Genomic DNA, 69,130 nt, shown 5'->3' with positions numbered 1-69,130 from the left:
CACACACCAGGGGAGAGCCTCTTTGTCCACCCTCCTGAATTCCGATCCTCAATCGTCAAGCTGGCCGTGGCTAGCCGGCCTTGGAGAGTCCTGGAGTGGCTTTCATAAGCCTCCACCAACACACACGCACACACACTCACACACACACGCACACACACACACACACACGCACACATACAAACCTACACTATTGTTGCCAGAGCTGAAGCACTCATCAAGAGAGTACGAGTGGTGAAATGAGCAAAACGGAGAGGAACATTTTTAGAAAATGAGCTCTTATTCAAATGAGACCCATTCTCGCCTGCTCTCTCTCTCTCTCTCTCTCTCTCTCTCTGTGCTGCTGCACTACATATATTCGGTGTGTGTGTGTGACTAAGCTGCAGGGGCCTGTTCTCTGATATGATTAGGTTCTGTGGTTCATCCCTGAGCCCTTAGAGCAAAACCAACAATGAGTGTTTTACCTCAAATTAAAACGAAGAAACCGCTTCATTAAGGATGACTCACCGTTAGTGTTAGTGTATGTGTCTGTTAGTCATCGATGTGTGTGTGCTTGTGTGTGTGTGTGTGTGTGCTTTATCCAGACACAGACTACATGAGACAGGTCAATCTTTCGCCTTCCGTGTGCCCCCCATCTGTCTGTCACCCCAACTCCTCTTATCTCGCCCCCTTTTTTCCTGCGCCTGTTCACATCACAAGACAGTACATCACAGCTCTCTGTCTGTCTGCTTTGTCCTGGCCTAGTATGTCAGTAAGAACAACAACCCAGCACCCAGAATGGATTTAGCAACGTGCTGCAGAAAGCGCTGCGGTTGCTGTGTGGAAAAATGATTCCCTCGGGAATCAGTCTGCAGAGAGTGTGTGTGTCTGTGTGTGTGTGTGTGTGTGTGCTCCAAAACCAACAGTTGAGCTAAAAGCGTCGCAGATTACCCGCTAAACCGCCGCCTTGTGTTCTTAACACTCATAATGAATCAGAAGGAATGTGGAGCGTTCACCTGAGCTGTAATTGATAGAGGATATAGAGAGGATTTGACATGCCCGCGCAGAAGGAAAGGAGAGAGCCTGGCACTGCGGAGGGCATACCTGCTGCGAGAGGCAGGGTGTGGCCGGCCTCGCGGGTTCAAACCGCAGTGGTAATGCAGCAGAAAATGACCTAAGAAAATACCATACAAACATGGACTCAATATGAAAATGGGAGAAGAAAATTCATACAATCGGTGCAACCACAGTGCATTTTTCAAAGCCGTGTTTAAATTCTACTCTGAAGTCACACAGTTTCCGGCGGAGTCATTAAGGAATCATTGAGTGAGGAAGCAGTGAGATTCATATTCATGAAATTCATCAAAACAAGTCATTGAAAGCAGCCAATGCATTCATTTATTGGGTTGTCTGAATTCATCCGTTGGGCTGTATTGATGTGGTGTTGACCCCGGACCACAGCCTGCGCTGCTGTCACTGTGGCTTTGTTGATGGAGCAGTAACCTTTCTTTGTGCCCATGTTTGGGCCAGTAACCTTGCTTTGTGTTTCTGTGTGTATCAGGGTGTAGTGTGACTCCCCTTCTCCATAAATCACTGTCAGATTCCAATGGTACAAAACAAAGCCCTCGTCTGAAGGCTGGATAATGGGGTTGTGTGTGTGTGTGTGTGTGTGTGTGTGATGTGTGTGGACGCCGTACGCGCATGTGTGTCAAGCTTGTAGCCCTTCATTAACCAATCACTGCCGAAGAGAGTTTATGAAAATTCATTGAGTGTGAGATGAGCTTTTTTTTTCTTCAGATGAATATTGCAAGCGACGCTGCATTGGGTGACAAAACACTCCATCGATTTCAAGGAAGGAAGGAAGGAGGGAGGGAGGGAGGGAGGGAGAAGAGGATGAGGGAATGAGGTTGATCGCTGGTGCGTGGTGGAATAAACTGCAGAATATCTGTCACTGCATGTGTGCGTGTGTGTGTGTGTGTGTCCCACACAGGGGGCTGATAAATAAATGATGTTTGAAATGAGAGCAGCTCTCCATAGACCATCTCTTCTTCATGAGAAGTGCTTGTTTACAACCACACACACACACACACACACACACACACACACACACACACACACACACACACACTACATCCATGGCTAGAGTTGAGGAATATACTGTTGCTTTCCAGTATAATATCTTCCCTCCTGTCTGCCCATATTTGGGTTTGGGTCCAAGGTTATAGGTGTGTTTGTGAGTGTGTGTTCCCATCCTCAGGCTTTCATTGCATTACATTCCATCCATCATATATATGAGGGAGAAGCGATGGGGAGTATTACTGTGCTGGCCAAAGCAAACACACACACACACACACATACACACACCTACCTTGTGAGACAGGCTGAAGAGCATTAGTGAGCTCAGCAGAGCAAACAGAGTGATAAAGGCAGGATTTGGGCAGATTCTAATGGGAGGAAGCGGCGGGGCAGAGAGAGGATTTACCCCCGGTATCCCCACAGGCCCGGGCATGACAGAAGCCCTGAGCCAGGAGGCAGGAGAGTTTTGTAACCAAACAGTGTGTGGCGCTGACTCACGGTTCCTGTGTTTGCTCTGCGGGCCGTCCTAACATATCATTACTTCTCTCAGGAGAGGCAACCTTCTCCTCAGGAGATGGCTGCCTACTTCCAGACAAAACCTGACCTTTTACTTTCTCCGAACGCTAAATGGGCCGATGCTGATCTAGATGAGCTGTGAGTGAAAATGGGGGAGGGGGGAGGGAGGGAGCATGAGAGAGAGACAGAGCGGTGCTTAGGTGTCAAGGAGAGGGCAGTTGTTGCACAGAGGATTCCCACACTTTCATTGTTTTTGGAAGATTTGGTTTTCAAACATCCCATTTCTAGGCAACTGAATCAAAGGTCGAAACGGAGGAAGGAGAACAACAGAGAGAGAGAGAGAGAGCCAGAGAGAGAGAGATGGTCTGATGGTAGGGGATACTGCTCTGGAATGCTGCAGTGGTTTTAATTACAGACAGAGGAATAGTCTCTTTAAATATTTAGAGTACAGATGATCTCTGTGGCTGTGTGTGTTTGTGTGCATGTGTGTGTTTGTGTGTGTGTGTGTGTGTGTGCGCGTGCGTGCGTGTGAGCTTTTGTTTGTGTGTGTCTGCACATGTGTGGTGTCTGTATGCAGTCATGTGTGTTACAGAGAGTAAGTTGTGTGTGTGTGTGTGTGTGTGTGGGCATAGCACGCACATGTGTTGGGTATATAATGAGCCTGTGGAATTCCATGTGGATGCAGCAGTAAATTTAGAGAGAGATTTGGGCAGGCGGTGCTTCTATAGGGAGGGACTGCCAAAGACACACCAGACTGACTCCTTGTTCTCTCTTAATGGCACTAACGTTTTCTTCCAGACAGATTGCATTAGAGAGACTAATTTGGCTCAAAGTAGTGGGCCAACAAAAACAGGGAGAGAAGTAAAGATCAATAGACAGACAGGAGGAGCGGGGGGATGATAAGAGGCAGGGAGGATATAGGTAAGATGCAAGAGTGGTGGAAAGGTGCTAAGTAGCAATGACAATGGGGATAACGTTATGAGTCTGAAGTCTAGCTCTAAAACATTTTCTCATGGTTTTAGCTCTCTGGTCTACTGCATCTGTCTGACTGGCGTTAAGGTGCAAAAAGATAGAGGGGCCATAACCTCCTAATCATTAAACCCAAGGAACCACAGGATGTAAATGGTAGGTGGGGATGTGACCGGTGTCTGTGAGCGCTAAGGCATAGGAAGACGGGATGCCAGAGTTAAGTGGAGCAATATCCTCTCTGCATCGAGGGGGCTGCTCTGTGTAAATGGGTGCTATGATGACCGAACAGTCTCTCTCTCTCTCTCTCTTGCTGCATTGTGTGTGTGTTTGTTCAGAGCGATGCCAAGGCCAGTCCAGACTCCCCAGGCTGGTAAACAGGGTGTAATTTTGAGGCAGTGCAGCAGCGTTCTGCAGGCTCCACATTGATCTGTCATGGACAAAGTTAATGAGCGTGGACATGAGGCACGAAGTCTCGCCACAAAGACATCAAAGCGCTGCCGCCACGGCTGGCCCCACTGTGAGACCGGCCTTCAGGCAGACACCCAGGCCGCCGCAACCCCTGCCTCCCCGGGAAGAGGGGTGGGGGGGGGGGGTGGAAGGGGGCGGGGAGGGGGGGTGTCTTGGCACCATGTGGAAGGAGTGTGTATGTGTGGAAGGAGTCTCCATCCTCTCCGTCCCTGTCCTTTCTCTCTCTCCCTCTCTTTCTCTCTCTCTTTCTCCCTCTCATGCATACACATCCAAACACACACACACACACACACACACACACACACACACACACACACATTTACACACACATTCTGGGTGCGTGTTCACTGTGTGTTTGTGGTTTTAAGCAGGGTTAATGGGAGATGGAGCAAAGTTGCGCCGCCCTTTGAGCAGCAAACAAGATTCCCAAAGTCCCTTCTCTCTGCTTCTGCTCACCACCTGCTGCTAGGGAACCCGCTGGCTATCTACACACACACACACACACACACACACACACACCAACACACACACACACTGACACACGCAGAGAAGTCCTGCTACTAGGTAACCCGCTGGCTATCTGCCTTTTCATTCCTCTCTGTCAACAGCAAATAAGGGAAGGGGAAAAAGCAAAATCCATGAGCAAATATTAGCCTATCCAGACAAAGGCATTCCAGACAGGGTTGTCACTCTCACTCGCTCATCCTTAAAGTCCCATCCTCCTCCTTCCTTCCATCTCTCCAACCCCCCACCTCCCCCCTCCACATGGCCACTCCTGTTCCTTCCTTTATTTCCTTCCAAGGTCTCTCTTTTCAACTCTGAGCGAGGCATATCTGCTCTCTGTCACACTTTGTTTAAAGCCCATCTTACTTGTTATGGCAGAATGCATTTACACAGTGTGTGTGTGTGTGTGTGTGTGCGTATGTGTGTGTGTTCAATTACCTTTCTGTGTCAGCCGTAGGGGGGTTTCTGGAAAATGACTTGGGTTTGTTAAAGCCGTCCAGCTTCTCATTTAAATTGATATTTGAGGTTAAAATTTATTTGCTCCAAGGATGTTGCATCTCGGTCAACCTGTAAACCTGTATGCAGTAAATCTAAACCAAAGTCGAGTTATTCGGCCAAGAATTGTAACTCATGTGTCCACCCACATAATGTTCAGTGTCGGAATAAGGGTTGATATAGTCGTATAGTTGATATATAGAAAATAAAATCCTTGAGCACATGGTACTTGTGCTTTTTACCATAATAATTGTGCTTTTTTTTCACATTTTTGTGGCTGCACCTTGACTCAGGCTGGAAGCGCTCCCTTACACACAAATCCCTTACAAAATCACTGACATTGAACGTCACATTAATCAGGTACAGTACAGTGGGCTAAAACATAGTAACCAGATGATTCATCACAAATGATTTAAAGTTGAAGGTTGAACAAATATCATAAAGAATGAGCAGAGATTTAATTGCTTGCTTCAAAGACTTTAGATTCAATTACTTACTTTAGGAATAAATATTTCTCAATGTTGATGTTAAATTTCAGTTGGAGGTACCACGGTCACCCCTTCACCCCCCACCCCCCACGCTTCCTCCTCCTCTCCTCCTCCTCCCTCCTACCTCTTGGGGTTCAGATGTCATCCTCATCCTTGTCAGTGGAGTCTAATGGATCGGTCACGCTCCCGGCCCTCCCAGCCTGACACACAGAGCAGGGGTGAAAGGTCATGGCTAGGGTGAGATAGGAACCTCAGGGAGAGGACATCCGCTGGCTGTTCCCAGCCGTGTGTGTGTGTGTGTATGTCTGTGTGTATGTGTAGGTGTGTGTGTGTGTGTGTGCGTTATTTTCTGAGCAAACACCTCCTCTGTACCAGGATACGAGGTAGTCAGGGGGGACGATTTGCACAGAGCAGTAAAATACACCAAAGAAAATAAATAGCAAAGTTCAGCTCCAGGATGTAGCATTGTCAGGTAACAGTACATATGTGTATACACACACACACTCGCACTCCCTGTGTCTGGGATATCCATCATAGCCTCTCGGGGCCTCCTGCTCTTTCTCGAGGTCAGAGTTGAGAATGGTAGTGGAGAGGAGGCCTGCATAGACATCCAAGGGAGGGTATATACATGTGTGTGTGTGTGTGTGTGTGTGCAGGATCTGTGCATAGCCTCAGTGTTGATTGGGTCTAGACCAGCGCAGTGATCTATTGCCATCACACGAAACAGAAACCAAATGTATGTCTGGCAACAGGGCAAGTCAACACTATGATGATATATTGGCCTGAAGTTCTGGGGGTCAGCTGCACTCTGTCTCCAAACCTCCCCGCAGCTGATGGTCTTTCATGCGGTTTTCTGATAGTTACCGGATTTTCTCTTTGTCAAATCTTTTCTTTTCATTGTAGTGGATATCGTATATAGCTGTGATGGATCGAGGCAGGCATCATTAATGCAGCATGCGTTGGCATTCAGCCGCTGCTCAGCGAGATAACAAAACCGCTTCTTTTGTTTCATATTTGACTTCTGGCTGCATTTTCTATCGCCAGTCTGTTGTGTCCTGTCCTCCCCTGCATCTTTATTATCCTTTGTTTCTCCTCCGCCACCCCTTTCTCCTCCTCCTCCTTCCTCCCTCTATCCCTCCCTCTGACTTTTTCTCTCCCTCCTTCCTGGGCTGTGAGTTTTAATTTCATGCCCCCTGCTCTGGCAGTTGGTCCTCTAGAGAGTGCCAGGCTGGCTTTGTGACACACAGCTTCCTTGGGGGCTATACCGCTCTCTCTGTACACACACACACACACACACACACACACACACACACGCACACACACACACACACACACAGAGCCACAAATATGTATGCGCTCAGCCCTAGGCTATGCATCGGCGTCCATGCAGAGCCTATGGCCGTAAAATGAGCCAGAAGATGTTTTCAAGAACACACAAAGACACATGCTCTGCCACCCGTGATTACACAAGCATGTTAGCTCAACTTAGACGACTGGACTTCATTCAGCGCTCACACATATGGAACAAAAAAGCGACTGTTTTCCCACTTATCCATCATCCATCATTGTTCCAGTGATTTATCTAAAGGTATTGGCCTCATCTGGCTAGCGACAGTAGGCTAACTGTACAGGCATGCTTTCATTACTCCAGACGGACCGCTCGCCACCCTAGGGAGCAATCAGTCGTTATGCTAATGCTTGTGGATGATGATGGATGTGCTTCAGCCTCCATTGTGCTGGACTCTATCTGTTAGAAAGAGGGAAGTCTGTGATGTTTCCTTCATTCTGGAATATGTTTACCCTCCAGACACTGTTGTCAGGATGAGTTAGGATGATTATGTTAAAATACACTGCAAAACAGCTGAAGATATTTGACTGATATACGCTGAGGGTGTAGCTAAAAGTAGACAAAGAAACACATTAGCATGGGTCTGTGTTTGTGTGTACGTGCATGTGTGTATGCGTGTACGTGCATGCATGTGTGTGTGTGTGTCGGGCCTGTGGGGTAATAATCCCTGCCTACGGCTGTACCTCTGCAAGGGTTCATTAACTCTGAAAACCCAGTCTTCTCGGGCCTCATCTCCATCTCCTGAGCATTACAGATCACAACACATCTGCTGCCCCACACCATGTTAAGACCAGGCCGGACACTCACTAACATACACACCTCAAGGCCATAATACACACAAAATATTTTGAAGAATGTAGGTGGGCAATATTGCATGCTAAAGGAATGACAGAGGCAGGTAATACAAGTATGGGGCAGTGTAGTTGGTACTCATAAAATCAGAGCAAATCAAGCTATATAGGACCACTGCCTTAATACTGGGACTAAAGTTGATAGCATAGTTGGCTGTAAGAAATAACTATAAAAGTCTTGTTGGTTGTAATTGGAAAATCGCCTATATCCATTGGCTGAACATGTTGTCTGTGTAGTCTAATTAACCGTAACTGTCAGCGGTTGTGCTCCAGCTGTGGCTAGTGGTCTGGTGGCCCTCCATCAGAGTTGCTGGCCCTCGGGGTTTTACTTGGGACAGAAAAATCAATGGTAAGCTCAGGGAGACATTTATGACTTTATTTTCTGGAACACAATAAATTAGGTTTGAGGGTGGTGGGGGGTACAAATTCGTGTTTTTAAGGTTTGCTTTTCTCGCTGCTCTGCCTACATGGGCTGGGGCGGGGAACGTGGGAGGAGGAGGAGGAGGAGGAGGAGGAGGAGGGTGTTCCAGAGCGGGGCGGAGGACAGAGTAAACATACAGAGCAGTCATTGATGGCCATTGTTAGGCTCTTTTTCTCAGGACAACGACTCCCACCCACTGCAGCACAGCTGGGACCAACTCTATTGTCCTCTCCCCTTCCTCTGTCAGCCTCAGTCTCTCTCTCTCAAACACAACACACGCATACACACACACACACATGCATGCGTGCAAATACACACACACTACCCTGAAGGCTTAGTCACAATTCCAGCTGGGTACCTTTTGTCTCCTAGCAACCAGCACCTCTGCAATTTCTGGCCCTGCACTTCTAGTGTGGACGACTGAGAACCCATGCAGACATTAGGAACACACACACACACACACACACACACACACACACACTGACTAGAGTTAAGTTTTGTCTTGCTGCCTGACTGAAATTGAATCTGAAAAGTATTGGGCCGTTAGCTCTTGTGGAATGACTTGCTTTATACAGTGAAGTAAATGAAAAGCACAGATAGAGAGGGAGGCAGAGAAAGAAACCCCAAAAGGCTTTGATTAAATTTCATTTGATTTTCGTTTTTATAATCCAAATGTCCTCACTCTAGGCGCCGAGCCCACATGGGCTCACAAGACATTCACTATTCATGCATTTGTCTGTGAAACATAAACATACAAGTGTCATACGTGTAAAACGTGATAAGATAAGTCAAGATAAGATGAAACTGCATTGATCCCTGTGGAGTAATTAAGTTGTTGCAGTGAAAGTAAAAGGATTCAGCAGGGAAAAGACAAATAAGATATAAGCACACATGCTGATGTCTTGATGTCCTATAGTTTACAAGCCCAGTGGAATCCACCTTTTCTGAAAGACATCTCAAGTTGAGTAGAGTCATCTGACCAAAAAAGACAATTCAAATGGGGATATTTTTTCTATGAAGCAGACTTCTTAGCTCATCGTATGAAGGACCGTAGAACAAAAGATGTTTTTATTCAATATTCCCAAGATTGATTCTATGCCAGTCTACTCAATACCACAAATATTCAAAAATAGGAATCAAAGACATACATTTAAAAATAAGACAAGCGCGTACGTGTATGTGTGCGTGTGTGTTTGTAAGTATTGAGGCTGAAGTGACTATAGCCGTTTGCCTTGCTGGCAGCCTCATATAATATTCATGTAGGATTTCCATAGTCTCAGAGATCCTGCTGTTATTTATTCATTGCTTCATGAATCCCTTTACTGACCCCTGGCATGTACGCACACCTGTCACAGGAAGGAAACATTGCTCCCTTAAATGTACACAGACACACACACACACACACACACACACACACACACACAGTGCTAGCTGACCAATGGCTCACCTTTACCTCTGAATTTATGTAACAGGCTGTCTGAGATGGGCAGTGCAGTCTGGTCGAGCAGATGGAGGAGGTCCCTGTAGACTCCTTAGAGCACGTTAACAGGATGACTAACAAACCTAAACCAACTGTTTTATTCTCACCAAGGTACTAACTTATTGTACCTGTCTGCTGTACACATGAGTGACTGGGATTCATTTGTGTTTTTGCTTGTTTATACACAGGCGAGGTTTCTGAAGAATCTGGTGTCAGGGGTGGAAAGACTAAAACATCCTACTCAAATAGAAGTACTGCCACCTTGCTGAAATTTTACTTAAGAAGAAGTCAAATTACTGGTGTAAAAATCTACTTAAAAGTTGCTAATTTAAAATCTACAGAGTAAAAATTACTGAGTTACTTTTCAGAAAAGAGAGCACTGTTAGATGTGATGTTTTCAGACAGTTCATACTAAACTCTTGACATTTTTAAATGTAAATGTAATTAGTTACTTCCACCTTTGGCTGCTTTAGCTGAGCTGTTTTAATGCCTAAGTTCGTGACAAACTAGTGTGCACTGTACTGTATATGTTGCGGAGCACTGAGTACAGGGACACCAGGATGGGAGGCTTGACTTATTGCCGACCACATTGCTGCAGCACTAAGATAACATGTGTGTATGTGCGTGCATGCATGCCTCTGAGGGAGCATGTCCGTGTGTGTGTGTGTGTGCACGCGTGTGTATGCGTGTGTGTCCTGTTAAAGATAAGGTGATACATGTCCAGGGTGAATTGTTGACTTTGCGTCCGCTACAATGCCCCTGCCTCATACATCATGGTGAGCACAAGGCGGTAGGGAACTAATTGTTCTATCCCATTATTTATATGTATACCTTTCTCCCTTCTCCTGTGCCGTGGGACAACTAAATCTCCCACTCAGTACAGCGCAGCCTTAATTTTTCACAGCAAAGTGATGCACAGATATGTATGCAAGTAAATGCACGCCCACATACACAGAATGTACTGATAGGTATTCATACATGCAAGTGAGAAAACGTGAAGAGCAGTAAAGCAGTAAAGAGAGACGGGTTAAGGGCAAAGAAGAGCGACTGTATCCAACAACAACAACAACAACATATAAAGGAAAGAAGAGTGGGGGGTGAAGCATTCCTTTCCTCCCTCCTCTTTGGACTTGGTGTCCTTGACTGAGTACAGTATATCTAGGCTTGTACCTTAGGGCTGTGTTGAAGGTTAGCTTTCCCAGGGATTTGGACAGAGAGCAGGAGTGAAATAAAGGTGGTTTCTCTGGTCACCTTCCCCCTGGCTTAGTCCTCTCCTCTCCTCTCCTCTCCTCTCCCTCTTCCTCTCCCTCTCCTTCATCATGATACTTTCCATGTGTGTAGGGGGCTGCAGGAGCTTAAAGTGATGACTGGGAGGTTTCTCTCTCGATTATTGTGAGTCTAGAGGATAGAAGGGCCCTGTATGAGTTCCTCAGAGAGAGGTAGGCAGAGGAAACAAGAAGATGATCTATGCAGGGGTTCATTTTGGTCAGCATTCATCAAATCTCCCTCCTGCTCTCTAAGTGTCATTCTTTTTTTTACCGTCTTTCTCCCCGGAGCCGTTTCTCACTCTGTGTCACGATGCAACTCTGCACCTCTCTGAAGTGCATGGAGTCGATTAAGTGTCTCCAAGTGTGTTCAGTTTATGTGTTGATTGAAATAGCTCCTGACTGTGTGTGTCTTAGTGGCAGTCCTCTGATCTGGTATCAGCTGCCTGTGGTTAGGTGTGGCGGATCTGTCATCACAGCAGCTCAATAACACTGACCTCAGACCAGTGCTTCCAGGAAAACCGGTCATCCGATCTCAGGGATCAGTTTCCCATTTTCTAGGTAGCCAGCCGTTCACAAAGAGGCATCTTTAACTAGTTTATGGAGACCACACAATTCGTGTGTGTGTGTGAGAGAGAGAGAGAGAAAGAGAGAGAGAGAGAGCAGCCACCCAGAGTGGCTTTGTTGTCTTTCTTAATGGCAGTCTCCTTCCCTCCTAAGCCTGTCCCGACCCAGTGTAAAACATTAGACCAATCGTGTGAAATGACTTCCAGGCTATTCTCAAAGATGGAGATCATTAGTTCTGGCTTGATGTGGGCCCGCTGGCTAATGTAGGGATAGGTAATGGTAATGATCATGGACCTGTTGAGAGGTATGTTTTCCTTCTATCTCTCTCTTTCTCTCTCTCTCTTCCTCCCCCCCTGTCTCTCTCACCACTTTTTCTTCTATTGTCCAGCAGGTAGACAGCATGATGGATGTAAGGGGCTCAGCTGTGTCCGTGTGCAAGCCCACGCTATCACACACACCGTCGTCGGGTTGATAGCGCCTGTAAGCGGCGGTCATGATCGATGCCGCTCAGCCCTACTCCATCACTCAGCCTGACCGCCGCTGAAAGGGCCGCACACACTCAGAAACACACCAAGACACACAGTGGGGGGAAGTATAGGGTGAACTGAGATCCGGAAGAAAGGATAGATTTCCTCCTGTCTTTCTTCGCAATGTTAACTCTTTCATTCGTTTTTTTTTTTTTTTCTCATTCATTCCCCAGCTTCACGGGTGGCAGCAGAGCACAGGGCCAAATGCATGCGCTCATATGAGGTTTTAAGCCTACACATACACAGACATCATGAATCATTTACAGTGAAAGAAGAGATGCGGGCAACAGTTAAACTAGTTCTGTCTTGACGTGTGTGTGTGTGTGTGTGTGTGTGTGTGTGTGTGCGTCCATCGTCATGTGGACTTGATAAGTTCCACTGACATTGTGTTTTCTCTTGGTGGTTGTTGAGTGCTCCAGTCTGGGACCACTGTGTGTTTCTCATTGGTTGGTGAGCTGTAGATGATTAGAGAGGAGTCCATCCATGAAATCCCTTTTAGGTCCCGTCGAACAGAGACAGTTTGTGTATGTGTGTGTTTGTGTGTGTGCGTGTCTGTGTGTGTGTGTGAGAGAGAGAGAGAGAGAGAGAGACAGACACACACAGAATGTTATGCTAGCTGTATCTCTCAACATCAGAATAAATCACAAACCCACTCCAGATGCGTCCACATGGCCCCCTTTTCCTCTTTCAGCGTGCGTAGAAGCATAAGACACTACAGGGTTAAACATATAAATGAGCGCTCTGCTATGACAGAGTCCTCGGGGTCTGTTGGAAATGAGATAATGCTGCTTGATGACTTATTTCCTGAAGTCTGCAATGTCCATATAAATAAATAGAGAGAGCCATGGTAGAGAAGAGAAAAAGAGAATGAGAAAGAGAGAGAGTCTATAGTGAAATGCTGTTTTACTGCGTATCTGCATATTCCTCACTCAAGAATTTCCATGGATGTTTGTACTAGTTTTGGTGGACTGGTGTTGACATTGGCTTTCAAAAGGAAAGAAAAAAAACAAAGACAAACAGATGCTATTGAATTATGCTGCATTCGGTATTAGTGCAATGTTTGTTTTTCATTAGGATTCTTTGTAGGGCCTATATATAGCGCAGAGGGTCCTAGTAGAGAGAGAGAGAGAGAATGAGAAAGAGAGAGTGTCTCTCTCCTGGGTTTTTGTGTGAGAGTATTCCTAAAGCAGCCTGTTTATTCCTCGCTTTATCAAAGCAGTTTTTCTCTCCTTCCCCTCTTATCAAGTCCTCCTCCCACTGAGCCAGCTCCAGCTCTCTCCCTCTCTCTCATATGCACCACAGAGCTCAGGGACTCGGGAACCGCCTTACACACTATATGTGTTTGTAAGAGTGTGTGTGTGTGTGTGTGTGTGTGTGTGTGTGTGTGTGTCTGTGCACGTTTATGTGTGTGTGTGTTTGTGTGGACCCGAATGAAGGATGACTGTTTAAGACATTATGTTTCTCTGACGGCCAGATGATAATGATAATCATGATGATGATGATAGATGATGGATGATGATGATGATGGTGATGGTGATGCCATTACTGGTGTAAGTCCCTTGTCCAGATTGTACTGACCGCTGAATGGAAGTAATTTAGTCTAGTCTCAGGAAGGCCCAACCCTAGAGAGAGGAGAGAGAAAGTGGAGGGAGACAAGGCTTGGAGGGATGTTTATAATTTATTTTAGGGAAGGATGAGAAGGGGAGAATGAGGGTGAGAAAGAAGGCGCAGATAGTCTTGACCACACACACACACACACACACACACACACACACTCACTCACTCACTCTCTCTCTCTCTGGGCCACACAAACACACACACACACACACACACGCCTGTGTTTTGGCAAGCACCCAAAGGCCCTGCAGCCTCGATCCATACTCCTTCTCACCTCATTCTCTTTATGTTATCCCCCACTTTTAACACCTTCCCTCTTTTTTCATCTGCCTGTCACTGCGGGGTTCCATCTCTTCCCCAGCACACAGCTCTCTGCGCCTCAGCAGCCTGCACAATATGTCTACTCTCCCATAGATACAGAGCATTAACGTAGCCAAGTCATTTGTTTTTTTTTCGGCCGTGTTGAATAAGTAGTCTTCATGCACTCATGACCCCATTAAAACTCAGTTAAGAGCCTTAATCAACTGATAATATCTACCTCCTGACTCTATCACTCCCCGCCTTTCTCCACCTTCCCCTTTTCTCCCTCTCTAACCTTGCCTCCCTTGCTTTCTCATTCCGTCTCATTGTTCGGCGGAGCCTCCCCTCGGCGGCTGCGTGGTCAGCTTGTAGGGGCCTCCACAGACAGGGCTCATTAAGCAGGAGGCTGCGCTGCCACGATCGGTCTGATGAAGCCGTCATTAACTCCCCGACTCTCTCACCTGCTCCGGGGTGCGCTCCAACTGGCCCTTATGTAGATGTCATACACTCCACTCCACACTGACACATAACTGTGTTTTCTCTCGCTCCAGCACGCCTTGTGTACAGAAGAGCTGCTGGTACTGCAGTATTCAGTGCTTGAGTACAAGGGTGGCCTAGTGCTTACAGAGACTGGTTTGTAACTGGAAGGTCACAGGTTTAATACCTGCAATGGCTGATGTGATCATTGACAGCCATGTGTCCTGTCAAAGCAAGGCACTGAACATCCTCATTCATTATAAATCAGTCTGAGAGCGTACGCTAGATGCTAAAAGTATGTAAAATTGAGTGTAGTGTCAACAGTTAAGGCCTTATGTATGTGCCATGCAGTCAAAACTCGGATGTACTTGTACACACAAATGTGCTGCACACAGAAACAATTTGTGCTTGCATGCCGGTGCACACAAGGCAATCAGGAGCGGTCTATTTATTTGCTCTATTAATTTGATATGTGGATCTTTTATGTGGTGTTATATCTTGGTTCATTTGTAGGCGTGTTTCAAGGTTAAGCCAATTCCTCCTGAAGGCCCACAGTTTGTGTGTGGTTGTTTATGTGTGTGTGTGTGTGTGTCTACTTGTGGGTTTTTACTGTGAAGGGAGGAAGAAAGTAGTTAGCAGTTAGTGGCAGCACACTGCCATTCTTTTAACAGCCTTAACACACCTCATTAACTCTCTTAATGAGTAAGTAATCAGACACATTCACTCTCCCTCTCTCTTTCCCTCCCTCTTTAAATGTAAGAGTAGAATTAGGAGCATTTGGTAAGACTAAACATTCTCTTATCGTGCGATCAAGTGCAATCAAGAAAACAAATACTCTACTCTGGATGCACATACTGCACTAAATGCACTCACACTGGCACATATCTAGCACCTCTGTTCAGGGTCAAGAGTCACTTCTCATTGTTAAATCTAATCAGTCGCAAATGGAAGTGAAATCACATTGCAGGAGGTATTTCTTCTGGATAAGGTTTCACTGTGCATTAAGACAGTGAGATGGAATGTTTTTTTTTTAGCATGCCAGTGTATAGATGTTCTACATGTGTTAAAGCACATTGTATTGTCAGTTGGAATGCAGAGATGGGTGGGGAACTGGGAGACTCAGTGAAAAGGCAAAGAGCTCTGGTAATGGAATGGCCAGGGACAATCACCAGGTTTCCACTACTAATACAAGAGTTTGTTTACCAGAGAATTGCAAAGAAAGAAAGCAAGAGAGTGTGTGTGTGTGTGTGTGTGTGAGTGAGAGAGAGAGAGAGAGAGAGCAGAAGGTGAGAAGGGAGTCATTGAAGGAGAGACCATAATGCAGGCTATCATCCCACTGCAGACCTCCACAAAAGTCCTTAGCTGGCAGTTTGCATTGTGTTGTTCTGAGACCAATTTGATGTGTTTGTATTTTCTCTCAGTGAAACCTTTGAAACCACGGCATTAGAACATCCCATCATAGCAGTGAGATTTACGATCCACTGCGTCAACCGCTCTCGTCAACCAACTGTGGAGGCAGCTATTGAGTAGAGGTTATGAAATCTTTGGGATATGAAAGAGCCCATTGTTTGTGTTCGCGTGCATATGTGGCATGTGCATATGTGTGTATGTGTGTCCATGTGCATGTTTTCATGTGTGCATTAGCAGTTATATATCAGCCACAGCGTAAGAATGGCTCCAGACCTCCACACTGTGGTGCCTGGAGCCCAGACAAGGCTATCTGTCCCTGGGGTGGCTGGGCCACAGTGGCCTCCAACTGTTTTGGTTGTTTGAAATCAAAATTAAAGAATTTGACGCTGTGATTACCATAGGCATAAAAAAACAACAACATGCCAACTTCACCCTGGTTTATGAATGGTGGAATTAACATCACATTGGTTAGGCACCCACAGTATGCATTTGTGTCATGCAGAATGAGAAAGTTTGAGTTGTGTACAGTATTAGTGCCGTGTGTTGAGATACAGATCAGAGGTTAATGATGTGAATCAGACAGGAACCAGACATTACCTTCAGTGCGCGGCTAATCTCCAGCCCAGGCGCCTTAAGCTATGTCTGATAACGTTGCTAATTATACCAGATATAGACTTTGTGGGGATTGTTGTAAACAGGCATATCAGTTACTGAGTTTATCCAATTGTCAAAGCACTTCAAAAGATACCATTGTCTGAAGTCTACTATTTAACCTGAAAGGACATTGCCACAAGAGTGTGTTGGAGAGACTGTAATTCATACAGCAAGGACACACCTGAAAACATATGTGTTACCTCATCATTAGCGCCACAATGGGAATGAACTGTGAGCGACGTCACCAAAGGAGAGCCAGGCTACAGTAATGAACTAACTGCCCAACTTGAGGTGTGCAGTGCATTAAGGTAAATCTAGACCAGGTCTAGGCTATTTGAACACTAGCAAGCATGTAGGCAATCGACATACTCACTCTCGCTCACTCACTCACTCAGTCATTCATTCGCACACCTGTAATGAAAAAGGAGTGGTAGGCATGCTGTGTGCAGGAAATAAGGAAACAAAGGCTGCGGGTCTGACATCATTACAACACTCTGTAAGATGCCTGGGGGCCTGGACTGGGACTTGAGGCTGCAGCCATGCCTGGGGATAGTCTACATAGCATTGTAATGAGTGTATGGAAGGAGTTTGGGCAGTAGAGAGTGCAGTGTGGCTCTGATGGCTTCCATGGATCCATTAAGGCTGAGCAGAGCTGTGGAAGTGGAGGGGAGCCCGGAGGTTATGAACTCTGCTCCTGCTCCTGCTACTTAACTCTGTCTGCCGTCTGCTCCTGCTATGCTTCACAATCTGATAACCCCACAGACCCTGAGGCTGGCCAAGCATGAAGTAACACAGCAATACACAGACACACACTGTGGAAAGTGTGTGTTGAACAGACACACCAAGGCAGGATAATCTGAGGAGTGCTTGAGGGAGAAATGAGGGGAAGGACAAAGGAAACTGTTTCTTTTTGTCTCCTCTGTCCATGCCAGTTTGAGTTGTTAATTCCAGATTTTGTTTTCTTTATATGTTTGGGCTGTGTGTCAAGTGATGCACCATGGTGGTATTTGTTGAAGGGCCACAAAATTAGATTTATAGTCAAGACTTAGTGATGGAGACCATTGGTGGCCAATATCCCTCTTTGTGGTGACTGTTCTCACATAATCATGTCTGCTTTTAGAAGGATCAGTGCTTCCCCGAAAATCTGCTTCCAAACTAATCGAAAATGTCAAATATCTCCAAGCCGACACAGTCGGAGCTGAGCTTAGAAAATACCAGTGAGGGGCAACCACAGACTATGTAAAATACAGTATGGTCTCCCACAGAAATGTCCTGTTTGCCGTTTTAAGAATGTGTAAATGCAGAAATGTAGAGTTGCTAAATTTAATATTGCTCTGGCTCCTGAAGAAGTTGAACCAGTCGATAAATCCTTAAAGAACACAGAAGACTGCAGACTCCAAACCATGACCACTGTGATTATTCTGTTAAATGTGACACAGGAGAGAGGGAACCAGGCAGGGGGAGAGAGGCAGTATAAGTAAATGAGAGAAAGAGAGTGTTTCTGGCAGGATAGATAGCATCATTAAGGTTTGTCATAGTTGTGTTTCTGGACACACACTGTCCCAGGACTGACATACAGTTTCAGTGCGACCTCCCACGACCTCAGCATCTAATCCAATCAAACAACACCATAAGTGGGACCGTATAGAAGCCCCAGCCAATCGTGTTATAGCGTGCTAACAGGATTATGGGGGTTTTAGTGTGTGGATTCCACCCTAGTGCTTTCATTTTAGTACTTACACACATAGCATTGTATTCATATTGTCAAAGCCTTCCTGCCTAGTCTTGCATTCCAATTTTTTTATGTCTGTCTGTCTGTCTCTCTCTCTCTCTCTGCCTTTCTCCCTCTCCTTGCACCTAGCCCCTGGCACACCAATAATTCTGTTCTAGCACAGCAATCTGTTATCGTTCTCTCATTGTAACCCGGGAGCAAACACGCACGTACAGACACACACACACACACACACACAGATAGACACGCCGCACGCCTTCCACATGTCCGGGGGGACGAGTCATTAACAGTGCGTTTCCAGTACAGCACCATACGGCATCACGGTGTGTTGGTGTGTTTGTTGCGGCAGGGTGAGGAGAAGGTGAGAGGAGTAATTAGTCATCAGATAGAGTGCAGGGCCAGGTAGAACAAAAGCATTCCTGTCATGTAGAGCCGCCTTGATAAGAGGCACCAATATAGCCTGGGTGCCAGACTGACTCGGCTTTCAACTCTGCACTGTGGCTGTTTTGCCAAGAGAACAACAAAGGAGCTGGAGCGAGCACAACGGCTCTGGCTCCCATGCTAGCTAGCTAGGAGACATGAAGTGGGTTTGATGTTTGGGATATTATCCTGCAAAATATGGAGACTGGGGGCACAGATAGATTATTGTTGTGTAGTTAGCTAAATTGCCTGCTAACTGTGTTGACCTAATATCTTGGTGAAAGCAGATGTTATGCAGGTCTGCTGAGGAAATTAAACTCAAGGACAGCCTCAGATGGTAAAATTAGAATGTGTCATTAGATGGAATATTTATGTTCTCTTTGAATAGAGGCCAGCTAATGCTGTGTGTGTGTGTGTGTGTGTGTGTGTGTGTGTGTTTGCGTACATCTGTATGTGTGCGCACTCGCACGTTTGCTCATTTTTGTGAGTTGATGTGCTTGAATAGCAGCCAGCTGATGTCTGTATAGATGGAATGTGATGTTGTTCAGATAATTGGACAGCTTCTTTGTTAGTTTATTTAAGATATAAAGGTGTTCATTTTATGGTCATTCCCCTGTAACATCATGTCATGTTAAATACACACTCATCTTTTAATGGGACAACACTGTGAAGATGAGGCAAGACCCGACAAGCTAGAGTCAACTTCCAAGGTACAACTTGAACTCTATAAGGTCATGCCCTAGCTTCTGTGTGTGTATGTGTGTGTTCATGCATGCAAGCATGTGTCCCATGAATTACTGAACTGTGCATGTTCAAACAAAATGCAACATTTCTTTTTTGTGAAGGTTTAACAGTCGACTTGAGTTCAATGTATTCAAAACAACAAAAAAGCAAACGCACAAATTCCACTTTTAATTGTGGTGTATTTGCAGTGGCCTGCAAAGCGCTGTTTTAATTGCTGCTTCACCATGAAGGCACAACCACCCATTCATTAGATAGATTGCACAAGACAACCACTGTGGCACCAGTGTTTTTTGCTATTCTCTTTTGTATGCCGTTGAACCCATGTCTGTGCAATCGTCATTCCAAGGAAAGTTCTGGAAAGGATGACCCAAAGAGGACAGTATGTGAGTGTGATGTGTCTTGTGGATTCTTGGGAACTGATTTTAACATTACTTCATGAAGTTGTTTTTTTCTGTATGGGTGCTTGTGTATGTATTAAGGGATAGCGTGCTGTGGTGTACATGCACATAAAAGAAGTAAATGTGATCATGGTCTCACGCAGCAGGACTGTGTTGTGTAGGTCTGTGTAGATTCTGGTGTTGTGTGTGTGCTCTGGTGTTCCCAGCCTCTCTATGGGCAACCATAAGTACTCTGTTTATGTCTGTCCGAGCTGTGGGAGCCATCTATGTGTGTGAGTGTGTGTGTGTTCCGAGACAGGAGCCTCTCTGGCAGGGGCCTAGCAGTTCCAGGAGGTAGTGTGTGTGTAGAAGAGGGGCAGAGCCTCTCTGAATGAGGTTAGCTCACCATTTAAGGAACAGACAAAAGACTCCGCTAATTAAAACTATGGCTACTTGTGTTTCACTCACTCTCCTTCCCTCCCTCTCCTCTCTGACCCTCCCCTCTGCTCTCTCAAGCTCTCACTCTCCACCTCTCTCCACACACATGCACTTTTCAAATGCTTAATTTGTACCCACCGTTAAGCGCTGGACACACACACGGTGCCTCATACTGAAAGATAATGTTCTTTGTGTGGCGGCTTCCCAGTGAAACCGCCCCACAGGCTCAGCTAGGACCCCTCATTGGTCGCTGCCCTGTTGCTTGTTTGTTAGGTCTGTGTGCAGGCAGTGAGTTGGACACCTCACACTGTGGCATGGGCAAGGCACAGAGAGCAAATTATAGCATGAGTGAACACTGAATAATACAGCCACTATAAAATAACCACTCCACTGTGAGTGGCGCTCTCCATGCAGTACCACACCTCAGGCTTTTGGCACAGATTGGAGAGGAAAAAAAATCCCTCTTAGGTTCCTATTCTGAGTGTTCTAAGTGAAGGAGTGACACTGAATACTGTGAATTCAGCTGGTTGAAAAGCAAGATTTAACCACTGGGTTTTTGGAGTTTACAGGAGAAAATGGGTGAAACGTGTTCATATTTCTCCCAAAAATGTGTTGTGTAGTGTTGTGCTGTGCGTGAAAAAAAAACAAAAAACACACCAAACCAAACCAAACCAAACCATCCATAGAGGTATTGGAGATAGAGGTAATACGTTGAATGTGATAGTAATGCCTTCCTATTGCCGTCTCCACAGGGATCTGAGTGAGAACTTCATCCAGTCCATCCCCAGAAAAGCATTCAGAGGAGCTACGGACATCAAGAACCTGTGAGTACTTCACCCATCCCAGCATGGTGCATGGAGATAACTCAGTGAATAAATGAATGAACGAACGAACGAACGAACGAACGGCAGAGTGAATCATGGTTATTCAGAGCAAATCCACACAAATCACACTGAAAGCCAAGTGGAAAGAGGAACAGTGTGCTCCATTCAGAACACACACAGCGTAATCCCAGCACATTAACCTTTTTCTCTAGCTGGCTGAGTTAATGGCACTTGGTGAGAGTGAGGCATTATATGCATATTGGTGTGTATAAGTATGCTCAGGGGATTGTATATATATCACTGTGATTGAGTGGGCCAACTACCTTGCATACACACACACACATCCCCACACGCACACCTTGTAGCTATGGTGATTTACTTCCTCACCGGTGTATATGCACATTCACACACAGCCACACACTCCCTGATTTATGAGGCGTATTGATGCAGATAAACAATCAGCACAGTCCCCTCTCGCCGCACTGTGGGGTTACATGAGCTGAGATGACTACATCACTATCGATTTACCATAGCCCATCAGTGTAATACTTACTGTATCAATGATTACAACAGCCCCACAGGGACAGAGAAAGATTGTGTGTGTGTGTGTCTCTTTCTGTGTGTGTGTCTTGTATAACCAAACCTCTCTCTCTCTCTTCTGTGTGCTCTGCAGTCAACTGGATAAAAACCACATCAGCTGCATTGAGGATGGAGCCTTCAGAGCGCTGAGGGGCTTGGAAGTGCTGTAAGTACCCGAACTCAACAAACACAGTGATGCTATTCACCCGACCCCACCCTGTAACATTTCATTACAGCACTTAGTTGAATTAAGACATTGTTTTGCCCTGCTAATAACCATAACTAATATATACACATAAGGCAGGCCTTTAATTAGCTTGGCCTCGGTTATTATGCCCAAGGCCCCCAGTGGGCCTCGGCGGGGCCCAACCCCGCCTCAGCCCACATCATCAAGACCGGGGTCCATTAACTCATTGTTCCCCTCCATCTCACTGCCCCCACCCCCACCCCCCATCCCATCCAACCCATCCTGCCCTGGGCAGGCTGGCTGACGGGGGTCCTACTCTCTTGATCAAAAACCCCCATTCCCATCCAAGTAAGCATTCCGCTGCGGACACATCGGTGGCCGTGTTTGTCGTTGTGCGGTTTGGTAGGTTCAATTAATCATCCCTGTCAAATATCATAATTACAGGCCTCTGTTAGAGCTCTCCACCTGAAACAATGTAGACTAACACTGGAGACAGGGGGACAAAGGGACTTTGACAGCTTTGTTATTTTTTATGGTGAAAGACGGTGTTGTGTCGTGCATGTGTGTTTGTGGGGGGTTTTTGGGGGGTTGGGGAGAAAGGCATTAAAGGCTGCTTTCATGGTGTGGATGGATTGCAGATGTAGGATGGGGTTGTCATAATGGTGTAAGAGGGGACGGGGTGGGGTGGGGGGGTTGTTTTGATGGGGTCTTTATGCATAGGTTTTATGTGGGGGGAGGACAGGTTGTGTTAAAACGGGGCGCAGGTTGAAATATGGTACAGAGGTTATTAGGCTGATTGAAATGACCTGATTCTCTCACTGCAGCTGATGCCCAGGATAGGGTGTGTGTGTGTGTGTGTGTGTGTGTCTGTGTGTGTGTGTGTGTATGCGTACGTGTGAGTGTGTGCATGTGTCTGTGTATGTTTCTGTGACTACAAGCAGGGGCACATGTGATCATGCCTGTGCTTGCATGTGCGTGCACATGTGTGTGTGTGTGTGTGTGTGTGTATTTGCATGCACGCATGAGTGCAGAGTGTAAGTGCGTGGGAGGTGGGAGGGCTTCCCATCTGTGTGGAAAAAGGTGTTATATTCCCAGCGGGATGCCACAAAGAGAGAGGGAGAGAGAGAGAGGAAAGGGGGAATAGATCTGAAAAGATGGAACAGGAGAACAGGTACAAAGAGACTCTTTTGAAGCGTAAATTTAAAGATGTCTCTTCTCCCCTTGCGCTGACGATGTGACTTTGTTCCCTCTTCTCTTTCACAGAACTCTGAACAACAACAATATCAGCGGCATCCCAGTCTCCAGCTTCAACCACATGCCCAAACTACGCACCTTGTAAGTAACACCTCTCCACCTACTGTATCACAATGCTCTACCCCCATGCCTTTCTACATGTATTTGTTTCAGGCCAAAATAAGATGCTGCTCCCCATTTATACAGCTCACACAGTAGTTGGACTGTGTATAGTAGCTTGAGAAAACACTGAGGTCCCATATGATCTAAATGGGAATAGATAGATTCTGTCATTCCAGGCGGTCTTGGGAGGCAGCCATAGCCACAGTGAGCCACAGAAGGGTCTGTACCAATGCCAGGGGCCATTATCCCCTCCATCTGAAGAACACACAACAACAACTGGCCCAGATCGACACAAATAGCCCTCAAAGCCTATTGTCTGTATGTGATTACTAAATCTGAAATTATGTACGAATTAAAACAATTATGCTCGCTGGAACTCGGAGAGCCACGGCTTTGCTGTTCTTGTGGTGGCTTTTTTTGGGATTCCTTGGTCCCAGTGGGGTTATATAGGTTTTCTCTGTGTGTGTGTGTCTATGTGTATGTGTGTGTGTGCACATGTGTTTTCAAGTGTGTATATGTGCTCCAGATTTCCACCACAGCATTCAAGAGTTATTCTGGACAAGCGCAGCATTCCAGGAATGTCTTGTTTGGAGTATTGGGTTTAGAAAAGTCCTCTTTAGTGTTCTTCCTTTAGAATGTGCCATTTACAATCAACCATCTAGTGTGTCATTTTGAGTGTTTCGCTGCAGGGGTTGCATGTGATGAGCACTAGGGAAGAATAGACTGTCGTTGGTTTGGTAAGCACATCCAGGATTTAGGTTTAGTGTGCAGCTGTAGCAGGTTTTATGGTTTTTATTGCTGTATACACAAATGCTTCAGCTGGCTAGATCTTATTAAGATAGCAAAGAAGGCATAGATGGTCTTCTAACTCACCAATTTTCAAATTCTACACTGTTTCTTACTTCTACTCTCTCTCTCTCTCTCTCTCTCTCTCTCTCTCTCTCCAGCCGTCTCCACTCCAACAACCTGAACTGTGACTGTCACCTGTCCTGGTTGGCCCAGTGGCTCAGACAGAGGCCAACCATTGGTCTGTTCACCCAGTGTACCGCCCCCCCTGCACTCAGAGGACTCAATGTGGCAGAGATACAGAAACACGAATTCACCTGCTCAGGTAAGATTTACAGAGTTACTTACTTACAGAGTTGCACACACACACACACACACACACACACATACACACACACATACACACACCCACACACACATACCTCTGCAACATAGATACCACAAGGGCATTGCATTTCATCCATGTATGTAGTATTTATTTAGCCTATTTCAGTGCATATTAACACATAGTGGATAGGACAAGGTTGCTTTACATCATGTCAACAGAGGTGAAACTTTTTGATGCACCATGGTAATTTGATCGGATCTTATGTGCCACAAAAGTCTGTTTTTGGTAGAGCTTCTCCTCCCTCCACTCCCACTGTGTTTCTCTGTCAGCCGCTCCACCTGGCAGCCACCTGACAGCTCCTCTGCCCCCAGGCAGCCCCTCGGCTCTCCGCTGGCCCTTTCATGTGTCTCCAGCTCTCAGGAGCTGGCAGCAGTGCCAGAGAAATGCCCGCCGTATAACACACAGCTGGAGCAAAGGCTGCCCCACTGACAGCAGTACCCCTCTCCTCAGCCATCATTATTCATGGCTCCTCACCTCCTCACATAAGGATTATTGTGGCTTTGAACTCTCTCTCTCTCGCTTTCTCTTTCTCTCTCTCTCTCTCTCTCTCTCTTTCTCTTTTTCTTTGTCTTTCTCTTTCTCTTTCTCTTTCTCTTTCTCTATCTCTCTCTGTCAGTGTGCGTGCATGTGTGGGTGTGGCATGGCGTGCATTGGGGTTATCATATCAGGACAATGGAAAAACAGCATGAGAACCTCCTCTCCCCTCAAGGCCATCTCACTGTAACACCAGCTGCGAAGGGTGTGTGTGTGTGTGTGTGTGTGTGTGTGTGTGTCCCTCTCTTTCCATGGGTTGTGATTTTTACGCAGCCATACGGCGTGACAGCACAGATCATTAACTATTCATCGCCCAGGGAGAGAGCTCCAAAGCGTGGGAGTGTAACGATTCCAGATACGAACGGGGAGTGGGGGGGTGTCGGGGAAAGTTAGGGGTCTGGTATGATATAGGTTGGGGAGAAGAATGGGGGTTGCAGTTCATGTCACTAGAATCAGCTACAGTTGAAATACAACAATGATGATGATTTTTATGGCGTGGTGTATTACTATATTTGTCATAAGGGCGAGATGAGCCCTAATTGATGTTGATTGGTTTTCTGTGTGTCTCAATACATGATCATTCAGACTGCTGCGACAGGACAAACAACATGACAAACACAAAAACTACAGCTATGTATTTCAGCTACTCTGTGTACAAATACACAGCCGTGCAGTCACACACACACACACACACACACACACACACACACACACACACACACACACACACACACGCATACTCACAGTTTCATCTTGAGTGGATGAGTGACCAGCAGTTGAACTCCCAGTGAAGGACTCATTAGGGACCGGCTCGCTGGCACACACACACACTCACACACTTTTGTATTTTCGATGTTCAGCATTGTGTGTGTTTGTGTGTATGCAGTTTGTGCTGTGACCAGGCCAGGCCACCTGCGGGGGATTTGGGGCGGGGTGGCGCTGTGTGTGGAGAGAGGAAGAGGGGGAAGAGAGGCATGTTGTTGTTGTGAGAGGCAGGAGAAGGAGAATAGGGGTACAGCATGTTATTAGTCGTTACTGGAGGACATGGTGAAATTCTGCAGTGCGCACTGCATCACGGCTCATTGGCTCATTGTCGGGTTGTAACACATTATAGTATGGTAATTACTTCTCCCAGTAATGAGCAGCATTACTGTTTCAATTTCAGTAATAATATAGCAGTTACCAATCAAAGCAATCATTTTCAACATAATTAGTCATCACCCTCTCACTTTTAGCTAGTTAAGATGAGAAATGGCAGTAAGCTTTACTCTTTCTGAGTCGTAGTATTCCCTCTACCTCTAAGCAAAATATTGACGCAATTTGCTTCCCTTTATCATTCACAGGAAAGGTGAATGGGTTATCGTGATTTTTGAAAGTACAGCAGGATGTAAATGCCAATTTCGGGGGGTGTAAAAGAAAAGTAATACAACGAGTTGTGTAATGAATTACTGCTCCCAATGAGTGATAAATTACGTAATAAATGACAAGCCCAACACCAATCGCTCCCCTGCCTCAACATGGACTTCTTTGGCTAAGACTGAGGGAGAAGAGGGACGGGAGGAAACACAAATCCTATAGTGGGAAACAGGGAAGAGAGAGGAGAGAACTGTGGGACCCAACTGTTGCACTAAGGAGGAATTTGAGAAAAGAGAGAACTGGGAGGAAGCCAGTCATGTATTTTTTGAAAAAAAGGAGAGGAATGAGGTGGAGTGAGGTTAAAGGATAAGGCCGGTGTTTTTTAATGCATTGCTTACCGTCAACAAATCCTATGAAAATAACAAAATCAGCAATGATTTTGTTTTGCCAGCAAATCTCGGCAGCCATAGAACTCCATTGTATTAAAAAAACGGTTAAAAATACGTCAAAGAGCCATGCCGTTGCTCTGGGCAGCATATTTCATCATCACGATGCACCGGGCCAGCCGACTTTTTCCTCAAACAACTTAATAAGCAGGCTGTAAACAAGTTTGCGATCTCAGGAAAGTAGTTCCGTAGCACCGAAAATAGTCCCCAGCGTAATGAAGAATTTGTTCCCAGTTGAATTTGATTTGGTAATAACTACAACAGTCTGACTTTTCGTGGTAACAGTTAGCAATTTTTAAAATTGAAACTATGTCTTTGTGAGCTGTATTTCAAGGTTTTTAGCTTACAATTGAAGCCAATGACTTCTGGGTTGATGGCTAAAAACGGTACGTGGGAAGTCAGAAAGTAACGGGAGTAGAGCAAACGCATTGCTGATTTTGTTATTTTCATAGGATTTGTTGACAGTAAGCAATGCATTAAAAAGCACCGGCCTTATCCTTTAAATGTAAAGACTTGCTAGCAAATGGAGGGATAGAGCTAGAGACAGGGGGTAAATGGGTAGCAATGACAGTCATTGGCACAGATATGGGAGTGAAGAGGCTGAAAATGAGGGAGCACAGAAGAACGAGAGGCACGGCGGGTGTAAGGAGGAGCAGAAAGAGTAGAAAAAATATTGTGGTTAGAGGAGGGGAGAGAGTGATAGAGAGGTGAAACCAAATAAAAATGAGGGAAATGGGAGCGGAGGAGGGATTAGAGGGGTAGAGGTGGCGGATGGGAAAGAGATAATGGGGAAAACAGCGCTGGGTAGAGTGGGGGGACGAGCGTACATCAAACAGCTTCACCTCAAGTATACCTGTCAGAGAGCTGTCATTGTTAAGGCCGCTCCAGCTGTGCTCTGCACTCTCCCTGATCCCAGGCCTGTCAAATATGCCATGTTAGATCAGAAGGGAGTTCTGCTCTGCCCTACACCTGATCCCAGATCTGTCAAACCTCTGCTATCCTAGATCACAGGGCCTCAGATCACATGGGCTGAGTGATTGTGTGAACGCTGCCTGTTCATTCACGCTCTGGATGCTATTTGTTGTGTTTACCTGACTCCTAGCTCTGTCGAAGCAGCGCATTCATGCGGTTAGTTGATTGTGATTGGGCAGATATATGAAGCCTGACCCCATCTTTAAGCGGCGCCTATTAGCCAAATGGCCCAAGAGCCAGTGCCAGGATTTTATGGTGTATTGCATTAAAGCATATGATTGGCAGCAGCCCTTCATTGTGGGGAGTGGAGTTTCGAGCACCGTGCTTTCTCAGTCACTCACTCTCACCATCACGCACTCAATCTCTCTCCTCTCTCTCTCTCTCTCTCTCTCTCTCTCTCTCTCACTCTCTCTCCCACATGCTCCATACAGGCTGAGAGATAGATAGGAAAGTAATCAAATATTCATGGTTTGAAACTCGGATTAGTAATGCTGTGTAAATGAGGCCATTTAAAAGTCTGTTTTATTCATTTTATCTGGGTTAGGCTTACATACACACATCTTGTACACCACACACACACACACACACACACGCACACACACATGCACCACGCTGGCAGTGCGAGCACTCGCTCTTCACCACATCATTGACAGTGCTGGTGCTTTTTGAACAGGTATCCAGAGACAGCATGATGGGCTGTGTACTCTGTATGCAAATTGAAAAGTTGAAGTGTTTTCGAACAAATGGAAGAGAGAGACTGGAGGGGGGGTGGAGGCAGTCAGAAAGCTGAATGTGCAGAATGCCATGAATTCCACCCAGAGTTAGACTGTATAGAGAACGCAGACTCAGGAGGAAAATTCACGGGGAGATCAATGGATGTTATTGAGAGGCCTTCAATCGGCACTCCGACTCTATTATTCACGTCTGTCTTCTCCTCTCAATATACTCTGGCATTCCTTTGATAAATAACCTAGTTTCTTCCCTACTGACTCACAAAGATGTACTGCTTTACAATAAAGTCAAGAGCAGGATGTTCCATTGTTTTTCCTCAATGTCAAAGCATCCCTGGGAATGTAGTCGGTGTTCATTTGCAAGTCGGTTTATATGAAACTTAATAAAGAGCTGAAGACATGTACAGCGGTGGAACAGCCTGAGTTGTGCTGCACTAAAACACACACACACACTGATGCTCACACACCTGTAGGAGCGACATAATCATTTCCTCCAATCTCATCATCTCTTCCTCCCTTCTATGATTTTTTTTTTCTCTCCTCCTTTCCGCTCCAGGTCACCAGGAGGGCTCCGGCATGCAGCCGTGCAGCATCGGGGGAGGCTCCTGTCCGGCCATGTGTACCTGCAGTAACAACATCGTGGACTGCAGAGGGAAAGGTCTCACCGCCATCCCAGCCAACCTGCCGGACAGCATGGCCGAGATGTGAGCTCAGCACCCGCTTCCTTTGCCACACAATAACAATAAAATCCACAAGTACAAGTCAAGTCAAGCCAAGACTGCACAAGCACAGATTCTTCATAGTCCCACGGCGTATTTGTGGTGATTACATATTGACCAAATTAATTATCCATTTATTTTAATGTAATCTCAGCTCTCCAGTTCCCTAGTTGATCAGCTGCTTCCATCTTTTCTATGGAGAATACAATAACATTAGACTACTTGGCTTGCTAGTTAACATTACCAACTGAAACATAGCTCATAGCATATTATACACACTACTTATTCAACAATGTGCTTTATTATAAAATGCTAGAGTATCTGATCATACAAAAGATTTAGATTTATGTACATATTACTATATACATCACTATTTTGCAGTAGTGCATATAAACTAATAGGCAAAGAACCTAGAAGCCATTGAAGCTCATCAAATTCCACCACGAAGAAGATTATGGAGCATTAAAAACATAGCTAAAATGTGATTTATAGTTAAAGTTACATTTTCACAATAATACAGCCATATACTAAATAAAAAACAGAGTTGATTTGTACAAAATGAAACCACACCAATGAGGAAAATTCATAGCTCCCAGGTATAGAGGAGCGAATAGTCTCACTTGTGGTTGACCAAGCTGAATTTAGCTCTTGAAGACCACCATGCCGTGGTAAAAAAAAATGCCTCCACTGCCAGAAGTACAGCAAATGAACCCAGCCAGAACCAGTTAACTGTGGTGTGTGTGTGTGTGTGTGTGTGTGTGTGTGTCAGATTTAGGAAGGTTAGATTCCTCAGCACAGTGCAACTGGAGCCCACCTCTGCTGCCCAGCGCCCCTCGGCAGCAGAGCCACAGGAAGGTGATAGATTTCAGAGGAATCCGGGGACATCCACAGCTGCATTGTTCTCTGAAGCATGCCACTGCAGGGTATTTGTTTGAGCGCGCGCATTCGGAGACGTGTACGTGTTTCCATATGTATCTGCCCGCGTGTGCTCTTGCGAGGGTTTAACAAGGCTGCGAGGACTTAAGCATGCATGTTTTATGCACATACGCCCTCCCAGCTCTCTTTTCTCGCCATGCATCGCCAGGCAGACAGACACGTACATACACATGCTGTACATTGAGAGAGAGACACATGCAGACTTACAGCGCATTTCGGATTCAGACTGTGTGCCTCTTATCGGCTCAGATGGCTGTGAACCGCATGTGAACACTTTGCTAACATCCCTCCCTCAGCTTATCAGTCTTCTAACATCTGTCTGGGTATTAACTGTTTATGGCCCTCATGCTATCAGCCCACTGTAATTCCCTGGAATGCAGGGGCAGACTTTTATGTCAACATCATGCTTTTACTCTCTTTTTTGAGGGTTTTAATGCCCCCTGGCACAAGTCTGCGTGAAATAGTGCAGCAGAGCCACGAGTCGGGGAGAGAGAATGGGGATGAGGATGAAGGGAGAGAGCGGGAGGTAGCATCGCATGTTCTTCCAAGGCCCATGTGTGTGGTTAGGAGGACACAGCAAGTTTCTAGGTCTCTTCTTCCCCATGGGGTCTGTTTATAAATACCCAGCTAGCATGGAAGTCACAGATCCCATGTTCCCCAACAACCCTGACCCATTTCTAGTGCAGTGGTGTGCTAAATTTCCTAAATTGGACACACAGACACTGTGCGTTCCTGTCTTATCGAATGACCACCCACCAAATATTGAGAAGCTTTTAAAAGACTTTGCACATCCTACTTCTTTGGATTTTGAGACATAAGTAATTCAGGCTCACCCTTGCATCCCAGCTATTTGCCATGTTTTATGTTATGTAAACCTCTCCAGCATCCCCTCCTGTGGTAATATCCCACAAGTAAGTATCTGAGAGAGGCTGTGATGTGATCTATGAGCCCAATAACCAGCTAGCAGCACTAATGGGAGAACAGGGAGACAGCTGAACGATAGCTCTACCATGCACAGGTTTTATAGACAGGAGATTCTCCCTGCACTGCAGACTTTTTTAAAAGTCTTTCTGCCCTTCACAACTAATTGGTACTAAACCGTGTCCTGCTAATAAACTGTATTATGTTCTGATTCATCTTTTACAAGACCAGGGTGAAGTGTTGGCATATATCACGCACATTCCTCCTGTCCTGCCCATCCGAGCCTCACCTTACAAGTTCTATTCCCACAGCTATCTTCTCCTCACTCTTTTCCCTCCTCTCCACATTTCTCTCCGCATTTCTCTCTGTCTTCTCTCCCTCTCTCCCGGCCTACTAAAACACCACAGGCGTGTTAGAGGAGGCGGATCAACGGTGAAGGAAAAAGGGGGGGGGGGTTCTGCTCAGTAACTTGGTACAGCAGGTTTGATCTGTGCTTGAAGTTCATTATAAAATCAGTTTCAATTACAGCGAGGCGGGCTGCTGGGTATCAAGGCCAGCCTAATGCCTTGTTAATGAGGCGCTCGGAAACTCACACACACTCGCTCACTCACAGACACAAACACACACACGCACACAGACACACACGCACACACACTGCTCTCATTACGTACAAATGGGAGAACTGCAACCTCCCTGCCCTGTTCTTTCCTAATGAATGCCAGTGTTTTGTGTTTATGGCTGTGGGGATGTGAGCTGGTTTCTGTAGTCCTCTCTTGTGAGACCAGGCCCAGTTAGCCTAAACACTACCACAACAGATTATTATTATGCACCATAGTCTCTGTCTGCAGTGACTGAACTCTGCCATAAAAATCTCCCCCCCCTTTCATCCGCCGCTGCGGTCCTGCCATCCATTTGTGACTCACACACACACTGGGTGAATACCCAAAGGCATAATGTGTTTCCCCTTAATGAAAACCATGCTCAGACCTTAATGAAAAGGATGAAAACCATTGATTGGGCTGACACAAACACCGGCTCTCGCACGCGCGCACACACAGACACACACATATACAAACACACACACACACACACACACAGAGATGTGCAGTCTGATGAATTGGATGAGAATCATTGATTGTCCGTCTGAAGGCTACTCTGAGAGATTGTTTCTTTTTTCTCCTCTGATTGGACGGAGCCAGTCCTTTGTTGATTGGAGGGATTTAGTCCTTGCACGTATCGATCTGCGGAGAGCGACAAAGCGAAGACTAAGGAGTTGTCAGACAGTATTGTACCCTTGTCTGACTGGCAGGGCTTTGTCATATGCTGACACACACTCGAGTACCAACACATGTGGGCATGCACTTACACAAACGACACACACACACACACACACACTGGAACACATGCAAACAGCATGTTGAGCACCAGACTGGTTTGGACCAGTCGGACAGACTGGTTGATGAGAGAAGGCGCTAAAGCCACTTGGCCCACCACCCTGCCTCATGGTGAGGGCAGGAGAACCACAGCGCTGTCGCCCCGCCGTAAATCCACGGACACTCTGGGACAGTCTGTGACAAAAACAGACAGACAGAGGGAGAGAGAGAGAAAGAGGGAGGGAGAGAGAGAACATGGCCACCGCAGGAATCTGTGGTCTGGAATCACTGCTATCCTAAGAATGTCAATTGCGCTCCTATATCGCTCCATAAATGGAGGCCCCTCCTTTGAAGGGGGAACATTCTTCATTGAAAAATATGGAAACCCAAAACTGCTAAGTGGCTGTGGGCTTTGTCTAACTAAACATTTACCCCCCATGAATGGACATTAACACAGCAAGCAGGAGGCCTGGGAGCCATGTAGTAAATCTCAAATGCCTCTAATAGAATAATCAAATCATGCGGGAATGACTCTGCCTCCAGTAATCACACATTTATGAGGAGAAAAGTTAAATCTATCAACAGCATTCTTTTTCGCCAAGGAGTTTTGCAGATTTTGAAATATTTTAATTCATTTTCCTGTGGTAAGAAATGGTGTTTTAATGATCTTCAGATTCCTTCACTAGCCCGGTTCCGGGCCACTGGCCTACCATACCTCTCCCAGGCCCATGTCCCATCAGTTCCCTTGCTGTGAAGTGGTATGGCAGGACGACCAGACAGGCCCACAGCTGCCTCCCTCTGGGCCCTGCTAAGCCTTGTTAAGGACAGTTTTAAAAGCTGTGAACTGACCTGCAGATAAACAGCCCTCTGCCAGCTACACCAGGGGATTGGGCTGGGGCTGAGCTGGGTCCTAAGTAGCAGCCAGCCTGACACATACACACACACACACACACACACACACACATACATGCCCACACTAGTCACTAATGGGGTTCAGTGATGTCTGTTTCCCTAGGACCATCTGAGACTGATTAGGGTTGGTGACTACCCGAGTTTCCGCTCTGTACTAAGTGAGCAAGTGTGTGTGTGTCTGTGTGTGTGTGTTGAATTTTTCAACTATCTGTATGGTGAGATTTTGTCAGACCAAGGCTGTCTCCTTGTCCACTTTGCTACAGCAGCTCTCAGACTTAGAAGAAAACCAAATGTAAAGTAATATTTCACTTTGTTGCAACTGTTTATATCTTGCAATAATACAGAAACAGTTGCAGCATTATTTTGGTCAATCCACTCTATTTGGTATATGAGTTTGAGTCTTTTCACCCAGACACCCAGAGGTAAAAGTTTTGTACAAACACAAGTGAGATTATTATTGATTTTTGGGACTATTCAGGATCTCATGTGAGGACATAAGTGCTGAAAACTATAAATGTTATCGCTTTTACTTGGAAGACCTCCTGGCCCTACCCCCCCTCCTCCTTCCCCCCCAAAAATATAAAAAATATCTAGACAGTGTCTTTCCCCTCCAGTCTTCCTCCGCAGCACTTCAGGAATCAGACTGTTTATTGGTTCTGAGGATGTTATGACTCCACCATGCCTGGACCTATTACAGCCGGGGAACAGATCTCCTCTAACATAATCAGGCCAATCACCAAGGGTCGGAGGTGATGGGGGATTACTCAGCTCTGTTGCCATAGAGAACTCTATTGTTTGGTTAACTGATGGTATCTCCTCTCCCCTCTCCTCTCCTCTCCTCTCCTCTCCTCTCCTCTCCTCTCCTCTCCTCTCCTCTCCTCTTCTCTCCTCTCCTCTCCTCTCCTCTTTCTCTTTCTCTCTGTCCAGACGTCTGGAGCAGAATGGGATTAAGTCTGTTCCTCCCGGAGCCTTCTCTCCCTACAAGAAGCTGCGTAGGATGTAAGTACAGCGGTACACTCACCTCCTCAGGGCTAAATAATATAGATGTGAACAATGAGTTTAGGTCTGGAGAAAGAAGTGACAATCGACACTGCTGAGGAGCATGCAGTATTTATTTTGTCTGCGCCTAAAGAACATATTCTTGTTCTCGGACCTTAGGTTGCATGGGTTGCAGGCACTCAAATGCTACATGAGCATAATAACAGTTCTTGTATTTCATTGCTGCACACTGGTATTCCCCTGGCTAGTGTTGTCCAGTGTGTGTGTGTGTGTGTGTATGTCTGACTGTGTGGGCAAACTGTAAACTGTGGCTGGGATGATGAGGGGATGGAGAGTGTGCTGGAATGAAGGCTGAGGCTTTGCTCGCTCTCTGCTCTGCTGGGAGTGAACACTGACAGGCTGGTAGTTGAGACTGAGTGGTTTTTCACCCGTTGGGCCAGTCGTCCAGCCAGCCAGCCAGCCAGCCAGCCAGCTTACCAGTCAGCCAAACCCATCCCTCCAACACCACCGGGCCTGACCGACATAGCAGGAGGGAGAGGGAGGAAACGGGAGGTCAGGGAGTTTCTCTGCCCTTTTTAAAGAAGAATCCAGCGCCGTTTTATCATCCAACTCCCAGGACAGTTTTAAGTTCAAATGAGGTGAATAAAGAGGAGTGAAAAGAGACTTATAATGCAAAATTCTATTGAAATAGCACACATTTTTATTACAGTGACGCACAAAGTAGTGCGTCACTGCTTCTATCCAGTAACTGGACGTTACTGGATAGACACAGGGTTAACATCTCCTCATCCTTGTAGATTTATAGACAGTTTGAAGTAAGAGAGGTAGGTTACTGAATAAATTCAACAATATGTGATATGCACATACTGTATTCTAGTCAATAGACACAGGGTTGAGCAGCTACTGTCCCTTCCATCTGGTATTCAGTGTTCTTGTACACAGACATGACCTGCTACTGCTGCTGCTGATGCTGCATTTAGCAACAACAATGCATGGCTGCAGGTCTGCGCTGACCCTCCCTGGCCTCTGTTGATTCAGCTGGCTGTGTGCCCCCACCGGCCCAGCCTGTCCTGCGTCCAACACCCTCAGTGCACTTGTGTTTAGACAGCACAAGTACATGATGATGAATGTGGTCTCCCTCCTTGGTCAGGTTTTGCGTCAGATGAACCCATAAATATACAAGCAAACACATACGGTTTATATTTAGTGGTGGTAAGTTTTTTTTTATGGTATATTATGTATGGAATGTAATTATAATTTAAAGTCTAAAAAAGTAAAGGCTATATATAGTGCATTCCATCTAGGCTGTGTGTGTGTGTCTGTGTTTTGTTTGTTTGTTTGTGAGGTGTGTACAGGTATGTGCGCAATCCCTATCCTGACCCCTTGTCCCTTCCTGTCCCAGTAAATGCCAAGCACACACATTCTCTCTCACCTTGGCCTGGTTTGGATGACCTACACATGAACCACTTCCTTCAGAGAGGATGCTGTAATAGCCCCCCACCCCACCCCCCGCCCCCCACACACACATAATACACCAACACAAAAACGTCTCACTGTAAGTCTACAGACACAGTCCAGTGCAGATGTTGGCTCCTTCCCCCCGTTTTCATTTCCAGGAAACCTCAATCCTTTGCAAGAAGACAAATGGGCACTTATTTAACTGTTACCCCCAAATGAGAAAATATCCCTCTTCTTCACCACATGATGATTTTCCTTCAAAGGCATCCAGTTGACTGGAGTTCAGTCCACATACTCCATTAAATCTCTCTCTATCTCTGTCTCTGTCTCTCTTTCTGTCCCACCGTTCTCTCTTTTACTATTGCATACACTCTCTCATAGACACACACACACACACACACATAAACACATAGACACACAGGCTTAGTGGTTATCCTGTGGGGAGAAGCCTGTGGATCCTATTAACAACGGGCATGTTCAGAAGCAGTCTATTCCACATTGGATCCCAGCCCTGCACCCCATTTTTACAGCACACACACACACACACATCGGGATAAAAGGCAGGACTGGTTGATAGGCCACAAATAACACAAGTAAATGTTTTGATTGGCTACAAATCTTTAGCCCGCTTCATTTAATCGAATCCCTTAAAGGGACGCACCATCAAATCTGGGACAGAGCTGGAACACATCTTCCATACAACTCACACTACATTTACTTCCTCTATGCTGGCCAACGGCAGGCTGGGGAAGGCTTGCATGTTGTGTGTGTGTGTGCTGGCACTTTGTCATCCGTCCCATGTGGGGGGTGACAGCAAGGGGACGACAGGGTCAAACCTCCCTCAGTAAACAGGCCTAATCTTTGACTTTATCCTAGATTCAAACCACATGATAATACAGGGTTTGATATTTCATAAATGAGCCCCTGCATCTCTGCCTGACTGATTCTCTGTTTCCTCTTCAACGCAGAGACTTGAGCAACAACCAGATCTCGGAGATCGCTCCCGACGCTTTCCAGGGCCTGCGCTCGCTCAACTCTCTGTAAGTGACTCATGGGCCAAGTTTTTTTTTGTCTGCGTTTGCGCATAAATAGCTGCGTGATTGTCATTTCCTATATGTGAAGCACATTTGCGTTGTGATTTTCCAGCGTGCTGTATGGAAATAAGATCACAGAGCTGCCCAAGGGGGTGTTTGACGGCCTCTACGCCCTGCAACTGCTGTAAGTAGAACACGCGCCTTGCAGGTCCGCATATCAACACCACAGACACATATTGAATAGCAGACACAAACTCTCTCACCCTTTACTCCCACTCAGTGAGGGAGTTTTAACCTTCAAAAAAAACTTTGTACATAGTTTTGTCGAAGGAATGCATAATGAATGAATGCATAAAGAAACTCTGACAAGCTTCCCCCTCTCTCTTGTCTGCCCCCCTTCTTCCCCCCCCTACCTTCCTCTCTCTCTCTCACACTCTGTCTCTCTTCCTTCCTCGCTCCCTCCCTCTCTTTTTTCCTGTCTTGCTCCGTCCTGCTCTCTCAGGTTGCTGAATGCCAATAAGATTCACTGTGTTCGCGCCAACGCCTTCCAGGACCTGCAGAATCTCTCTCTGCTATCACTATATGACAACAAGATCCAAACCCTCGCCAAGGGCACCTTCACTTCACTAAGAGCTATACAGACCCTGTGAGTCACACACACACACACACACACACACACACACTCTCACACACACATGCGCACGTGCACATGCCCTGACACATTCTGAGCTGTCACCATAAAACATGAGCCAACACATAAGTTGTTTACTCGCAAGTCTCTCTAATAACACAGGAATGGAAGCATGAGGTAAAGAGAAGAGTAAATCTATCATCTTCACAAACATGCACACACGCACACACACACACACACACACACACACACACGCACACACATGCGCGCACGTGGCTTCTGCGGCTGGATCAAAAACAATCCAGACCCCACCCACTGTTTCCACCATTGTTAACTCACTCTGCACCCACGTTGGCAGCACCTATTCCAGCTAAATGTCTCATATTTTCTGTTCCAGTAAACAAGGTGAACCACACACTGTATCACTTCTCACTTATCAATACAGACCCCACACTGTGGTTTCTACCAGCGCTGTTCAAAATTGTTTTTACCACAGTCATCCATATAGCTATCCATGTTCACATACACAAATAAGTGTATGTATGCACATAAGCGTGCACACACACACACACACACACACACCCACACACACACACACACACACACACACACACACACACACACACACACACGTACACACACCTGTTAGGGATGATGGATAGTCCTTCCCTTCTTGGCTCACCAGACGGAAGTTCTCACTGAAAAAGCGCACACACACACACACAGACACACACGGATGCATGCACACACACACACACACACACACACACACACACACACACACACACACACACACACACACAGGGCACTGGGTTTCGGTCTAAAACAAGCCTCGTATTTTGCCTGCATTCTGAGAAAAGGGTAAAAATAGAGCCTTCCCCATGTCTCTGATCATTCAGATTCACCACATAATCCACATGCCAGCACACATGCCAGCACACACTCAACACACTGAAGGTCAAACTGCTTGTGTACACATAAACAATATTAGAGGAAGACTGCTTATTGTCATTTTCTCTTGTTTCTGTGGTTTGTGGTAGGAGTAATGATTTGAATGTTTTATATTTTATATTTTGACAGAATAGTAATTTCTGTCTGAATCTGTAAATATCACATTTTCTAAATGCAGCTATGGGCGTCAAACTAATGTTTGTTTTGTTTTACTTTTTTTCTTTTGTGTTGGCCTCCATCCCACCAGTTCTGATGTCTGTTCCTTTTTTAATCAACTAAGTGTAAGGGTTTGACCTGTTTACATGTTTAAAAGTTACAGCTATAGTTTGTGATTTTTGTTCTTTCCCCCCTCTTGTTCTGTTCTTCCTCTCCCCACTTCTTCCTCTCTCACCTCTTCTTCCCTTCCTTCCCTTCTTCCCCTCTTTTTCCTCTCCACCTCTCTCCCTCCCTCTTTGCTCTCCAGTCACCTGGCCCAGAACCCATTTATCTGTGACTGTAATCTGAAGTGGCTGGCAGACTACCTGCGCTCCAACCCCATCGAGACCAGCGGTGCCCGCTGCGCCAGCCCACGCAGACTGGCCAACAAACGCATCGGGCAGATCAAGAGCAAGAAATTCCGCTGCTCTGGTATGCCTGCGGCTCGGTATCAGTATCTCTCCCTGTCTTTCTGCTCGCTCTCTCTTTCTCCTTTGCTCTCTCTGGCTCTCCATCTCTTAGACAGGCCTTGCTATCTCTCTCTCTCCTCACTGGGAGTGGCCATTCTCTGTGCATCTGTCGTTCCCTCTGCCTCATACCGCATTTAATGAGCGATCATTCCTGGTAAACGTTTTTATTCAGCCTATCATTTGCTGTGCCGGTGCTCCTCAATCAATATCTCCCCCAGACGAACTGGAGGCCAAGGAGAGAGGCATCTCTCTCTGTTTCTCCGTTTCCCCTCCATATTACCACATCGTGAGTCTGGTTTCACATGGAGACCGCAGTGAGCTGAGATCACCGGGCAAGGCTGGCACAAGGGCTAGAGTTTCTGTACGTGCCCGCCATTCCTCCGGCCTCTGCCAACCTCAGCCCCCCCCCCACCAGCCATCCCCCCTCCATCTCCTGCCCACTCACTGCTCTGCCTGGCAGGCTCAGGTTTCTGTCACGCCCGCCCCCTCACTCCTCTGCTCTGCACCGGCCAGGCCTGGCGGTGCCCACTGCCTGCTCCCTGTGCCCACTATTGTGTTTATGCACCGGGCTTCGCTGTCTGGCACTCTGCACCACTGAGGTTTCACACTTGTTTATGGCTTCACTCACTTGGCTAGACCTGCTGAAGAAGGGGGTTCATGTGTTTTCTGTTTTTGTCTCTTGGTTTCTTTCGTTCTGTCTTTCTTTGGGTCTTCATTTGTTAGTTCACTTCTTTCTTTCTTTCTTTCTTTCTTTCTTTCTTTCTTTCTTTCTTTCTTTCTTTCTTTCTTTCTTTCTTTCTTTTTCTTTCTTTCTCTTTTTCTCTGTCTCCCCGTCTTCCCCTGTGTCACTCTTCCTTAGCAACAGCCAAATATTTACCATCATTCAGCATCGATACCAGTTTCTCCACATTGCCATACACAGAGATAGTCACGGGCTACTCTGTATAACTGTCATATGCCTTGAGTTGTGTGTAGTCATATATAGGCACTATATATGACTGTGCTGAAGCATAGCTAGACCACAGCTATGCGGACTGTTCTCACTGACATCCCTCCCTCTTTCTTTTCTCCATCACAGCCAAAGAGCAGTACTTCATCCCAGGTGAGTGGCTTGTATGCGTTCACACCTCTCATTGTCTTCTTCTTCTCTTTAAGTACTACCCTCTCCCACGCCCGGCGGCATCTTTTCTTTTCCGTTACTTACTGCTCAATTACATGAATGGAGGCGCTCTCACAGGTCAGATAAGCTGAAGTTCAGAGGAAAGGGCGTGCAAAGAAAAAAAACATCTTTGGCTTTTTTATGTTTTGTGTTTCTGTGCTGACGGTGGCACTGTATGTCTGTATGCATGTGAGAAAGGGAGTTGGGGCCTATGCGTGACTGTTGTACCTATGTGTGTATTTTTATGTGACGTGTGTGTGTGTGTGTGAGCTACTTTTCTCCTCAGCTCTGTTTTCCTAACAGTCTCAGCAGATAGAGCCCAAAGGAAGCCCCTCTTTGCTTTGGCACGAGCACAGACAGTCACTCACCGAGAGGGACAAGAAGAGGGAGAGAGCGAGGGAGGGAGAGAAGTACAGAGGGAAAAGGAAAGCGTGTCCATTCTATCAGTAAAAGCTAAAGAAAATAAAGCCCACCAGAGGACCCAGATTCCTATCAGCGGATGTTTCCGGACCCCTTAACAAGAGCACTTCCAAGAAAATAACGAGGAGGAGCGCTGATGTGTGTCGGAGTCTGTGTGTGTGTGTGCGTGCTTGTGCGTGTGCTGGTGTGTTTATGCATGTGCCTGTGTATGGTGAGTGTATTGTGGATGTGTGTGTGTGTGTGTGTGTGTGTGTATTAATGTGTCTTTGTGTGCTAAGCCAAGATAAAGCACTACTGGCTTAGAGAACAAATGGAAGTACTATGTAAGCAGAAGGAAGATCAAAGTCGAATGTGATTAATGAGAATTATACCCTCCCCGAATGATAACGATAAAAGCCTCCACAATACACACTCACATACACACACTCTATCTCTCTCTCTCTCTCTCTCTGACGGCATAGGGATTCCATATTTTAGTACATTGATAATGAGGTGCTGCAGGAGAATCTCTTATGAGAACTTCTACAACTCCAGCGATGAGTCACATTGGGCCTCAGAGGGAAAAACAGGAGCCTCCCGCCACTCCTCTCCTCTGTTTTCTCCTCTGTCGGCCTCAACTCTTCTGTGTCACCGCCACCATGCAATTGTGACAATGACGATGACTCAGGCTCAGGAATCTCTCCCCGGCTCCTCTGCATCCTCAGGATCAAAGCGCTTCGCTGCACTTTCATTGCTTCCTGTGTAGCGGGAAATGCCTTTTCCTGTTGTCTGGCCTAGTGAGGGAAAGTTCCTTAATGACCAGCATTACTGTGTCTGTCTGCGCCCTCCACTTGGACCACGGAGCCACTCTGTGGTGGGAGCCAGAGGAAGTCATTTCTGTGAACAGGACTCACTTGATTCCTTCAATGACCAACCGTATTGCAATAAACCTCAATGATTAGGGTTTGGGGTTAGGTTAGGGTTACACATACTGGTCCATTTTTTCTTTGGACACATTTTTGAATGATACCCAACAGTTGGATTTCTTCCTGGTTGTTTGAGGTTTCCCTTTTCATGGTTGTGGTTTGGGTGCCCTACGATGGCCCGCTGACGTCATCCCCAAACCTCAGGCAGAGAGGTGTGCAGATGTGAGCATGCAAGAGGGACGGGGCACAAAATGCTCTCCTAACAGAAAACGCCGGGCTGTCCTCTCTAAATGGAAAATACGCAACCATGCACACACATAAGCCCCACATGCACACACACATACACTGGGAAACAATACACACACCCGCAGATACACACATTGCTCTAAGTGGCTCCCAGTGCTTCTCCATTATTAAGCAGCCGTGATGTAACTGGCAGCACGCTCTTTGGCACGTAATGTCTATTCATAGACAGAGGAGGTGCAGGAAAACGTCCCACACTCCCCACGCTGCCTCATTCTTGCTCTTCCTCTATCGGGACAGACATCTCTCTTGCTCCCTACCTCCGGCACTCACCTTTCATTTCTCTCTCACTGATCTTCTCTTCCTCCTTCCCTCTGTTCTTTTCTGCATGCATTCATGTCCCTCATGCCCTCTCCTCCCCTCCTCCTCCACCTGTCTGCACACCCTTTCTCTACACGTCATTCAACTACCTCTCTCTCATCCATCCATCTCTCTCTCTCTCTCTGTTTCTCTCACTCTCTCTGGGGCACTCTGCTTCGCTGAAGCTAGCTGCCCAAATCCTCTTTGGCATCCCAACTTCCCTATCTCAATCTCTCCTGCTACTGTTCTTTTCACCCCACTGCTCCCACTCTATCACCTCTCTAAAATAACTTGCACCCTCCCTCCCCCATCCATCTTTCTCTTGTATTGTCTTCCTTCCCTCCCCTCTGGGTGAGGCAGTAAGTGCAATTGTTGAGGGTCATGGTAGGAGAGCTGCAGGATGTTCTTCACGGCGTTAAGGTTATGGATTAGCTGAGGACGCTTCTTACGTCACAACAGGACAAACTACTTACATACAGTTGCGGAGGGACCAGATGCGTGACTGGTGCCTTCACGGAGCAACGATCCTATCCAGGATCGTACGGTATGATGAGTTTGGCGGGTGTAAGTGAAGTGCGTGTATTGGTAAAGGAAAGAGGCTGATGTCATTCAAGTTTAAGTCAGATGAATACATGTCTTGTGTTTCCCTGTGTGTATTCAGGTACAGAGGACACCCGTCTGAATAACGAGTGTAACAGCGATCCAGTGTGTCCTCCCAAGTGCCGCTGTGAGTCCAATGTAGTGGACTGCTCTAACCTGAAGCTCACCAAGATCCCTGAGCACATCCCCGCCTCCACCAGCGAGCTGTAAGGCATCAGCATTCACTAAGCCTAGCACTCAGCCCACCAAGATTATGAACTACTCTGTCTAGTTTATACTGTAAAATCCCAAGACTCTCACCTTCGGTAGCTAATTTTTATATTTGCGGTCAGTCATCATGGAGTATTTAAAGTGGACATTGAATTTGAATGGATTTGTGTCTTTGTGTGGTTAAACTGGTTCGTCTCTCTCTGTAGCCGCCTCAACAACAATGACATCACCACTCTGGAGGCAACAGGAGTGTTCAAGAACCTCTCCCAGCTCAAGAAGATGTAAGTGAAACATTCTGTCTGCCATGGTTCACAGTTTAAGGCAGAATGTATTTAATACTTTGGATTTTTAACCAACAAGTTCTCCAAATGTTATGCTTCATAATTTATTCTTTGTCATAACCTTTTTTCTCTACAGTAACCTTAGCAACAACAAGATCACAGAGATTGAGGATGGGGCGTTTGAAGGGGCGGCATCTGTCAACGAGCTCCACCTTACAGCCAATCAAATCGATTCAGTCCGCAGCGGGATGTTCCGTGGCCTCGAGGGGTTACGCATGCTGTGAGTGATGCGCGCACACAAGGACGTCAATGTTTCTAAATGCAAGCTAGAATTTCTACTTTTTGAGCTGAAAGTTTCTATTTCTCTCCGCTTCAGGATGCTGAGGAACAACAAAATCAGCTGTGTGCACAACAACAGCTTCACAGGACTGCACAACGTCCGTCTGCTGTCTCTGTACGACAACCAGCTGACAACCATCACTCCTGGAGCCTTCGACACACTGCAGACCCTCTCCACCCTGTGAGACCCTGGCACACACACAGAGTCATCTTCACCTGTGCATCTGAATGCTTTTGAACCGCAAGGATCTGACCGCCTCTCTCACGCTCCCTTTCTCCCAGCAACCTATTGGCCAACTCCTTCAACTGCGACTGCCGCCTGGCCTGGCTCGGCGATTGGCTGAGAAGCAGGAAGATCGTGACGGGCAACCCTCGCTGCCAACGGCCCGCCTTCCTGAAGGAGATCCCGCTGCAGGACGTGGCTCTGCCGGACTTCCGCTGTGAGGAGGGTAAGTGGCACCTAGACGTCCTGCTCTTCATCTTTCATTTGAGTCAGCTTCTTTTTAAATAGCTGCCGTTGTCTTTTCTACTCATGTATGTCTGCTTTTGAGGCTTTGAGGCACCTCATGAACTTTGAATGAAGTGATCTGTCTCTGCGAGGGGGGATAAACCTCTCCAATACAGATGACCTCTACTGTGTGAAACTAACCTGACTGGACATGACCGATGAAGTTTTCAACAATACATTATGAACAAGAGGTGCTTCAAAGTGTCTGAGATAATCTTAAATAATGATGGTCATTGTGCGAGTCTTTTGTTTACTGAATAGATTGCTACTCAGCAGTTCCTAAGCTGCTGGTCGATGACTGGCTGAGTGCAGCTATTGAGCTGTTTGCCTTATTGACCAGTCAGCCTGTTTGCACATGAGAATGAATGTTAAACTTGTCTTCAGGCCTCAGGCAGCCTCCATTCTCTGCTCTCGCTGGTCGATATTACATTAGCGGGGCTCCTCTCCCTGCTTGTCTTCATTTTCTCTCTCTGGTTTTGTTTTTCACATTTTTCACTTCCTTTCTGTTTTTCTTTTTCTCAATGTCTCACCATTAACTTGAGGTATTGTGCTGTTTTTCCTTTGGATTTAGTCTTAACACACTTTTTCTGCATCTGGGTCCATAGCTCTTTATTTGGCTTTCCTTCTCTCCTTGTCATTTCTCCTCCTCTGCTGTACCTCACTCCTCTCTCCATCTCCTCTTTTTCCCAGGCCAAGAGGAGTCCAGCTGTGTGCCCAGGCCACAGTGTCCCAGTGAGTGTACCTGCCTGGAGACTGTGGTGCGCTGCAGCAACAAGCACCTCCGCGTGCTGCCCAAAGGCATCCCCAGAAACGTTACTGAACTGTGAGTTCCTAATGCTATGAATATTTAATCACACGTGTATCTTATCAATTTCAGTTTTAGACATTACCATACATTTGTCAGGCTATGATGAAGAATAATTGGACAGGCATCAGAGGGGGAGAAAGTTTCAGAGAGAGTTCAGGAGGTACAGAGGAGATAAGAGTTAGTGAAAACAGAGGAAAGAAAACAGATCTCATCATTTGGAGAAGAGGAAAGCAGTCAATAAACCCTGCAGTTATTCTCTCAGACATTCTTCTTCTGCGCTCCCTGCAGCCCTGAGGGCTAACACTGATGTCACTCTCACACTCAGAGCCAAGGATCAGAGTGTGAGTGTGTGCATGTGTGTGTGTGTGTGTGTACATGCCTGTGAGTGTGTCTTGAGTCTATGTGTGTGTCTCTGTCTCTGTGGCTGGGTGGGTGGGTGTCTGTGTGTATGTATGTGTATGTGTGTGTGTAGTGTGCATGTGCGTGTGTATGTTGTATATCTAGTGTGTGTGTGTGTGTGTGTGTGTGCGTATTTGTGTGAGAGCCAAAAGCCTGTCCACAGGAGCAGAGGGGAGCAGGAGGACATTTTAATGAGCAGTTTTCAATGGAAAGGGGAGGGAATGGAATAGGTCTGGAACTTTCCAATACTGCTTCAAGTAGTTCAGACACACGCGCACACACACACACACACACACACACACACACACACACACACACACACACACTCACACACACACACCCACACACACACTGTGCGAGCCTTGAGGCCTGTCATTGTCCCAGCAGGTGTGACCAGGTGTGCCCCTCAGTGCCGGGCTTTCATCTAGTCATCCGGAGAGTTTGCTACTCCATCATTATCCCAAGTGTCCTCTGCACCGTCATTACCTATCATTACCCTGAACCCAAAGGCCCCCTAACTAACCAGCACCCCCCCTGCCCTTCCCGCCCATAGTACAGTCAACAACAATAGCAGGAGAAAGGCCCTGCAGCCCCTTTCAGAGAGACCAGACCCTAAATCAGCCATTCATGAAGGTGACAACCCTCTGGTAGCACTTTGTCCTGGCAGACTGCAGGGTGGCTGCATCCCTGCAGGCATGACATCCTCTGTGGTGGCTCTAACACACATTGGCATGTTAACACACACACACACACACACACACATGTAGGTGTGTGTGAGACAGCAATGTCACACAGGGTTGTTCGGGTGCAACATTCTGCCCTATGGAGTGACCCGCTGCTCCTCCATTGGAGACTTTATCACATGTTAAGCACTGGCATTTCACATCCTAGATAACTTTAGACTAAATATGCACTCACACACTGGAGAAATGTGCTAATCTAAATGTTTTTTGAGATATTTTTATTTGATCACAGAACAAGAACAGCACAACAACAATATATCACCTACACAAAAACAAAGTCACTTCAATTAACAGCGGGGTGGTGGGTCAGAACAAATTAGGAAATACAGAAAAACAAATACCCTTCCACCATATGCATCAAATTAAATCTCTTACAAAGTTTACCCCCTTTGTTATTTTTTTTTATTTATTTGTTGTTAATTATGATAGAGTCCCAGTTGAGGCCTTATGCAACCTTGCAGTGTATCGCTCTTGAATAAGCTTTACTATGATAATCACCAAGCTACACCGATTTCTTATTGCTAAACTAAACATTTCTGTCTGTCTCCTCAGATATCTGGATGGAAACCAGTTCGGCATGGTGCCAAAGGAACTGTCTACATTCAAATACCTACAGCTGGTGTAAGTCTGTTTTTACTGTCTTTCCCTCTGTCTAACTGTCTCTCTGTACAGATCAAGATCATGAACTTGTCTCTTTTTTTCCTCCTTTCAGAGACCTAAGCAACAACAAGATCAATTCTCTGACCAACTCGTCCTTCGCTAACATGAGCCAGCTCACCACTCTGTAAGTCCTGACCAGCCTCGCTCCGTCATACCAAAGAGCTAGTATTTCATTCTGGTGTTGACAGTAGAATGGGAACAGCTGAATTTGATATTGTTTTTTTCATTGCAGGATCCTGAGCTACAACTCTCTGCGTTGCATCCCCGGAATGGCCTTCAGTGGACTGCGCTCTCTCCGATTGCTGTGAGTTTCTTTTTCTTTCTCTATGTGTGTGCATATGTGTGCGTATACTGGAAAAGATGTTGATCTTAACAAGTCATTTAGTCTAGTATTGAGTCTCAAATCCTTTTAAATAAGTGAAAAAAATATGTCAGTGAGGTGAGATTCACTTGTTTCCAGTGCAGATCAATAATTTTCTTGAAACGTGAAAAGTGACATTATCCACCTTATTGTCACTTGTTTCAAGAAAATTCTCGAAACAGGTGAAACTGCACTGGAAACAAGTGAAATTATCTCAACCTACTGGCAGATTTTTTCACTTCCTTTAAGGAAAACAAGATTTTAAGACTTTAATACCAGACTAAATGAGTTATTAAGGTAGATATTTTTTGCAGCGTGTGCAGTCTGGGGAGAGGGTGGAGCAGATGCTGAGAATCTTAGAGTGACTCCAGAGGAACTAAACACAGTATAAACAGTTATGACAGCTCATGAACACACAGACACACACACACACACACACAGAACTCTCCTGGCCTATTTTCCTTTTTTAAATGGTACCGATGGGGGCAGCGGTGGTGTTCCAGCTCATATCGCTGCCCACGCCTTGTCTTCAGACATCTGACCAGTCTGCCCGTTCACCTCTGAACGCCCCAAGCTCATCACTGCCGTACCGCCAGGGCCAAACACGCGCCCCCACAACCCACTGCACAAAATCACCCTGACACTGATTACTGGAGAACCAACTGTAATGGTTTTGACTCTGCCTCGGGCTTTTATGAAGTTATAAAGTCTTTGATTGTGTACTCTCAGTGACCATGGACTCCTGTGGATACATCGGTCTGCTAAACAACTGAGATGTCGAATGTAAATGTGTTGGACAGATAGATGACGAAACCAAACCAGTCTTTGGACCTGCATCCAAAGATACAGCAGCTGGATCACTTACACTTTAACTCAAACATACAGCTCAGTTCTGCGAGAGAGAAACAGACAGACCAGGCCAAGCAGCACTGCTTATGAGATTATGTATGCGCGTTCATCTGCGTGTGTGTGTGTGTGTGTGTGATTAGTGCCTGTATGCATACATGTTTGTCATCTGCTGGCTTGGTGCCGGTTTGTATGTGTGTGGGAGTCGACTTATCAGCCGTCCATGTGCGCTCACACCAGACACACTTTTTACTACTGACAACAAAGCTTCAACAAAGCCTCTTTTTACGGCAGGATTCGACCAAAGCCCCCGATCATTACGAGACACAAAGCGTAAGAGGCTTTTTAGTGCGGAATGAGAGTGAAGCTCAGTCGTCATTAGTTGATGCCGCTTTGCCAGTCTGGTTGCGTTGGCTTTGATCCCTAATGAAGCTACCTCCGTTATTTCTGCTCTCACTCACTCACGCCACCTTCATTCCTAAAATACTCCCTGTGTGAGCATGCTAGACGCCATGCTACCCCCCCCCCCCCCCAAAAACACACACACACACACACACACACACACACACACACTGGACTACCTTGTCTCAGTCAAACAGGAGTCCAAATGAAGCAGAAAACTTTGATGTCTTTACTGCTGGTCTGATCAATCAAAAGCTCCCTCCATTAAATGTCAATTGGTGCCATGTCTTTTATTTTTCTAAGCGAGGCTGTGGGGGTTAAAAGAAAATGACGCGACAATGAGCCCCAGTTAATAGTTTTCAACTTTAAGACTCTAAAGCGGGTTCAGAGTTCAAAGTTGGCGGGTACGAAGCTTCACAGAAACCACAGCGAGGTGCCAAAGGCGGCTCCAAGCGCGACACACTCACACATACTCACACACACCGAGGTGCCAAAGCCTTTATAAAGCAGCACCTTCGGCTTTACAGAGCAGTAAAGAGGAGAAGAATCATTAACGCTCGCAGCTTCAAACGGACCAGGGGTCTGGGCCTGGCATGGATGTGGTTTGGTTTGGTGTGAGAGTGTGTGTGTGTGTGTGTGTGTGTGTGTGTGTGTGTGTGTGCGCGTGCGTGTGTGATGGTTGTGGTTTGGGCTGGGGATTAATAAGCTGCTAATTGGCCTGCTGGGTATTAGGTGTGAGGGGAGTGTGTTGAGACAGCGCCAGGGCGTGGCTCTCCAGGGTTTCGGTGGGAAGAAAGTGAAATGAAAGAGTGCGATAAAGGAGAAGAAAAAAGAGCGAGAAAAAGGAGAGCAAGAGCGAGAAAGCTGGAATAGGTGAGATGTAGTGATGGAATGGTATACAGCTGTAGAAAAGAGGAGAGAGCGAGAGAGAGAGAGAGAAAGGATGCCAATAGGAGAGAGGATCAGGTTTCTTCCTGGAGACTCCCTGGCTCCTTTCTCCCATGAGAGCCGGAGTGGCTGGCACACTGCTGCTGGCTTCATGCCCGCTGTAGCCTAACTGTTCCCTGACTAACCCAACCCAAGCCTTCACTGGCCACTCCAGACTAATAAGCCTTCTCCTCCTGACATACAATACTTGGCCAATTAACTTGTTGCCTCAGATGGTTATATTGTATATTTTCCTTCATGTACTCAAGCACAGCTCTGTACACTGCAAAAAACATCCATCTAACAATCTTAACATTTAGTCATTTAACAACTCATATTCAGCCTTCAAATCTTATCCTATTATAAAATGAGGAAAACTCTGTCTGTCTGTTTGTCTGTCTGCGTGCATCCATTTTGCTCCTCAATGGGTTGGCCAATCAATCTGAAACTGCACATGGGCATTGAGCATTGGCATAGGCAGGGACTGACGAAGGTGATTTTTCCATTTTCCCAAATTTACGCTGTTTATGCGCATTTTCGGCAAGTCTGGCAGAGTTGTGGCGCGCGCATCCCTGGGTATGGACTAGAATTTTTTAAACCAAGAAAAAAATTCTGCAAATGAGGTACATTGCTTCCGTATGCAGTTCCACTTGTTTCAGTAATTTTCTAGAAATGAGCGTCAGTATCTTGAAACAAATCAGAAGAAGGCATATCACTGCACTACTATCAAGAAAATTACACTTGATCCTACAAAATACTTGAAACAAGTTGATTTGCAATGGAAATGGAAACAAGTGACAATATCAAGCCCCACTGGCAGATTGTATCTTCTCTAATTTTAAGAAAATGATGATTTTAGGACTCAATAATAGACTAAATGACTTGCTAAGATGGATGGATTTGCAGTGTATCCTTTCACCGATCGGCAACCTGCCTCGCTCTCCGTATCCGTCCCCCTGTCCTGAAGACTGTGCTGCAGCTTAGTGGTAATTCACAGATCAAAGAAAGTAGGAAGTAGGGTTTCAAAGTCTGTTTATACATAAATTCTGTTCATTAGAGTGTAGCAAAGAGCAAATCTGTCATGTGTTGGTGCTGTGAACTGGGCTGTGGTAGCATTAGCGTGCGGTCAGCTGAGAGCAGGAGGTGGTAATGACCTGGCGGATTACAGCAGCCATCAGTCATCTAGCCATTAAGCCATGTTGGCTTGTCACCCTATATCCTACCCAGAGAGCGGCAAGGAAACAGCACTGGTATAGCATACACACACTTCACGCTAATGCAAAACACTAATACATATGCATACGCCCTAAATACACATGCATGTATGCACATAGATATAAACCTGTGCATCTGTACACATGATTACACCAATGTCTTTTCCTCCTGCATGCTCTTTGCTATAACTCCGCTGCCCCCCCCCCCCCCCCCCCCCCCCCTCCTCTGTACCCTCGCTGGCCTTACCATCCAGACGAACACAGTAACTCGACACCGGCCTTTTCCAGACTCACAGAGCCTCACATCTTGGCCAGCTGTACAGGGCTCGACCAGAAATACAAGCCACCTACCACCCATTCAGAATGCCAACACAACACTCTCCTGAGTGAAACATTCACTCAAATCTTCCCCTTATTTCTGCTTTTGCTTGCATGCGTCAAACAGAGTGCTGTATGCCTGAAGAGCTACGCAAAATAGTTACTGCTGCTTTGTGTTTTGCTCTTTTTTTTTTTTTTTACCTCACCTTGGATTAAAGTGAAGTGAAATGAAGGCTTGAAGTGTTTCCCTTCATGGATGGAGTACCGACTTCTTTCAGTTTTACTGGGATTGTTTGATTTGATTTTGATGACTGAGCACCCAACTGGTTAACTAGAGTAGCACACTTATACTCCTTTCTACATATACATAGTTATTATTGTTTGTTCCTGTGATTGAATGTGTTCTCATTTTTTGAAATATTTTCTCCTCTCTCTTGACTCCCTCCATCGCCCCTAAGGTCTCTCCATGGCAACGAAATCTCAGAGCTTCCAGACGGCATCTTCAACGATGTGGCCTCACTGTCCCACCTGTGAGTACACACACAACACACACAACACACACACACACACACTGTATGCCCCAACGGCAGCTTATGTGATGCCCTTTGCACTTAGCGCTGAGTCTGTGAAGTCTATTCATGTACACTTCACACACATAGATACATACACACACTTTCAGTCACAGAGGGGGTCTGGTCGGACTGCCAGCAGAGTGTGGCTCACAGTGGCCTGTCTGTAGTCCTCTTTGGTGGGCTCCACATGAGCCCAGCCCTCCCTTAATCAGCCACAGTCCTGTGGTTAAAGCAACACACAGACCCCTCCACTGTCTCATCTGTCTGTGACATCTCCAAGACACACACACACACACCAGAGTCACACACTATACATCCTAAAGGTTTGACAGCATTCTTCATGGTCTGTGGACTTCAGTGTTTGTTTGTTTTTGTTTATTTCTGTCCAGTTTTTTGTGTGTCTGATGGGTGCGTAGTGTGTCTGTGCGTGTGCTTGGGTGCATGTAAAACTACACTGAAGTTATCTTTACAGTATGTCCTGCCATCCAGGCTAGATGTTCACATCGTTTCTCAACAGTCACCGATCAATAGACCTATCAATGTCAGTGCCACAGAGTTGGAGATGGAGGGGAGTGGAGGAGAGGAGGACAGAGAAAGAGGGCAGTTTAGGAGTCAAGGCTGCATGAAAAGTGGGACAAAGGGAGGGATGGAGGGGAGCCATTGATTCAGCGCCACAGTCAAGTGGCGTTCATGTTAGCAGATGTCAGGTGTCAGCTATTGGCCCGGCCTGAAAGATGAGCCTGTGTTCCACCGTAATGGAACAGCATCGATTCAGGAGTGTTTGTGCATCCAGCGGGAGGACAGAGCCGCATTGATTCACGACCACCATGACAGAAGTGGTTAAGTGCGCCTTCTGTTCACATGTTCCCCTATAATTGAGAGGCCCAGCTCCAGATGATGTATGATGGTGCAAAATGGCATTGAGAATTAAACTTTAAATCTGTATTATGCTTGTTGAAGCATTATTTTTAAATGTATAGTACACCGAGTTAGTCATGGACTAGTTTTGTAAGGGCAGAGAGACACCTGCTGGTGATACAATGTATTACATCAATATACCCAGAATTCATGAGTCCCTAACTTTGAGCCAAATGATGCTGAGAAGTATAACATGGCCATTTTATATCACCAATTCCTTGACCAGTTTCTCTTCCCTGCTTTCCCAGTGCCATTGGTGCCAATCCGTTGTACTGTGACTGTCGTCTGCGCTGGCTGTCTGACTGGGTGAAGACTGGCTACAAGGAGCCCGGCATCGCCCGCTGTGCCGGCCCGCAGGGCATGGAAGGCAAGCTGCTGCTCACCACACCTGCCAAGAAGTTTGAGTGCCAAGGTGAGTTAGCATCTTGATCAGTCTGACGGAGAGAGAAACGAAGACAGCACTTGAAGGACGCTGTATCCGAATACTATTAATTCGGGCATTCATTCTTGTCTGTCATGCATTTATTTAGGCGATGTGGACACTGCAGTCCTGGCCAAGTGTAACCCTTGTCTGTCCAGCCCCTGTCTGAACCAAGGCATCTGTCACAGTGACCTGGTGGAGATCTACAGGTGCAGCTGTCCTCCAGGATTCAAGGTCAGAACCACCTACTCAGTGCTTATCTAAGCACACCCCCAGTTCAGTGATGAAAGTATCTGAAAGTATTTGTGAAATATAAGCACAATGGCAAACGTTGTCTCTGTTCTGTGTCTGCTGCAATGCAGGGCAAGAACTGTGAGACCGCTCTGAATGCCTGTGTGAATAACCCATGTGCCAACGGGGGATCCTGCCAACTCAAAGAGGGTGAAGAGGGAGCATACGGGTGAGGAAGACAATCTGTGCAATCAGCGCATTGGAGGAATGAAATCTCTTAAATGAGAGAGATATTTTATTCTCTTTTATCTCATGAGTGATTTGAAATGATGGAATGATGTGTGCGTGTTTTCTCAGTTGCTCCTGTCCTTTGGGCTTTGAGGGCCCGACTTGCCAAACCAACATTGACGACTGCGAAGACAACGACTGTGAGAATGGAGCCACATGCATCGATGGAGTCAACAACTACACCTGCCTTTGTCCCCCCTACTACACAGGTACTGCAACACACATGGTGCATTCTGACAGCTGGGACTCGGTTTATATTATATTTCTGCTATGCCCCTTCCGCTAAGCACTTTCCTGCTTCTCTGTAGGGGAGATGTGTGAGGAGATGGAGGACGTGTGTGCCCCGGGACGGAGCCCCTGCCAACATCAGTCTACCTGCCTCATCACCTCCGCTGGGCCCAAGTGAGTGGGCGCTGTCACAGCAAAGAGGCTTGGGACTATAGATTGGATAACAGGTTTTACATACAGACTGAGAGGTACCTCTGAGTTCTGCTTGATGCCAGTAATTGTGTATGTGTTTGTGTATTGCAGGTGTGTGTGCTCTCCTGGCTACGTTGGTGATGAGTGCAGTGTAGACTATGACGACTGCGAAGAGCATCGCTGTCAAAATGGAGCCCAGTGTGTGGATGAGCTCAACGGATACGCCTGCGTCTGCCCTGAAGGATACAGGTGAGGGAAACACAAATGCTATGTGTACCTGCTAATCTTATTTTACATTGAATACAAACTTGTGTAGGTTCATTTCAGTCATCCAGGTAGTAAGATATCCAAAAATAAATAAATACAAACCACTGGACTTAAAATGAAGAGTTTTGAAGAGGAGAGGCTTCATCAGTTCTACATCAGTTCTTCTTCAGTTCTTTCCCATCATTAAGTAGAACTGATGAAGCCTCTCAGATGAGTGGTGAAAAAACTCTTCATTTTAAGTGGATTTTAAGTGTTTTTAACTTTGGACACAAATCTACTAAAATCTAATTTCACCTTCCTCTAACAACATTATTGTCCCCCCTTTCTCTCCGTCTCTCTCTCTCTCTCTCTCTCTCTCTAGTGGTCAGCTGTGTGAGGTGCCTCCATCCCCACTGTCCCTGTGTGAGCTGGCTGACTGCCAGAACGAGGCCCCCTGCGTGGAGCGAGGTGGCCGCGCCCTGTGCCAGTGTCTCCCAGGGTTTGGTGGGCCGCGCTGTGAGAAGCTGGTCAGCGTCAACTTCATAGACAGAGACTCCTACTTACTGCTGTCTGACCTCAAGAACTGGCCCCAGGCTAACATCACCCTACAGGTATACACAGTGTGTGTCGGTGTGTGTGCGTTTATGATTTCTGCAGAATAGTAGAACATGAAAACGACTAACCCAGCCCTTCTGAAACCTAGAGGCAGAGAAACAGCAGAGAAACTCACACAACAAAATTGCCTTTCTCTCTGTGTCTAGGTGTCAACAGCAGAGGATAATGGTATCCTGCTGTACAATGGAGACAACGACCATATTGCTGTGGAGCTCTACCAAGGTCATGTCAAGGTCAGCTATGACCCCGGCAGCCAGCCAGGACACGCCATCTACAGGTATGGAGCCACGAACCCCTTGGAAGGATGAAGTTTATTCGTTTTACTATCACTGTTGGCTGATTGTGTTGGCATTTGTTAATGTTTCTCTTCATTGCTACACCTGTTTCTGTCTCCCCTCTCTTCCCTCTCCAGTACTGAGACTATCAACGATGGCCAGTTCCACACAGTGGAGCTTGTGACCTTTGACCAGATGGTGAACCTGTCCATCGACGGGGGTCTCCCTACCACCATGGACAGCTTTGGGGCGGTGCGGCCCCTCAACGGGGAGGCTCCGCTATACGTGGGGGGTAGGGGCCCTCTCCAGAACACACCTCCCTCCTCTGCAGGCACTCTTAACTACTACACTACTGTCAATCACCACCCCTCCCCCTCGCTCTGTCACCACTGCAACCAACCCCTCCCCTCAACCCCTCAACCCTGCAACCCAGCCCTACCTCCACCCAAACCCAAACCTCCACCCACACCATCCCCACCTCCAGCCATGACTGTGTTTGCTAGAGGCCACATATTAAAGCACAATTCAAGAATTGCACATAGACCTCACAATATATTATATGCACATAATCATTGTCATAATGAACAAATAATCTATTTCAACATGGCACATATAACATATAATAATTCTCCAAAACCTCTGCTTAGTCCTGCTCAATCACACATCATATAGTGACTGTATGGTACACAGTGAACACTTTGCCCCTCTGTTAGCTTTATAGCACAAAAGGTCTGTTATCTGTACAGCACATTTCTTTATGGTATGGAAAGTACGCCCTCTAGTGACTGATATATGAACTACCAGACACAGTCTTCACTTCAGACAGTTTTGTATTGGCATGGATTTTGATTACAGAAAATGCAACCATATTTATTTGTATGTGTGTGATTTGTCAGTCCGACCACTCCTGAGATCGAACTATCAGAAAAAAATAGTCAATAAGAAAACAAAGCCTTTGTTACATTCAGGGCCATGCAGCCACTGTTTGTGGAGATTGAAGGTTATAAGCTGTGCAAAAAATGTCTTGATATCAAGAGTGGCTCAGTCAGAGTTTGTACAGTTTGTTTCAGTGATGTGATGTGCTGTGTTGTGCTGTGTTGTGTTGTACTGTTCTTCAGTGAAAGTCACTGTTTGTCACAGCTTGCCCAGCATTCATATAAGACTACAGTAATCATTTCCTTGTACATGTTTGCCTTTTACTGTCCTCTATTTCAATGATGATGTGTCTCATGTGGAGCAAATGCAACCATCCAATCTGTATACAATTTTAAAAATGTAACATATTTAAATCTGAATATATATGCACCACTGGGACATACATCTGTTTGAAAATGCCTTCCTCCATTACACTCATATCAGTCCTGTGTTAGCTGTCTGTCTGTGGTCCTGCTTGTCCATCTTCACACCTATAAACATCATCTCCTTCCTCTCTCTCCTCCTTCAGGTATGCCAGTGGACGTGCACTCGGCAGCTTTCCGCCTCTGGCAGATCCAGAATGGTTCCAGCTTCCATGGCTGCATCCAGAACCTGTACATCAACAACGAGCTCCAGGACTTCACCAAGACCCAGATGAAGCCCGGCGTGGTCCCGGGCTGCGAGCCCTGCAGGAAGATCTACTGTCTACATGGCATCTGCCAGCCTGACGGGGCCCAGGGCCCGGTGTGCCACTGCCAGCCAGGCTGGAGCGGGCCATACTGTGACCAGCCTGCCACCAACCCCTGCCAGGGCAGCAAGTATGTTAACATGCTATGAAACATGATATACAGTACTTAATTTCACATATCATATGTATTGCTGCCCATTCTCTTCCCATACAATCTAGTATGGGAAGAGAATGGTTCAGAGAGATTTATCATTTTGTTTCTACACATCTACAGACTTCCATAGAACTTTGATACAGACTAACTGAGCGTTGTCTCTTGGCAGGTGCGTGCATGGAAAGTGCATCCCGCTGGACAGTCAGTCGTACCGCTGCGAGTGTGTGGAGGGTTACCGCGGTGCCCTGTGTAACCAACAGGGGGAGCTGTTCAACCCCTGCCGCCGCCTGGCCTGCAAGCACGGCCGCTGCCAGATCTCCGACACAGGAGATGCCTACTGCCACTGTGAGAGCGGATACACTGGAGAACTCTGTGACACAGGTTGGTTTGCTGTATCTCAGTATGTCTTTAATCTCAAAGAAATGAAAAACAACTGCGGGTTTCATTCTTAGGGATCACTTTTGGTAGTTTGCTTAGTTTTCATTCCCAGAAAGGTAATATGGCTGTAGTTTATCGCTAATCCATATATCACTTGTAGTCATACTAATGTCTGTGGGTGTTTTTGCTCATGTCCAGAGTCTGAGTGTCGAGGGGAGCCTGTGCGAGACTTCTACCAGGTGCAGCGAGGCTACGCCATCTGCCAGACAACACGCATGGTCTCCTGGGTGGAATGCACCGGAGCCTGCGACACAGGAGCCTGCTGCGCCAGCCAGCGGATGAAGCGCCGGAAATACACCTTCGAATGCAGCGATGGAACCTCCTTCAGCGAGGAAGTGGAAAAGACCATCAAGTGTGGCTGCGTGGGCTGCATGTAGCACCATTCACACACACTTGCCGCCGCTGCCACCAAGCAGAAGATAGAAAGGAAGGAAGGAAGGAAGGAAGAGAGAGGACTGGAGGAAAGCGAGGGAGGGAGGGAGAGAGAGGAAGAGAGAGAGAGAGATTATAAAGAAATATATATAAAACCTCTATCTATATATTATGGACAACAATGTTTGTAAAATAGGACATTTCCTCCCCTTCCAAGGGTGTGTGACCTACAGTAACACAGAGAAACCAACAACATGAACAACAATATAGAGAAGTGACAACAACAGCAGCAAAACCATTGTATCTGCAACATTGTTCCAAGGGGTCCAGAGATTTCAAGGGTGTTGCATTCAGAGTGAGGCATCCCTCCAATCCCAATTACCCTGTGTGAATTCCCCATTCATCTGTGAGGCCTCTGACAGCTTAGCCACCATCTACCATCTTTACTACCTGGAGGCAGTGAGGACAGTGGGGTCCAGCCTGGCGAAGAATGGCAGGAGGACACATGAATAGAGAGGGAGAGAAAGGGAGAGAGAAAGAGGGATGAGTGGATAAGAGGAGAGCTGGACCGTTTGACTTGGCAAAGCTATCTTGAGTTGAGCTTGGCTGGGCTTAGCCGGACTGGGCTGTATCTGGCTTGGGTTGAGTTAAATTTGTTGTTGGTTTGGCGTAGTAAATTCCCTGCCGGGATGCAGTCATCCATCCACACATGCACATGTAGAACTGAACAGAGGAAGGTAGGGTTAGAGTGGCACATAATCCAGCGCGGATGTGATGGCTTCGAGGCCGGGTGGTCTGGTGTCACAGTTGTGTGCTGTGAGTTACCGTATATAGAGACTCCATAAGTATAGAGACTGCACTGACTAGCAGCACTGAGAACTACAGTCATACACCCCTCCAAAGTACATGATCACACATGCATGGCATACACACATGTACACAGACGCATACGTCCATACACAGTCTTACACTAGCCGCAGTGAGAGGGCTTGTGTGGTACAACTATCTATTCTGTTCATACAGCAAACCCAGCTAGCGCGGGCAGTGCCCGGTGGTTATCGGTCCCCCAGCATGCATTGCCTCAGGGTTAGGATGATTTGCATAATCCCTCCCCCTTTGAGCAGGAGGACGTTTAACCCTCCTCCCTTCGATGCCTGCAGTATTAAACTTGTGCAAACTGTTGCATGTGTGGAGAAGAGTTTGCCAATGAATATGTAGAGCTTCTTAGTATCATCATAATGTTATTACAAAACAAAAGGTTGCAGAATTTTTTTCTGATTTTGTTTTGTTATGTCTAATTTCTTATATTGATTTGTTTTATTTTTGTTATATTTTGTTTCATGATGTAACCTAACTCCTTTAGCCCCGCCCCCCCTCCCCTTTATACAGAAATGCCTAACAGATTCTAATATATATATATTTGTATTTCATTTTGGTATAGTATTTTTCTATGTTAAAGAGTAAGTCTGTTTTCTGGAAGCTTTGGGACTGGTGGAATGGCATTCAATTGGTTCCCTAGGTGTTTTTATTTGTTGATCTCACTTGCTCCAACAAGCTAATTTGTAATTGGCCAAAAAGACAGCGATTGGCCTTGTTGTATAGGAGGCAGTATTGGTCTAGAAATATGTTTAATATTGTATATGTTGTCTTCCATGTGAATATTACATCTAATTCATTGAGAGTCTGTGCTTGTTTTTATTCCTTTATTTATTTTATCTAAAGGTTTTTTCCTGTAGAAAGTAAAAGGCATAAATGTTGCTGACTTTCAAATATTTTCAAAATTTTTAAAAAGAAGAAAAAAAGGTAAAATAAAAAACAAAAACTAGCATAAAAAAGCTGTAAGGTATTTGTAACATCACTTAATAGCGAGTTATGACAGTGTTTCCTCCTCTCTGGCTCAGACATTCCTCATTTGCTGCAGGGGCTGGAGAGGCAGAGCCGGGACATCTGGGAGACAAAGAGATGTCCCCCCTCAGATGGATTTACCCTGTAATTACCATACCACACCTAAAGGGTTCTGATTGTTTTCATGTTAATTTTGTTGAAGTGTTGGGTTGTATTTCTATCATTTTAATTTGAGAAATGTTTGCCATAGAGAGAAGTACTTTGAGGTGTTTTTAGTTCAAGAGAATCAAAGTAGTCAAGCTCAACTGATCATAAGCTGCTGTCAAGCCAGAAGAAATAGGATGAAGTTGCCTCTGTGGACAATGATCAATGTTTAGATATATCATCCTAGATCTGTTTCAATAGGCAACTACGTGAAGCATTGTATGCCTACTACTGACAGATAACAAATGAGGAAGTTCTGGCCATTTAAATGTCTGTCAGTCCTGATCGGCTGTACAATACACAAAAGAGAAGAAACGGTGCCAATTACAGTGAACAAAACAGTCATACCTGAATGTATAAATGTGTATAGATAAATATGACCTATGCTTATTCATGAAGTGGTAACTTTTAGCTGTTATTTAGTTTCCAATGTAAGATATAGACATCACATTCTGTTTTATAAGTGACAGTCCATCAGGATGGCGTAGGCGTTGTTCTCTCTGAAGAGAGGGATCCTGTTTATCCCTGTCGCTGATCTAAATGTTAAAAACCTCCTTGAGGTGTGAAAGGCTGCAGATCCCAGATCTCAGCTCTGTACCAATCGCCCACATCACAGAGCTCCTATCCATATTGCTTCCCATGTTAACTTTGTTTTACATACTGTTAATGTGATCCCAGTGGTGTACAATAACATTCAGAGAAGATCTCATAAAGGATACTGATGAACAGTCACTGTCATCTTTAGGCTGTGTGCCTCATAAAGGTGCATATTTAGTCGAATGTGGCTTTTCATGTCTCCTTTCCCTCTGCACTGATCTGTGCTGGACAGGTGAATTCAACTCCCTGCTAGACATCTTAGTGGTGCTTGTGCTATATTGAGATGTAATTCAGTTATCAGGTCAGGTGACCAGAAACACAGTTTTTCCATGCTACAAACTGTATTCATAAACATGTTAATGTAAATGACACAATGTCTCTGTTGTATTGAACTGGTGCAAAAATTAAGAAATATCTCTGGTTGGGTTCTGTCTGTTTGCTTTGTACGTTGCAGGATTGATGGTGGGATTGAACTGAAAAACTCCCAATAATGCTGAATGTATGTAGTGCCACCGACAAAATGTTTACCAAACCTCCACTCTTTTCATTAATTAAACTTAAATGTGTGTGCTTTTAAAGTTGTGTTGTCTCTTATTGACTTAGGTGTGATGGGGGGAAAGTAGGAAAGTAAGTCTAACCTTAAACTATAGAAACTTTGAGCGTTATCAACAGGTAAAAAAAACAACAAAAAAAGCACTCATGATGTGTTAGACTGAATACATTTGAATCAATAAACAGAGGGACAATGCCCAAATTGTCCTAGTCTAAGGACAAAGTGCCCATGAGCAAGGCTCTGGACCAGTGATCCCACTTAATTCATAATGCCAAAGTGTGGCTGCAAACCAAACCATAGTTCTAAAGATGCCAAACCTCAAAAGTAATGAGATGAAACTGGTCAAGTATAGTTATTGACTGCAATATTACAACATAACTTTTAATTTAAATTTCAATTCAAGACAAATTGTTTTCATCACAAAAACAACAGAGACTATGCAGCCACGAATCAGGATAAAATAACAATGGTTTAGTCTATGCATTCATAATCAATGTAGAATAAATAAATAATATATAATATATATAATAAAGTAGAATAAATTCAACACATATGCATCTGCAACAGAACGGTAGAGTAAGTGTCATTGGAAAGGGTCGGGATAACAACAAACCTCTAAAGCTCATTTCCTTTGTGGTCCACAGATGTATTTTTACCAGATATATACTGTATATATATTCTGCAGATTATTTAGGGAACCAAATTTTGACAATTTCAGTTGCTGATTTCGATCCTGGTACATAAACTTTTTCTGCATCCCTCTGTGACAACAGTAACATTATCTCACCACTAGAGGGTATAATTAAGTGCACTGGTGACTTCAACCAGATGCCTATTCACAGGGCAAAATGAAGCATTCAAAAACAGAATCAACTATGGAACCTAATGTGCTTCACAGAAACAGGGCAACATGGCTGCCAGGTAAGAACAAGGCTTGGATTTACCAGGCTGCTATAGCACAGTTGCCTCGGTAAGGATGTGATGCTGAAAGACCTTACTTCCAAACACCCTGGGCTACATCACTGATAATGTCCAGGTGTATAAGGTTTATCTACAAACCAAGTACTGAACTGATTTATATATTATATGGCTATAAAACGGATCCACTGTAGATAACACAAATTTTAGCCTACAGTTCCTGTAAATAAGAAATAGCTTCATCTACTAATACCTCTGTACTGCTCTGCCCCTGTCTTTCTGTCTGATACTAGCGATTGCCTCTTCTTCCAAAAAAACAGTCTTCTTCATCCTAATTATTTGCACTTCCCTGCAACGGCTGCAACACAAAATAACTCGGTACATAGAGCGGATATGGGTCTGTTATGTAATGCCTCTCCCATACACATTCTGACAAGTGTACCATCTATGCACTTTCCCACAATGCTGTTGTAATTTGTCTGGATGTTGCTGCTCGTTTTATTTCTTGTGCTTGTTGGTGCTTTTTATGTGCTCTAAAATGGTTTTAATGTCAATGTCTGTAATGTGTGAAACCCGTTTGTAAAATGCAGTTTTAAATTTGTCTAGTTAAATAAGGCTAAAAACAACCCAAGAAACCAAACATAAAATTCAAACATCTTTATATCAACTCCAGCAAAAATACAAAGTTCTTAACATAAAAGATGTATCATTCTTGGGATTACCACAAATAAAGCAGTTATTTCTTTCTGATATACAAAATCAAAATCTATAAATAGCAACTGTAAAGAATAAACATGTTCAAGTCTGATATTTGGTGGGTTGTTTAATTTAGATCCACTGAATGCATTAGCCTACATGGAATTCTTAAATAACAATAAAAACATGACTTATACGTTTTGCATTTACAGATGATTACTCTCTAAAGAGAAATGACCATAATAAAAAAATAATACTGTGCTAAAAATGGTATTTTTTCCTTTGAAGATACACTAATGGAAGTTATTTGTAGAAGTAAAGAAACTTCACATTATGAGAACATCTGCCAGACAGTCAGTGAAGATAAAAAAAAACAACAAAACAAACAAACACAAAACACTGAGACACACTGGGATGCACAATTGAGAGACTAGCCAAAAAACATTATATCTAACTTGTGAAAAATCAGGGGAAGGAATTTGTCAGCCAGTAACGTGCCATTAATTTCATGAGGTCACAAATATTAATCATATTAACCAACCAAATGTACACATTATTTTCAGGGTTTTGTTATTCAAAAACATTGTTGCCAAAGTGATACACAAGCCACTGTCACAAAATCAACTGATGGTTTTTCAACAAAGCTTCATGACAGGCACCAAAATGTGCATGCATAGTCTTGACTGGGGTTAGTATCTGAAAGAACGAGGACATAACAAACTTAGTTCTGGATTTCAGCTCTAACTAGGCAAGCTCTATTTCAAGAGTTGCAAAAATGGATTTGCAACTCTCTTCACATTTACAAGACGTAACGCATGCAAAAGCAGGTAAAAGAGAAGTTGCTATTATAAGCAGATAACGATGAGGGTAATGGTCAGAAGTAACTGCAGAAGTACAACACAAATCAATTTTAAAATTGACCCTAAAGAACAATAAAAGAAAAACAAAAATGTACAACCTGTTTTGTCATGACACAAATGCAAAGAGAGAGCGTGCCTGTTTGCTTAAACAATTAACACACTCATGCCTGCTTCAACATCTAATACAACTAGAATAAGAACAATTATGATGTTAATGCTCTGGGAAAATGAGTATATAAAAATAAAAATAGCTCAACAGAGAGTAAATCAGAATAAATCATAATGCCTCAGTCAACATATTCAACATAAAGGATTTACACATCAAGCAAAGAGGCACATACTGTGCTCTGCATGGAACGGAAACTATTTGCACACATGGAAAGAAGCAAATGCATGTTGACTGCCTCTCCAATCTTTATAGCTAGAGGACTGAGTTTTCACATTTAGCAACACATTCTATTACTTTACACTTCATAAATAAGGCACCTGGTCACAACAGTCACATTCACAAAGCTCTGATTGGAAGACAGGCTGGAGATACCAATGGCCTAATTATTATATGCAAAAATACTATGTAATAATGATTTAAGCTGATCTCCCATGCTTCTGGTATCATGCTCTCTGTGAAGTTATATTCTACAATGTTCACTAAATACAGAACATGCAATTGTCCAAAACAATACTTGTTCATATTTACAATGTGACAAAAAACCAACCCAAAAAAAAAAAAAATGGATGGTGAATGAATTTGCTGTCACCTTTATAACATAGTCTGGCATCAAAGCTCCATATGTTTTCCCAGTCTGCAAAATGAGTTTTGATATGCTATTAATGTTATCTCCAGCCATGTCATAGAGCGCTGAAATACAAAGCCAAAAGGGAAACTATGTCTGCTAAGTGTCACATGGGACTTGTATGTAGTCCTTGAACGTATACAGCAAATGTTCAGCAAACAATCCATCACCATTTGCATTTTGACGCTGAAGCTTTACAAAAGCATAAATGAATCTCAATCAGCTTTCCTTCTTAGCACATTTGCCGACTGAAAAAGGTATTCTCTAAACAGTTTAATGAATACACAAAATAGTTACTTCTAGTCCTTTTGAATATATTCCAGATAAAAGAAAATCACCAAATCCTTTTAATAATAAATGTGATCTCTGTCTACAAGTCTGCTTTATTTTGCATGTGATGTCCTGGTGCGCTTAGCTGGGGTTTCTAAAAACTCCTGAGCTCTCTTTGCTGCCAATTTTGGGGTCGCACTTCGTGACAGGGAGGCTGCCCGACCTCTTTTCCCAATGGATTTTGGAGTCCCACTTCTTGTCAGTGTGGGTTCCTGAGCTTTCCTGACAGATTTAGGAGATCCACTTTGTATTGTCATGGACTTTGAGGCCTTCTTTGAGGCATAATTGGGTCTCCGACTCAAAGGGAGTGCCGCCTCCATCTTTCTCTGGGACCTTGTGAGTACCTGGTCGGGTGAGATCGGGACCTTAATATCCACGCTTTGTTGTGGGGCTTCTACAGCATTGTCAGCATCTTTACTTTCAGTGGTTCTACTTTGTGATGATTCCTTTGTTTGGATTTTTGCAGCATTCGCTTTATTCAGATATTTTTCCACCTCCATTTTGTCTGCTTGTAACTGTTTCTTATTTGGGTCAACCTTGCTTGTAGGTGTGTGGACAGGATTCTGGTTCATTTGTTTTGAGGACCCTAGTCTTTGAGAACATCTCTGTGGCGAATCAGCATCTTTTTTGGCCAGATCCCTTGAAGCTCTGCTACTGCTCTGAGCCTTGACTGCCCTCTCCTGAACAGGAGGCTTTGTGGTAGTTTTTTTACCAGTCAATGTTTTCCCTCTCCGCATTTTTGCAGCAGACTCTTTCATTTGTTTAGTAACAGGTAGGCGTGATTTCTGTCCCTTCAGAGCTGACTTGAGATTTGACTTAGAGGCAGACTTGGAGGTGGTCAGAGTTTCCATACTGGTGGCTTTCAGCCTTTTTGCTGGGGTCTCTTTCAGCCTAACATTGCTTTGCTGAACCTGCATCTTCTCTCGGATGTTAGAGTATTTCCTCAAGATCCTTGCACTAGCTGGGTTCTTGGATTTAGTTGAAGCTTTCTGAGCTTCACGTATCGGCACCTGGGCTTCAACAGAAGAGCAGCATGGCTTAGTCAATGTCTGAGTAACATTGGGAAGTTCTCTCTTCTCTTTCCCTTTGACTATGTTTGCCTCTTGCTCCAGTGCTTTAGCAATCAGTTTCTGACTCTTGGGGTTGCTCTTTACTGGAGAAGCGATGGCAAACTTCTTCAAATGTTTCTTGAGGCGCTCAGCCTGTAGGCTTGGGAAAACCCCTTGGGAAGTCCCTGAAACACCAGAGGAGCTGTGGAAGCACAGCTGAGTTTCCGAAGGAAGACGTGTGTTCACCTTCTTGACAATGACAAGGGACTTGGTTTCTGTTGATTCAAGGAACCAGCGACAAATACTGGTGAGGTCAAAATTTTTCATGAAAAGCATTTGCACCGGTGAGTATCTCTGGTGTTCCAGAGACTTTGGTTTCCGTGTCCTGCGCTTGCTCTTCCAAATAGCTGCCTGCCTGTCTGCCTTGTTTTTGTATTTTGTTGCTGGCTGGCCTTCTTTGTCCATTTGCACCCAGCCTTTCTGCATTTTATCATACTTTACGTTCAGGTTTGTAATCAAGTGTTGGTTTTCTTCTCCATTCAGAGCTTCAAGGAATTTGTGAGCAGTTTGTTTTAGAGGCTCTAGTCTTGGCGTGATGAAAGGCGTCACTGAGCTGGGGGGCAATATAGAGCTGACGGACAGTGGAGAAGACCTTACTTGAGCCTTAGTTATTCTTTCTGGCTTCATTCTGATAGGTGACGATGCTACATCCCTCTGTTTCCCAGCTATATTAAGAGCACTGGTAGAGGGTGTGGCCAATCTCTGTGATCTCAAAGCTAACTTCTTGTTGTCCACAGGAGATGGTTGTTGGGTAAGAGACTGGTTGGACATTTCAGCCTTACTGCTCTCACTCCTTAATGGCATTCTCATAGGTTTGTCTGAAATGGAAGAACTATTGTAATCTCCACTTGTGGATTTGTCTTCTAAAGAGGATGCCTCTGACTTCTTCTGCAAAGCCAAGTCACTTGCCTCTTCTTCCCTTAGGAGAACCCGCTTACTTCTTAATGGTGTACTCTGTTTGTGACTTTGATTTTCCAATGGACTCGATACCTCACTGCTAACTTGCTGTTTCTCATTCTTACTGACATCTGTTGCAACCTTCGCAGACCTAAGTTTCTGTTTGGTCTGCAATGTACTTTCCACCTCTGTTTGTATTTCATCTGAGTTTGTGTCCACTGGCTGGGCTTTTACAGTGTTTAACTCCACAGTAGTCTCTGGGATTGTGCACAGCTGGGGTTGCTCAGCTGCAGGGGGAGATGACCTACTGATCGTAGGAGATGAAACAGGAAGGGAAGAAGAATAATTAGTGGGGGAGGGGGGATGCTCTGCAGATGGAAGAGCATGGGTAGTGGTAGGGCTTGGAGACGCAGGGGAAGCGACAGCATTCACAGGGGGTGGTGATATAGCAGATCCGGATGGCTTCTGTCTGGCTGATCTAAGGGGGCGTTTGGACTCAGTGCTTTGGGGACAGACAACTGGATGGTCAGGAGGAAGGGCAGGCACAGTATCCTGAACACTCTGAACTGTTTGTGTTGGGGTTCGTTTGGTTCTTGGTTCCGACTTATTTAACTTCAGGGGGGACCTTGAGGGACATTTAGATGGGCTTGATGGGGTTTCAGGAGATGTTTCTGCCTCTTGTGTAATCGAAGTTGTATTCTCTGTAGATTTTACAGGTGCGAGTGTCTCAGGTAGATGTTTCATCAAAGGTCTATTTTCAACAGATGGATCAACAGAAGTGTTTTTGGGAACATTCTGACTAGATTTCACTGGGCTTTTATTGGGTGCTGGGGTGCTATTACTTGATCGACGACGCAGACTTCTGTCAGAAGCTGATATTGGTCTACCATTAACATATCCTACTATCACCTTTTTTGTTTCTCTTAATCGCTTTGGAAGAGAAATTATAGTACCCCGTTTTCTACGCCAGGGGGGTAATTCATTCAAGAGTGCCTCAAGTGTCTTTGAGGACACATCATAACCATCATCACAATCACCTTCGTCATCATCTTCAGTCTCTACAGGCGCAACACTGTGAACTGGTTCAACTGTGTTAATTTCCTGCCCCGTCATTATCTCCTCCTCTGCTGGACTTGTGGTGCTAGACTTTTCTGTTACTTCAAAGTTGTCAGAGTGATTCTGTGTCTCTACCTGAAGCTCTTGAGCTTGCTCATCTTCTTTGCTCTCTCCTGTCTTTTCCTCTGTCTCTTCCTCAACTGTATTCACCACAGGTGGGACCAAAGTGTCACTCTGGTGTTGCTCAGACTCACTGCTTTGGGCTTCAGCTGAAACAAGCTGGGGCTCAGCTTCATCTATGGTATCAATCTCTGATGGTTCCACTATTGTTTCTGCCACTACTTGCGCAGTACTTTCATTCAAGGTCTCTTCAGACTCTTGGTCGTCTTTTTCTACTTCAAATGGAGCCTGATCAACACTTTCCCCACTTTCCCCTGTCTGCCCAGAATCTGTGGTTACATCTTGCACTACATCTGCATTCACATCCGTTTCTATCTTCTCTGTTGGGGAGCTTAAGGGAGATGGAGGGGCAGACTGCTCCTTGCTCTGACACTGATCTGTTTGACTAGTCTCAACTATAAGATCTGGTTCACTGGCTGCTGCCTCCACCACATCTCCTGTTCCTGGTATCTCCCTCTCATCTGACTCCTCTGTGGGCATCTGTTGACTAATTGTCTCCCCACAACCTCCAGCTAAGGGCATATCCACAGGTGGTACGCCATCAGGCTTGGCAAGCACCTGTTTTGGGGTGACCAATGTGATCAGCTCTGGCATTGGGTTAGGACAGTTGCCCTTCTCATTACGGCCAGCTAAGGTGCGGACAGTTTTTAACTCCCACATTTCTTCTACATACATATGTCCTCTAGTGCTTTTCCTGGCATTGCGGCGTGGGAGCATGTGGCGCTGCTGTTCCCTCAAACACTCTGTAATTGGTTTGTCAATATAAACAATGTCACAGTGGCCTAGATCAGGGTCCGCTATAACCCTACAAGCAGAGTCCCTAGTTCGATGATTGGAGGAACCCCTAATGGTCTTTCTGGCAGTCCGGGGGGAGTCTGGAGGAATGGTGTTGAAGGTCTTGTGAACTGAAAATGGTTTTGCTGGTGTATCTTTGGTGTGTCCGAGAGAGTCTCTCTGTCTGGCTTGATGTGCGTGACCAGACTGACTGTGTCTTTTCACAGAGGAGCTGAGTCTAGCACTGTGAGCCTCTGTTCTGTTAGGTGAATCCGGGTTACCCTGTCTCTCCTCCAAAGTGCCAGAATTAGTTAAAAGAGAGGTTGTAAGCACACATGACATCTTTTTACCATCAGCAAGGTTGCTGGTCTTCATTATTTTCATCTTAAGAGGGGCATGGTCACTGTGACGGTTGTTCTCTGCGTCCACTGTATCGGGAATGGGAGTGACCAAAGCCTGGATACTCCCTGACCCAGGTCTGCGAAGATCCAAAGGAGAGCCAGCAATAATGGATGTTTTCAGCGAAATCGCCGTTTCTGGAACTTTGGGAGTGGATGCAATGGGAAGCCTCAGCTCAGGGCACGACTTCTCAGGGCTGTCCAGGCTGGATGCTGCAGTGGAGCATGTAGCTCCCTGGATCCCAGAGGTAGAGTTAGAGGCTTGCAATGCACTGGAAGATGCTAATGCTTTGACTTCTGTCTGTAGGAAGCCTAGGGCATCTACAATCTGTCTTTGATGGTGGGGGCAGAGTTTGGCCATGAACTGTTCCAGCGTGGAGGTGGACTGCAGGTCTTTTGCCTTTGTAACACTCAAGTCTGGAGACTCACTGAGAAAAAAAACAAAAGGACAAATTAAGTGTAATCATTCAGCAGCTGCAATATTAAGTCACATTTACCAGTTCAGTGGAACAATATAATGCATTATGTTAAGACATAACAACCTCCTTCCTAGATCCATGCCAGTTCCTGATATAATTGTCAAAAAATGTGAAACTGAATGTTTCGTGTAAAAATAATTCACAAACAGCATGTGTTTTCACAGCATATTTATTAGAAGAATAAGTGATTTTAAAAGTGATTCTTTCATCCAGTGAATTTGACCAATTACACTGTTACAGCTAATTCATTTTTTTTCTTTTTTTCAAAGTGGTGCTTTTCCTTACAGTATACATCAATAAAATTTT

The 69,130-nt window shown here is 45.5% G+C and overlaps 1 protein-coding gene across 1 annotated transcript; it reads left to right on the top strand.

Moving 5' to 3' along the window:
- The first annotated feature begins 20,846 nt into the window (after window positions 1-20,846).
- Window positions 20,847-60,346, top strand: LOC139650047 (slit homolog 1 protein-like). Its single transcript, XM_071526586.1, has 33 exons — window positions 20,847-20,944; window positions 21,618-21,689; window positions 22,974-23,045; window positions 24,014-24,177; window positions 28,836-28,983; window positions 34,068-34,139; window positions 36,566-36,637; window positions 36,744-36,815; window positions 37,134-37,277; window positions 38,677-38,840; window positions 39,957-39,980; window positions 42,627-42,771; window positions 42,982-43,056; window positions 43,193-43,336; window positions 43,433-43,576; window positions 43,678-43,844; window positions 44,594-44,726; window positions 46,406-46,474; window positions 46,566-46,637; window positions 46,746-46,817; window positions 51,040-51,111; window positions 52,320-52,483; window positions 52,602-52,726; window positions 52,855-52,952; window positions 53,081-53,220; window positions 53,320-53,413; window positions 53,543-53,680; window positions 54,060-54,288; window positions 54,439-54,569; window positions 54,705-54,859; window positions 56,012-56,300; window positions 56,494-56,705; window positions 56,901-60,346. Exons 1-33 carry the CDS (start codon window positions 20,847-20,849, stop codon window positions 57,137-57,139), a joined length of 4,209 nt encoding a protein of 1,402 aa, XP_071382687.1. The 3' UTR covers window positions 57,140-60,346.
- Window positions 60,347-69,130: the final 8,784 nt, after the last annotated feature.

This window comes from Centroberyx affinis, unplaced genomic scaffold (assembly GCF_046629955.1).
Source record: "Centroberyx affinis isolate AG114_WGS23_722 - 3 ecotype Tasmania unplaced genomic scaffold, CSIRO-AGI_Caff_v1 ptg001434l_1, whole genome shotgun sequence".
Classification (NCBI taxonomy): domain Eukaryota; kingdom Metazoa; phylum Chordata; class Actinopteri; order Beryciformes; family Berycidae; genus Centroberyx; species Centroberyx affinis.
Note: the sequence above shows the minus strand (reverse complement) of the source record. Positions and strands in the feature narration are given on the sequence as shown.

Coding starts and splice junctions, on each gene's coding strand:
- LOC139650047 (XM_071526586.1), top strand. CDS start 20,847: ATGCCTTCCTATTGCCGTCTCCACAGGGATCTGAGTGAGAACTTCATC. Junction 43,337..43,432: donor CTCGAGGGGTTACGCATGCT/GTGAGTGATGCG, acceptor TCTCCGCTTCAG/GATGCTGAGGAACAACAAAA. Junction 54,570..54,704: donor CCAGGACACGCCATCTACAG/GTATGGAGCCAC, acceptor TTCCCTCTCCAG/TACTGAGACTATCAACGATG.